We start from the raw sequence: 60,948 nt of genomic DNA on the forward strand, positions 1-60,948 counted from the left end.
GAGGGATCCACTTTGTTTATAAAGGTCAGTGCAGTCGCCATGTTCTCCTCCTGTGATGACTGTTGACTGGCCACATGCAGCGTGCAGTGCGCCCTGACACATCGCCTGCAAGCCCCGTCTTCCCCTCCTCTACGTGTGGTTAGCACAGTCTCCATGTCGGCTGGAGCCAATAAATAAATAATGGGCCTGGTGATCACTTCCAACCGTGATACTGCATGCTAAAACCACCGCATCTGGGAGTGCCTCGCTCGCAACGACAGCAGCACACACGTACTGTATGTCAACGCACAAACACAGAGTAAGCGTGATCTCACTTCTGTACTTGAGTTTATTGACAATTTTAGTCATTCGCTCATAGTTTAATGTAATCCAATTTAAGACACGGGTTCTCTGCATGCATCAAGAAAATAATATTCAGTTTTGATCCACTGTATTCAACAGTATGTTTATTATTGTGGTATAGTTTGCAGTGGTGTAGAGCTGCACTGTGTTATACTCAAATCTGTTTCTAATGTTTTGCCTCTTTCATGCAGCTGTAAGGTAATCAAAATATTAGAAACACATTTAGATATAATGCAATGCAGTCTTACAGAACTGCAAAATACAACCACAATAATAAACATAGCGTTAAATCATTGCCCCTTTGATAGTGTCAGTCAAAAGTGGGCATTATTCCACTTTGAATGCTTTCTGGTAAAATATGCCTCAAAAGCTGCACAAAAACTTGCAAGTCAAATTTCAACTCACTAACTTTTTCTTTTGTGACACCGAAACAGACAAGTACCAATCATGGCACAGCAAAAAAGAAATGTGTGATGATGACCATAGAACTTGGAATGGATGGATTATACTGTGAGGTCACGTATTTTTATGGAGGTAACATTTTATGGCGGGCTAGTGGTTAGCGCTTTTTGTTGTACTTTGTTTGGAGTATTTTTGGACCATTTTTTTGGAGTGCGCTTTGTTAGTATTTTCTGGTAAAACTCTCTTTGGGGTCCAATTCTGGCTTCCAGCTGCATGTTTCATTTCAATAACTATTAATGATGAATAACTACTATAAGAATGAAAACATTATTACACTACTCCAAAAAAGTGTCAATATTTTGATTTGAGTCTCAATTTTAGAGCCCAAAGAGCTGGTGTCGGAATGATCATTTCATATTTCCTTGCAGAATGTTTGCTTTTGTATTGGGTTGCGTTTTGTTTTAAATGTGTACCTAATGAAGTGTCTGGTGACTGTTTATCAACATGAATTCAAACACTTGATAGGTAAATGTATTAAGTGCACTCAAGTAGCAGTGCTTTAAAAGCCAACCACATTCTCTTCATTCTCTGAACGCTAGATTAGAATTTGATTACACACACACACACACACACATACACAGTAAAAAGAAAGAGGGGATTAAAGAGACAACTCCTAATGGCTTGTCTGCAATTATCGTACCGTTAATTGCACCTACATTTTCAGTGTTGTGCTTTGAATTGAATTATATTCATAAATCGTCACTGTTTCGTGGTTGACTAAGGCCTATTATTAGTCAAAATATTCATATATTTAGCCTAAATTAAGCATGTTCAAGCATAAAAACGATTAAATGAACTCAAATACAAATATGTCATTCAGAAAACGCATTCAAAGATTTTGTGATGTAGTTTTCTACACAGGTCACTCGATATCAGTAATGTTAAGTTACTGACCCCGAAGTAAAACAAAACAAGGAACTCTCCCAATGCTAACATGTATGTTTTATTTTCTATTATTATGCTTACTATATTGTGTAGTACAAGTGTAAAGGTGACTATAGGGGTGTTATTTCATGCTAAAGGTCTCTAATAGTGAAACTCTAAAACTGTCGTAGTAAGTTGTAATCAGGTTTTCTGTGCTACTATTACAGAAATATCCCATTAATAAATTAGGAATCTTACTTTTACTTCAATTTATCACAGTCAGGTCTGGAAGCGATTAACCCCTGATAAAGGAGGGATGATTAAACTTTTGAAGAGACCTTTATACATCACGGTGCCACTGAGGAACACCCCTTCAATATGTCTGTATATAAAGGTGTAAGAATAGGATATGGGTGGGTTGTAGTTAAAACAAGCAGGGACCCCGATTAATGGCACCAAAGGTCCATTAGAAGTGCAAATGACATTAAGGACACCAGACCTGTGCATACAACCTAAAATGGGCTCCTAAGGCCTAACCCAGAGGCAGGAAGGACCATGGTGTTTGATTCAATGACGGCCACTTCATTATAAAAGCCTCCTCAAGTCCCACGCTGCATTCCACGTTTATGGGGAACATATGGGGAAGCCTGCAATTTTTAGACCACAAAATAAGCCCCTTTGCAGCTGGACGCACGACCGCACTGGGTCCTTTTTGACTCGCGAGCCACACCCGAGAGGCGTAGGACCACTGACAGTGATTAAACCACCACAGTTTTCTCAGCAAAACAGGAGTTATATTAAGCTTAAATACAGGGGCTTGATAAACAAGGTCTGGGCAGAGGAAAAAAAGAATTGAGTGAAAGACAGCCACAATGATCTTCAGACTATTTTTCCCCTCACGGTCCTGGGCCCGTGCAAAGCCATGAGATAGATTTCAAAACATGAAGCAGATGTTTACCTAGACATGGAAGAAAAAACAAAGTAGAAGGCCTTTCGTCAAACGTCGAGTTTGGACAACATAGAATGGTGCCAACTCTGATTCTTGCTCAAAGCTGCGGGATGGTCCGGTGTTTATTTTGTTTTTGTGAAGTGAAAACCCATATTCAATATTTGTCTTTCCAGAAAAATCTTGAAAAAAATGTAATACAAAGCAGAACGAATAACAAACAAAGCATGTATTTTTACCTGAGCCTCACACAATGCATGTGGGATACATTATTTTAAATGTGGGCTGTAAAACCAGTGATCCAATGGCTGAGTTCCTGAGGTTCACCCTTTCTAAACAAGCACAGATGAAACCACGTCTGGGACCTGCACACTTACCGGACCAAAAGGATTGGGCACCTTTTGTTTGTTTCCAGCTTCCTAATTTGTTTCCAGGTCCTTCAGGAAGAAGCTTAGAATGCCAAGCCTTTATTGGACAAGCCAGCATGAGCCAGCGTAGCGGCAGCAGAAGCTGAGCTGTAATCTGTCGCTGGGCTGGCAGGCCACGACCGAGGCCATGTCGGGAGGCAAGAGAGGTGTCAGAAGAGGAAGCCTCGCTGTGTGTGTGAGGTTAAGTCGGAGGCCTGCAGTGGCCGTGTGGACGCACTGATAAAAGCCCTGGGGCCACGGCTGTGGCCTCAGTATTCGGCCACACTTGCCGACGCGCCGTGTCATTTAGCCCGCGTTGCCGCCTAACTCCACGGCAACTGCTCATTTAAGGGGCAGTGCGGGCTACCGGGAAGAGCTCTCTGACACACACACTCATTCAGAACATGGTACTGTATATACACATACAAACACATGCTGTGGTCCGTGCAGCAGTCGTGTCCAGCAATTAACAGAACACACCGTGGGCTGGCATCTGTACACAAGGCAGTGTGAAAAAGAAACCATGGGAAATAAAGTGGGTCACATGAGTGACCAGACGGTGGTTTGGGTCTGCTCTTCCATCACCAGACGTGGTCATTGTGTTGCTGGGAGACACCAGAGAGAGGAAGTGAGGATACCACAGGTTTGCAAAGGCCAGTGATTTGTGTTCACATTCACATTAACTGGCTCAAATACGGTACACACATGCATGCGCTCCGCCATCATTAACGTCACCGAGCTCCCTTTACGACCTCGCTCATCTGTTTTCATGAAATAAAAGAAAGAAAAACATTATTGTCCGCTATTCACATCGCAGCATGATACGCTGCAAGCAGCGACCACATCAGAAAATATAGTTCCGTTATAAAATCAAGCCAATAACTAGAAAAAGGATGATACTACACAAGCCCACAAATATGATAAATTCCATGTTTATCATAGCCTAAATGGATTAGGGAAAAAGAAAATATAGTACGAATAAAAGAAAATGTCAAAAAGGGAGAAAGTTGGTCCCCAGTTTGCAGCTTTGACAACTTCCACTCAGCAATGAAGACTCTCTATAACGTTTGGGTGGGCATGAGTTTTTGTCCATTTAGGTCAGAGGTTACTAATGCTAGACCTGAAAAAATCTCAGTTTTATTTCTTTCCAAAGGTGGGGTTGAGTTCGTATTCCACCACATTCACACTATTTGTAGGCAGTTAAAATACATTATTAAAGGTATTGAATGTATTTAATTCATGCATATTAATTGGGTGGCAGTGACTCAGTAGGTGGAACCTGTATATACAGTATAGTACAGCCGGTGGAAACCTCCATGCCCACCAACTATGGGTTAAGTAGAGGCCAAAGGTCACACTCTTGGTTTGGGTTTTTGTCTGTTCTGAAATTTGGCAGGCTAATTTTGTTATTTTGATTTCCTGTTCGGCTCTGTAAGCTTCAGGTTTACTTTGGTTTAAGGTAGCGAGGAGCCGGTGTGCTATTGGTAATTAGGATTCTATTAAGTTGAGGCTGACCTAAATTTGTTTGGACTCAAGTGATGGACCAGGTTTGCATCACCGTTAGCAATATTAGTTTCTTGGATTCTTGTGGGTTTTCCTTTTTTCCATTTTACTTTAGACCTAGCTGTGCTACTTTGCATTTCTGTGTGATGTACTGCATGTGTGATAAAATACTTGGCTTGCACGAGCCGCCACGTCCTTGCATCCTGGGGTAACACTACACTAGGGTGACCAAATGTCCAGTTTTCCCAGGACATGTCCCGTTTTCATGTTTTGTTTTGTTTTTTGAAAATCATAAAAATGTATTGTGTTTTTTTCAGAAGAGACATTATTCCTATCAATATTTAATTCCATAACTTTTGGATTATTGAAACTTATTTTTTAGACTTTTAAAATTACTTTAGGCATAATAAATCATTTTAATTACCATTTTAACCAACAATTCTTCAAGGTTTCATCCAAATCCATTCAGAAGTTATTTTGAATACAAACAAACAAACAAATGCTTGAAGGGGGGTAACTGATTGATTGATTGATTGAGTGTGGTGCTCCGGCTTGCATAGACTCACACCAATTACCAATAGCAAATCACAACACAAGCAATGGACAATTCTATTGGCGGGCCTGGTGAAATTAAAACAGTGGCAATTATCGTGCATATATATATATACACATATCCGAGACTTCCGTTATGTTGATATTTGTCCAAAGAAGAAAAGAGACAAACTGTAACATTTTTAAGAAAAGATGAATGAAGTGAGTGAGACAGTAGATCTTGTCGGAATGGAGCTAGCTACTGCTACTTACTTCTAATGAGACAAAGATTATGATACTATCAAGTGGTAAGTGAGGGCGGAGGTTTTGCAGGCCCCAAACCGCTGTTTCTTACAAACACAGATGTGCCGTGAGTCAGACAAACATAAAACTATCACAGGACACACAGCACATGTGCAAACCAAGAGCAACACACTCTTTCCTCTCTTGTTTGCCCCCATCTTTTGGCTTTATGTATTTTTATGCCGCCACACTTCTGTTGCGCTGATCTAGGGGCTCTGTGAAAACCTCAGCGCAACCACCGTGGCGGATGCCGCCGCCTGGTTTGAACCGAAAAGAAAATAGAATGTTTCCAAAAACTTGGGACGCCCAATGAAAAGTGAGTGCCGAGTGAGGGAATGATGGAAAGTAAAAAATGAAAAGAAGAAACTGAAGGGATTTAAAAAAAAAAAAAAAGCAAAGGACGATAGGAAAGGAAGCGGGTGAGGGAAGGAGGGAAGGGGAGGGAAAGGCCCAGTGACCTCACGTCACATGTGACGCAGGCTCCACCACTCACGGAGGGGGAGAGTGCGTGCCTGCGTGTGTGGAGGATGGCGAGGAGGATGCAGATGCACTGTGGCTTTTAGCGTTTTACCAGCACTGAAGCCTTAGTCAGGGTACCAACGTTGGGCGAGAGAAACAAGGACCACGCTATCAGGCTACCTTGCTAACCTCAGACTCCCGCAGTCCTTCAGAGAGGACCAGGAATTGAACCCTTCCCATCCTCCGAGGTCAATTTGGTGGGCCTCCTGTTGCGTCCACCTCTGGTGAGCCCACCTGCAACACTCGGAGTCACCACGGCTTCTGTTTCTTACTGTCACTTTCACTTTGCCCACATCATTCCCCTCTCTGACCTCCACCTTCTCTCTTCAATCTGTCCTGGCGCTAACACATGCTGCTGCTCAGTGCTGGATTGTGGCTTCTGGGATTCCTGCGGTAGTCACAAACCCCCGGATTCTTGCTTGCAAACAGGCTGGGAACTGAAAAAGATCTGTCCTTCCCTCTGTTCCAGAAGGTTGGTGTCCTGGAGTGCCGAGAGACGTTCCCTGTCATGGCATCCAACAGCATCTTTGACTCCTTCTCCAACTACAGCAGCAGTCTGCTCAGAGGTGAGTGCTGATCCGCCCCCATTTCTCAAAACCCCCACCCCTAAATCCTGAAACCCCCACCCCTCTGGCGATCACACTCAATGTCAAACTCTTTTTTTAATATCACCGGTTTCTGCATGACATTATTTTCAAAGTGAGCACATACAGCATGGTTTGCTTCTGACAAAGATCTCCTTCTCTCCTTTGCCTTTCCACTTATAATGTGCCATAATGGGATTCTCACCACAGACATTCATTATCAGGAGAAAATACAAGCTCCATGCGATCGAGCTCTTTACTGGAATGCAGCAATACAATAAAAGCGAGGGAGAGAAACAAACATATTAAGATGCTTTCCTTCCAGAAGGTACTTTTGGTCTGTGTGGTGAGGTGAGTGCACTATACTTGGCGCTGGCCTTAATGAGCAAACCATTTGTTGCCATGGTAATTCCAATCTCATAGCTTTCGCTTTCCAAATAGCAAAACAAGGACTTTGGAAGTGGCTTGCAAGCATCTTCGAGTCGCTCGACCGTTTTTCCCGCCACTCCTCACACAAGGCAGCCAATGGAGGCATCGGAAGAACACTAAATCTCCCTTCCAATTAAGGTCTTTCTGCAGTGTTAATTAGAGACAACCACAAGAGCGACTAATTGTTTGCAGAATGTATGTCAAAACGTGTGGAGCCAGTAAACAGTACATCTGTGGCTCATATGAGAGCAATCCTCTGATAGTTTCGATGGAACCACAGTGACAGCGGATGATGTTCCAGTGTTCTTTCAGCCCCGACAGACACTTTTATAACTTCCTCATGACAAGTTTTTCACCCTTTCTTCTATTTAACAACTGGATCTGGACTTCTTTAGCTCCCCCACCATTTCTAGCCCGCCAACTTCAAGTTTCATCCACTCACTATGAGGCTGCTCTGACCTCTAATGTGATCCGGGGATGCCTGATTTTGATTTACAGGCGCCCCTGAAGCAGCGAGACGGGATGTGAGACAGTATACGGTTTAAATGTTGGTGGGAGGGTGGGGGGGAGTAGAGCATTTAAAAGCGTAATCACCATTGGAAATCATTAGTGAATATGCAATATCCTTTTACAATTCAGAATGTCAGTATTCTTTAACGGAAGTCTGAGAGAACAAAGGCCAAGAGTGATTAAATGTGAAACCATTCCAAATGGGGGCAACCTCATGTAAGAAGAATACTATGGTGGTTAGTTTAACAACTTGCACTGCGCAGGGAAAGCAATTTGGCAAAAGCTGTTTTTTTTTCAGGCTTAAATCAAAACAAAATGAAACAGAATGTTAAATGCCTCCGAAGCTTTGACTTTAACAAGGTGCAACATGCAGCTCATGGAAATAACGTCATCATGGATGAAGGAGTCGGGAGATACTGTTGTATGGGACTCTAAATTGTGACACTTATTTGACAAGATTTTTTCAAATATGATGAGTTCCAGTCATGCCACCTTGTCATGTCATCTCACCGGGTAGACTTGCCGCCATGTGATGGGCAGCATCAGCTGCGATTTGCGTGACAAGCCAGAGGATGCCTCACCTCAGAAACCTCGGGCCTTTGCTAAAACTCACACACATTAACAAGCACCCATAAAACATGTGACACATGTGCATGAAGTCCCCCGCCAACCAGACAGAGCAGCTCTTGTTGTCAAACTATGTAATGTGCCGCGCGGCAAAGTGACCGTTAGTTTGATATAAGAAAGCGCGATGGAGAGCTTTGCGTCAATGAGGCGCTAATCTGATGCAGACTCGGTGCGGCTGCTGCAGCTCTCTCATAACCACAATGAGGCTGCACCTGCTACTGTGCCTTTAATGGCTAAGATATGAAAATGAAGTAGACAAATGTAATACAGTCAAATGTTTTGTTAAAATTTTACCTTGGTTTTGGTACACTGCCTCGGTTTACATACAATATTGCACTTTATTCGCCTGTTTGTCCTGTAATGTTTCATTCTGCCCAAACACAAAGCATGCCTTGCTGACTCACTGCATTTTGTGTGTGAGTGCTAAATAACCGCCATGGGGGCAAAAAAAAAGGAATGTTGTGAGGGCCAACACTTTAATCATGAAGTTGAGAAGCATTATTGAATTCAGTCTCTGTCTATTTGTCATTCATTATTATCCATTGTTTTCTGCATGGAACACTATAATTAATATTATTGTTATTTGTTGATATTGTTGGTGAATTGGATTTACGTTTAGTTTTCTTTGGGATGATATTGGCGCACCCACTTTTGTGAGGTACCCTAGCTAGATAGCTAAAGTCTGACTGTAATTCATTGATAGGTTATAAATAGACCATGTAATAATCTATCCATCCATCCATCCATCCATAGTTGAATGATTCTTCATTCTGTCTACTTCACATATTGCCTTCATAATAACATTACTTGCTGTATGCCATGTTATTTGGATGACCAAACACCAGTGGTGCATATAGTTATGGATATGCAATTTGCAGTGGACAACTGCCCCCCCCCCCCCCCCCCCCCCCCCCCCCCCATGACAGACGTAGCTATTTTCCTCATGTTTTCATTAAAAGAAGAGCATTGATTTTCAGTCTTCTCTTTTTGGCAAAGCACACTGGGTTACTAGCTAGTGAATTGTAGTTTACTAAGTAGCAATGCTTTATAATTGTTGTTGTTTGATTGGTCCATAAGGACAGCAATGAGGAAGTATCCCTGCGTATGATTTGTTATAGTCTCTTCTTGTCTGGAAGCTTCGCATTTCCCTCCATGCCAGCCACAGTAGCCCACTTTAGAATGTTACACACTTGGGCCAGTCCTTTTTGTGGCAGAATAAAAAGGCCAAGGTTTATTAGGCTGGGAATGGTTTTATACGTTTGGCCTATTCCACCGTATGAATGGGAGCGAGCGACTTATGTGTGAGAAATGCACCGTGCCTCACCGCGGTTGTAACAGGGTTATTTTTTGAAGGATTGTGGGAGGAGATACGGTTTGTTCAACACATTTTAGGGGGAGTTTAAAACCGAGAAGACGGATCCACGGTGTGGAAAAAAAAAACAGTTTATATGCATGTGAATCACTCCCAGGGGATAAACCTCCAAACAAAGAACCACTGATGCATATAAAAACAAGGTACAGTAGCTGCAAAAGAAAGATGATATAACTGGCATCTGGCAACATTTAATAATTATTTGATTAAGATTATTTATATGACTTGAAAAAAAATGTGCTTGATTGGAGACGCAAGTCCTGCTGAGTGTGAGCCCCCCCCGCTCGATGCCAAGCTGAGCAAGCTGAAATTTGTAACTAGATATTAACAGTTTCAATATTCTAAAGTGAAGGCAAATAATAGAAAACTCATGTCTACTACAGAGAAGCACAATCCTGTCTCCAATTTAGTTGGGTATAATATCTATTTATAAAACTCTGAAGGCATATTGGATAGAAGAAACACTCTGGACTTGATTATGTCTGTAAACGTTTTGGAGGTACTTATTTACTTTTTGGTCTGTCTCGCCGTTTTCACCGTCTGTCAACACGACTTTATGGGGAACACTTTTAGGGTTTGCCAGGAAGATGGCTTCCAGGTAAAGAGTGCAGAGGGGCGTTCTGATTATGTGGTTGACTAATCCGAAAGCTGCCTCCACCCTTCTACACTTTTGCCTCAAACCACCGTGCTGAGCCTGGTGGAGGTCAGGGTTAGAGTCGCGTTAAGTGTAGTAGTAAATACAATTTTCTGGTGGTTACGGTCCAAATTCTTTGATGCCAATCTGATAAAGCCTTTCTCCAACTGGGGGGGGGGCATTTCTTGCGTTACTACAATCAACAAGCATTCCTTTTGGACAGGTATAGGTGTGTCATTGAAGGATTTACATTCAATTCATATTGCACATGCTGTAAAACTGATGTAAGATCAGTTTTTTAAGAATTTACTAACTTTGTTGAAAGAACATATCACCTATAGGTGGTTACACGGGGGCACACACCTTACTATTATGACGCTTATATTAGAGAACTTAATTTATGGCTGCACGTCGAGCGAGTGGTTAGTGTGGAGGCCTCACAGCTGGGAGACCCGAGTTCAATTCCACCATCTCTGTGTGGAGTTAGCATGTTCTCCCTGTGCATATATATGTGGGTTTTCTCCGGGGACTTCGGTTTCCTCTCACATTCCAAAAACATGCTTCGGAATGAAAAGGGCTTTATTGTCATTATACAAAAAAGGCCATTCCATTCCATAGCATGGGAGGTTAGGTTAATTGGCGACTCCAAAACTACCATAGGTAGGTCATAGGTCCATTGACCAGTCCAAGGTGTACCCTGCCACTCGCCTGAAGACAGCTGGGATAGGCTCCAGCACCCTTGTGAGGATAAGCGGTAGAGAATGAATGAATGAATTAATTAACTTCATTTATGCAGTTTTGTACTATGCTGACATGTTCTGCTTTGTTATCACATATTACCAACATTTGCGAAACACATACTAGATTATACTGCCAGCGATACGATACTTCAACGATACATAGAATTTTCTAGCGATACGATGTGATGATCATTTAGTTCAAATCAATGAAATCTGATATAAGGTGGAATTTCTTGCGACATGATGCAATTCAACATGATGCAAATAAGCAAAGGGAAAAAATGGAATTCAGTATGGTCCTACAAAAAGTATTTGGCTTTATTCCTTATAGGCACTTGGCAGTAAATTCAACTAAATTCAACTGTCTTTTTTACTATACACCACTTCTTGATCTTTATTTTTGCCATCTTAAAACAACAACAACCTTTCAAAAACAACTTTCCTCACACTTTCACATGAGATATGCAATTACAATAGCAGTGGTTCAGTGGTGGAGTAAAACAATTAAACAATAATTACTGCTGTAAGAAATACAGTACACAGCAACAACAAAGTTAAAGTGACACTTTCAACAGTGCAATCAATGTTTGTTTATATTCCTGTCTGCAAAGCATACTGCTAGTATGAATGAGCTAGCAGCTAAGGTAATACAGTAAGTGAGGAGCAGAAAGTGGAAAACAACTTCTACCCTTTTAAAATTATTTCTAAATTCAGGAAGAAGCCAACTACTCTGCTGTTCTAATGTCTAATGAAAGCAGTGGAAGATCCACTGACCTGATTTGCTTGGTTCTTCCCCGGTGTCCCGACCTGTCTGCTGCCGTTGTACGGTTTCTTAACGCGGCATTCTTTGCATTCTTTGTCGAGCTTTCCGCCGTTCTTTGTTGAGAAATATGTGGTGTTTCCAAACATACCATTTAAACGTTGCGGGGGGTGGGGTTAAATATAGAAACTTCATCGCTGTTGCTTGCGTACGAACGTCCATGCTGTTTTACTAGTAGTTGTATGTGCCGCACGGCTTCCGTCCGTATTCAGTACAAAACGCGAAATAATGATGGTGCATTCATGGCACCTGGGGAACAGCCTATGGGGCGAAGTTGAACATTAATAAAACGGCGCTTGCATCTGATTTTACCGATACCCCCAAACGCATCGCGATGAATCTCGATTTAACCCGTCAATCGCATCCATACCAAGTGAATGAGCAGATGCACTCGCATCACGCGCATGCGCATCTATGTATCGATTAATATCAATTATTACACCCTTAGTATAGAGGGGTTTGGAAGTGTGTACTTATGGAGTAATTTGTGACACCCACACTTAAATGCTGCTTGCGCTCCATTGGAAATTGGTAGCTTTTAGAAGGTGTGTTTGGTGTGCGACTTGTACGTTAGGGGCGCTTCATGTCTTGTGTTATACTCATAGTACATATACGTAGTATAGTACACGTATAGTACGTACGTGTGTGGGCATCAAAAGAGCCATTTTACCCCCATGTTTTTTGGAGTATCAAAGTAGTTCAGAGGAGGAAAGGCGGAGTACTCTTGCTAGTATCAGATCTTGCAAATATTGAAGATAAATGTACATAAATATCTGTGTAAATTAAATGTAAACGGCAACAAGTTTGGGTGTTAAATACTTGAGCATTGCGAAGAGAGCCACAACGAGAGCAAACTGCAAAGGATAGAGAGAGAGATGTTTTTCACAGAAAAAAATGTTTTCACCGCCATGCTGGATCTTTACTTTATAGTTAAAATCTTTAACACCCTCATAGCTTGTCCCCATTCCCATAACCAATAAATAAAGAAAAAATGTAATTGTGGTAGAGGAAAAATGCAGATAATGATAGGATAGGACAAGCTGCAGACTATGAAATGAAATAGTTTCGGATTCTTTAGTCTGTTTGTCTTTCAAGTTGTTTACTGTTAATCTACAATTAAGCATGTTTTTGGGTTTTGCTTCATTTTTTTGCATCAAAACAAGCATAATGTAAAAAATGTTTAGAGCTTTCGGAATGTGATTTTTTTTTGGCCTACACGCTAAGGACCATCTTTAAAATCTGTGTGTGAATGCAGCTTAACTTTTAACAACTTTTAGGGCCGGTCCACATAGGAACATTTTCAGATTGGAACGGAGTAACTTTCATCCACACGGCAAACGAGGTCACCGTCAGAACCGGAATTGATTGGTTGTGTATTGCCCCCAACATAATATTGGAATATTTCTCCCTATTACAACACAATTCAAACATTGCTCCCGCCTTTTGAACTTGAACGAACAGTTTTGTGGTTATCTATGTACTACTATTAGTCAAAAGACTTGTAAGGCAAGTTATATGTCGTATTCTGATCAGTATGGTGAGACATTACATTAATAAGATCACCTTCACACTGAATGGAGAAAAAGACAAAAAGTTATCCTCCCATTCTGTGTGGAAGTGGTAAGATTTTTGGTTTTTAAGTTTAGAGTAAACCTATTGGAGGTTAAGTAGTTATCTCAGTAGCATGCTATGTTTAAAACGACGGCCATCTCTCATGTCCCTGCAGTGATCCTGTATCCTGCAAGCTACAGTTGAGCAATGTGTTGTAAACAAAGAATAATAGTGTAAAGGACATTATGTAGTGGTATTTCATTGTCTACGTGGGCTGAAATGATGGTAAAAATCCCAGTTAGAAAACCATAAACGGGTTTTCTAAACAACAGAATGTTCCATTGACTAATATTGAATCATCGCTTTTGGTGAGAGGTGGGGTACACCCTGAACTGGTTCTTTTTCTTTTTGATGATTCATGAAATGAATTTTAATGCGGAACGCTGGCAAACGAGCACCAGCAGTTGAAATCTACAGCACCAGCTCTGCTGGTTGCGACCTGGTGGTGCTCAAGGGTTACAGGCATATGCTGGAGCCTATCCCAGCTGTCTTCAGGCAAGAGACGGGGTACACCCTGGACTGGTCGCCAGCCAATCACAGGGCACATATAGACAAGTAACCTTTCAGACTCCCATTCATACCTATGGACAATTTGGAGACACCAATTAACCTGACATGCATGTTTTTTGCAAGCGGAGATTCATCAACAATCAAGTCCACGCAACTGTCAGAATTCATGTCAATTTCTATAATGGCTACATCGGGCACATTGTGAAAGAGATTCCCATTTCAGCTGACTGTCTGACTACTGCCGTATTGTGATGTCACACTGTCTGCTTTTTTTCTCTGGTTTCACAGTCACACCAGTCATGAGCACAAATGCCATAGGGCCTGTATGGTCTATACTGTAGTTATATCCTCAAAAAGCAGCCAATGTCCCCCACATGTGTATTCACACCCTGTGTTCTTTTCTTGTGCTGAGTCATGAAGACAGCGTGCAATGTTGACATGATGACTGTGACTTTTTGCTGCTTTCTAAATACTGTCTGACCTCATGGTAATAACTAGTCAAGACAAACATATGGTCTGCTCATGTGTCAGCCCAACAGCATTACCCACAAGGTGACAAAACTATGGTGGACTTCCCTCTTCATGTTACAAGTTTGTAGTGTGGAAATTCAACAATGAATTAAGATAGTAACTGGATTAGGGTTAAGTGGTATTTGGACTTAATCATCTATTTGTGAGTAACTACAACAACTTTGAACTTTGTATTTGACTGTAGGAAAAATAAGTGCAAGTGGTAGTTTTTTGGCTTCTTTAGCTTTGTTTACACTTGCACGCTTTTTGTCCCAGATGCTGGCGTACAATGAATAAATTGGTGGTAAACTGGTGTGAAGTGTGTGTAGCCTATGCAGGGCAAAATTTTAAATGTTCCTTGAACTTGTCGTCAACATACCACAAACGCTTCTTGGCGCAAGTGTGCTCCGGTTTCCTCCAACATTCCAAAAACATGCGAGGTTAATTGCCGACTCCAAATTGTCCATAGGTATGAATGTGAGTGTGAATGATTGTTTGTCTATATGTGCCCTGTGATTGGCTGGTGACCAGTCCAGGGTGTACCAAAGTCAGCTGGGATAGGCTCCAGCATACCCCCACCAACCTCATGAGGTGGCATAGAAAATGGCTGGATGGATAATTGCGTACCAAGTGTGGAATTTGTGCATAAACAGAAGGTAAATAATGCTTTTCAGATGTGCAATAAATAAATAAATAAATAAATAAATAAATAAATAAATAAATAAATAAATAAATAAATAAATAAATAAATAAATAAATAAATAAATAAATAAATAAATAAATTCATTTTCTACCGCTTTTTCCTCACGAGGGTCGCCGGGGGTGCTGGACTGGTCGCCAGCCAATCGCAGGGCACATATAGACAAACAACCATTCACACTCACATTCATACCTATGGACAATTTGGAGTCGCCAATTAACCTAGCATGTTTTTGGAATGTGGGAGGAAACCGGAGTACCTGGAGAAAACCCACGCATGCACGGGGAGAACATGCAAACTCCACACAGAGATGGCTGAGGGTGGAATTGAACCCTTGTCTCCTAGCTGTGAGGTCTGCGTGCTAACCACTGCGTGCCGCCCAATAAATAAATAAATAGTTAAATAAATAGTTAAATAAATAAATAAATAAATAAATAAATAAATAAATAAATAAATAAATAAATAAATAAATAAAGAAATAAATAAATAAATAAATAAATAAATAAATGGCACGTCACTATGGCAAATTGCGGGACAATGAGAATCCAAACTGAGAGTCCGAGTTATTTTATGTTATATCATGATCCAGTGTGCACGGCAGGAGCTCAAATGTAACTGCTCTTCAATCTAATAGGGACAAGTGCCTTCCATTCGTCTCCCATTTCTAAAAACATGACAGCTATCTCCGGACACTGCCAAACTGGCAGGGAGACATTTGTGCATGAGACTGACAGACTCTTTAATCAGTGTGATGACATAAGAGTCAGACAGCGGGCCAGCCAGCCAGTCAGTCAGTCAGCGTAGAGTTTGATCAACCCAATCACCAGGCAGCCAGACTCCTTGCTACTGATTGGATTTACAAACGCTCCTTGTCATCGTTGTGTCATTAGCTTGTCGTTAGCTGTGGCCGCCTTGACGTGGAGCAGCAGCGAGCTGGGCCTAAACACTGCAATCAGGGGATTAGCGAGCAGTCACAGCGAAGCCTCATGTGGACGCCTCGGGCTCTGAGTGGAAGAGGGAAAATCCTGCCTTCGCCGTGTTCTAGCTCCACGTGGCGTGGGTGATAATGGTACACAGGGAACGCCACAGCTGATTAGCGATGGAGATGATGAGAGGAAACATTTAGTCACTTCAGTCACATGGGTGGTTTCCTGGAAACCAATCAAGTCAGGTCCTTGACTCTTGCAGGTTTAAAAGGGAGTTTCATTTTGGTGAATGCGGGGCCGGGAATGGAGCCCAGGGTTGTGTGTTGAAGTGCTGCATGCTGAGCTGTCGCTCTTTGTACTTGCTGAAAAAAAAAAAAGTGACATGTGGAGGTAGTCCATTTTCTTTATTAGATTTCATTTAGAAATCAATTGGAATAACTGACAATCATCTTTTGCTGCCAAATAATGCTTTTTTTCTGAGACATGACAGTATTGTATGTTCAAGTCGGCTCCAAACCTTCTTGACATGCAGGCTGAAAGTCGCCACGCCTTTGTTTCCTTACAATTAAAAGCCCCGAAGGCCTGCCAAGTACTTTCCAAGAGTTGTCTCGGGTCTGCAGAGGAAAGTGGCATGGACGTTTGTCAGGAAACTAACATCAGGCTTGCTGCTGGAATCTGGATGGACTGTGGTCAGTCAGATGCCACTCGGGAAGCAGAACTCCTCTGAAGAGGGAAATTAATGCAAATTCAATATTGGAGATCCCTTTGAAGTCCCTTTGCGCTTGAATGAGTGTGACAGAACCTGGAATGACCCTATAACGGTGATGTAGGAAGCTAAAAAGGGCAAACGCTGATGATGATTGTTGACATTTAGGAAATGCACTCACATCCAGTGCGGATTCTGCAGTTTAGATTTAGATCTGAGCAATATTAATTTAACAACATGTCTGTTATTGTGGTTGTAGTTGTTCCAGATGACAACCACCATAAAAAAAAATAACGTCTATATCAAGATAAAGCAAAATAAAGCATTATCTTTACAGTTTCATCAGTTGATAACAAATCAAAAAAGTTGCAGATTATCCCCGGAGGTGAGAATAAAGAGCAAGAAGAAATACAAAGATACTTCTAAATGTGGTGCCACCACCCACTATCACTTCTCTGTGCATCTTCTGGCTCTTATCTCCACTTTTTGATGCTTTTCCTCCAGCGAGACAGCCAAGTACAAAGGGGCATTGTCTGTTGGTAGAAATGTGGTTTACAGACCTCACTTTAATGTCTTGGCAGTTGCTGGAAGCCAAGCATGCTTCCTAATATTTGACTCACATGCAATTTCGTTTTGAGGAAAGACTGAGCTATGGGGGCCTTGTCTTTGTGCTTCCCCACCCCCTCTCTTCCTCTCTATGGTGGCATAACTACATTTGTGTGGAATCTCTAGCGTAAGGAGCGTAGAGGCGGACTCCGTTGCCAGTCAAACGTGTTTGGGTTGTCAGACTGAATGGCTTCCAGCGCTGCGATCTGTCTCCTTTACTCGTCAGTGGGAGCTGTTTGATCTGACAGAAAGACTCCATTAGAGACAGGAAAGTTCAACTGCTGGGAGGTTGGATGGCTGAAGCGGTGACGGCAGCAGCCCAGAAAGGAAAAGCTTTGCACACACAGTCTGGTTGCAATCTTGGTTGTCTATGCTTGTGTATCTATAAATGTCTCTGAGAATTACTGGTCAGTTGGTTAGGTGTGTATGTGGTTTTGTTTTGATTAAAAATGTCTATATTAGTTTCCTTTTTCATATGTAGGACAAACATACTGATAAATACCCCCCTATGTGATGAATTGATTAAGAAATCAGGCTTCATCTTCATCTCATGCAAAGCATCCAATTTTATCAAACAGCGGGGCCCCTTCTGTACCAGCATTACTTTACCTCAGAACTGCTGGATGAGTTTGGTGTGCATATTGAAGATGACATAATCTCAAAAACAAGGGAAATACAAGACACAACTCATAAGACTTGATGCAGCTTGAAGTCATCAACAATCAGCACTAGCAACTCTTCAATAATCACATATTATGCCTAATGCAACAATAATAATCAATAAATTTCATTCACAGGGGACCTATTACACTCATTTACGGGACTTTGTATTGACTACTATAGAGCAGCTACAGTACATACGATAACCCACATAGAAAGCTTTCTAGATCTTCCATACTCTGCGCCTCTTCCAGCAGTGTTTTCTTTGATTTCCTGCCTTCTGCCAGAACAATCTGTGTAATTTGCTCCACCCCCAGCCTTCCTCTCGCAGAGCCCACTCAGCTGTGATCGGTCACACTCCCAAGCACTCCCGAGCACTTCCGGATACATAGGTGCATGTTTAGTGAGTGCAGGCAATCTGCAGCTCATATAAGGGAGCCCGGGTTGCAGTGACATCAGTAGAACTCTGTAAAACCGAGCGTGCAGAGCCATCCAGAACTGCTTTCAACTACTTCCAAATGCACAAACCTCATTGTTTGTTTGCATCGTTTAAAGGGGCACTATTGTGCTTTTTCCACGTTTCTGACCTATTAATGTATTTAGAATGTTCTATTCTCATGTTAAACAAAGCCAAAGTTTCAGCTAATGAGGGTTGTGTATTTTTGAAGAAGTTTGGGAACGCTCAGTTTGAAGAGGCGTGGTAAAACCGTTCCTTTATGATGTCACAGAGGGGCAGACATCCTTTTATGGTTCATAGTTAGAAAGCACATCTGATGATGAATGAAAACAGACCGTTTTGGCAGGAAGCACAAATCAAAGAAAATGCAGCTGGAATAGGTGCAGATTCTGGAAGATCTAATAAGTTTTCTGTGTGTGTTATTGTATGTAGCTGCTCTTTAGAGACCACAACTCAATACAAAGGGTTGAAAAATAAGCATATTAGGTCCCCTTTAACAGGAGAATACAACATTGTAACAAGATGTATAGGTCAGAAAAGAGGAAAAGCCCAATAGATCCCCTTTGTTTCTTCCTTCCTTTTCGAACATGTTGAATTGTGTAATTGTGATGAACATGTGATGTTCCTTAATGTCCATCCATAACTGTCTGAAATAAATACACCATACCATACCGTACCTTTGTAATAAACTTGAACTAAGATCACTAAGTCAACCAGGCCCTCCAGTCCAACATCCGTGACCTCTAAACTCACAAATGTCCCACAAACACACACCAAAATCCTTTGTCTGGTGAGGTCTCTGACTAATTTTCTCTATTTAGTTAACATTACTTTGTGACTTTGCAATGAGACAAAACGTGATGACGCATGCGGGTAAAACTGAGGCAGCGTGATGTGTAAAGGTCAACCCACATAGACTCTCCCACCACTGACACCCTTTAGTTTTAGTTTTGATGACCTCATAAGTCCCAACAAAACCCCAAAATAGAGAAAAAAAAGTGTTGTCAAGTGGTGAGAAAGGAGGCGATGTCTTCATGAATGCATGTAATAGTATGGCCGCAGACTCTCACTACAAGTTACACTTCATGTGGCTTCAACTTCCACTAATCCTGAGGAACTCCTGACAAATATGACTCACTTGGGGGATAGTCATGTAAGACCCGAGGGTAAATATATCACCTGCTTGCTTGTGTCATGATGTATATCGTAGCTGTTCAAAGTTTAAAGTGAGAATGAAGCCACTGTGATGCTTCAGACTCCCTGATCTTTTTGCGTGGGAGCTGGCACTAAGGCTGCATGGCAGTTAAACTGTCACCGGCAAAAATGACACACTTTTTGCAGAAGATGAATGCAACATGACAGCACACAGGTATATATATATATGTGTGTGTGTGTGCATTCACCAATCCCCAATTTTGTCACAATAAAACAGTGACTTGTCTCTGTTAGTGTCTCTGGCTTGCAGCCATCCTGAGATTTAGACTCCAAATTTGAGTTGGACACATTCGGCAAAGTCAGAGTGAGTCAGGATATTGTGTGGCGTGAGTGTGTTTATGCGTAGGGGGGGTGGGGGTGCTGTCACTTTGGCAACGCAACTGCACATATTGCAGCGATTACCACAGCGGAAAAATGTTTTTCTGCAACATGCAATTACTACAGATTACAGATTGCCGTCCTTGCATCAGAAGCTCTCGCCAGCAAAGGAGAAATACTGCGTTTGTGTGAGTGAGTGTGTGTGTATGTGTGTGTGTTGTTACACACAAAGAGACAGACAGACACAAAGAGACAAAGAAAGATGAGAAATGATTATAGCTTGCATGAAAAACCACAACTAAAAAAACGGGGGAGTTGATGTATTTATGGTAGTCATTTGAATGTAAACGTTATATGGTGTAAATAAAGATAAAATGCAATGGTTATTTTAGTAACTCTTTGCACATAATCAACTTTAAAGAAAACTTCTCACTGAGTACCCACATTGTATACTTAACATCCAGGTTAAAAATGCTGCTTTGATATCAAAAAGCTTCCCTCTTCTAAACAATATAGTTGGAAAAGCGGTAGCCACAATAAGGCGGGACCTTATTTACAAACCCACTAGATCAAAACTTAACTCAAAGTGCTCCTATTATATCACAGGGGCCTTTTGGTGAGCTTATACAGTAATGCCACTTTTAGTGGCTTTCCAAAGAATAAACAGGCTCGGGAACCACATGACAGACTGCTTACTGTCATCATTGGGCGAGTGTACCCGATGGATGATGTGAGGGTGGAGCCGCCATGACACAGGGGTTTACAGAGAGTGTGTGTTGAGTGGAGGGAGGCAGGATTGGGATAATGAGGGCTACCTGATCTCTGAACACTGATCTCAAGGAGAGGGCATATCACTATGTAAATCATGCTCGCTTATTTGGTGGTTTGAATGCATGCAGTGTATAACTGTAAATATAGTGCACACCTGACATGCAGCAAGTCACTGTAAATCCTCTACAGCAGGGGTCTCAAACTCAATTTACTTGGGGGGCACTGGAGCTCGGGTCGCATCAGGTTTTGCAAAAAAACCACAAAAAAAAAACGCATTTATTAAAAACTAAAAAAATTTTAAAACTTTGCTTTGGTTCCAATTTTCTACAAGGAAAGCTCTGATAAAACATTCCACTGTACTTTTTATTTTTCTACACAAAATAAGATGAAAAATAAATAAACAAATCAAGAATAAATACAAATCAATCAATCAGTAATAAATAAATAAATATAATAATAATAATAAAACGGCAAATAATAAAAACTTAAGAAACCACATATAGTTGGTGGGTAGACAAATTGTTTTTTTCAGATTAAAATGAACAAAGCATTATTAGAGCCCTGTAGACATGACAAAACACGACTATAGTCACATTTATACTCTTTTTATTTACAACATATTGCAGGGTCTTGAGACACATGCTAACTCGCAAACTAGAGAGCTAGCGACCTAAACGGTAGTCTTCAAGTTATTTCCTTTAAACTTAAATAGCCAAAAACTTACCACTTCCACACGGATATTGAGGATAACTATTAACAGTTATTTAACCTTTAACATGAACATTAATCAAACGTAATAATTTTTTCTGGGTACATGATACCATACAGCAACCATATCAAACTTGCGCGGGCCGTACTAACATTAAACTTTCATATCAAGGCGGGGGCCTCAAACTAGTGTCCTGCGGGCCACAATGCCGTTGACAGATTAAAATGCATTTCTTTTGCTGGGAGGGAATCTTGTGACTGATGGTGGTGTCTTTAGGAATTGTAAACAAATGTGGCTTGGGAGGGCAGAGAGTTTATATATAAGGAAGTCAAGCCCTCTGTGATGTCACAAAGGAACGGTTTTACCACGCCTTTTGAAACTGAGCGTTTTGAACCTTCCCAAACATTTTTCAGCGCTCACTTCTAAATATGTAAACCTCATTATCTGATACATTTATTGTTCAGAACAGTGGAAAAAGCATAATAGGTCATCTTTAAGTTGTTCCGATTGCAATTTTAGCAACATTTTAATCTGTTCTGTTTTTGTAAGATCTGCAGAGAGCTGCTGAAACCAAGTCAGAGTAGCATCTAGCCATCCAATGTTGCTGCTGGGAAGAACCATGTTCAGTCTCAAATTGTTACACAGACTGTAATAAGCCTGGCACATTGAAAATTAAGTCCTTAAGAAATCCATTTACATTGCAGGCTGAAATATAAACATAGGTGGAGCTGTCCCCCAACAGCCATTATTTTGTTCAATTGATTCAGGAGGCTTTAATAAGCCCTGGGCTCCACTCTGCACCTTTTATAGAAAGTAAGCAGATTATTAAAGATGCATGAGGTCGATGGGCTCAATATCTTCTTCAGTGTTTTGTCTCAACACATCAGGCTTCCAGTGTATATAGCTGCCAGGTTTAGATATGTTGACAATATATATTTATATCAACTTATAGACAGATGTCAAATGGTTGCAAGGTGACAGATGTCCACATCTGTATTTTACTGTAAGTACTTTCATATTATATGAATATGATAAATGAGGATGTTGCATATCTTGTCTTTCATAGCCTGGTTCATGCCACACACACACATGGAGAAACAAGCATCGCATGTTCTTTACTATTTCTTCTCAAGGCTCCGTGGAACATATTTTTTCCACATTTTGGGTCACAGTCATGTCATAAGGTGGCATGGTGGTCAGCATGTCTCACAGTCAGGAGATTGCATGTTCCCACCGTGCATGTGTGGGAACTACGGTTGACTCCCACATCACAAAAAACATGCATGTTAGGTTAATTGGAGACTGTAAATTGAAAATGTGAGTACGAATGGTTGGTTGTCTGTATGTGCCTTGTGATTTACTGGTGACTAGCCCAGCGTGCACACCAACGCTCGCCCAAAGTCAAATCAAAATCAATGGGTCAAAAATCTAATTTGAATATGTATGCGATAACATAAGGTGTACACCAAATCCAAAATGTCTGTCATTCTGCTGTTATTTGATTTGATTGATCCTCTTAGAGGGCGGCACGGCGGTCTAGTGGTTAGCGCGCAGACCAGGGTTCAATTCCACCCTCAGCCATCTCTGTGTGGAGTTTGCATGTTCTCCCCGTGCATGCGTGGGTTTTCTCCGGGTACTTTGGTTTCCTCCCACATTCCAAAAACATGCTAGGTTAATTGGCGACTCCAAATTGTGAGTGTGAATGGTTGTTTGTCTATATGTGCCCTGTGATTGGCTGGCGACCAGTCCAGGGTGTACCCCGCCTCACGGTCGAAGACAGCTGGGATAGGCTCCAGCAACCCCTGCGATGAGGACAAGCGGTAGAAAATGAATGAATAAATGAATGATCGTCTTAGGCTGCACGGTGCAGAGTGGTTAATGTGCAGGCCTCACAGTGATTAGACCCAAGTTCAATTCCACCCTCGGTCATCTCTTTGTGGAGTTTGCATGTTCTCTCAGTGCATGCGTGGGTTTTCTCCGGGTACTCCGGTTTCCTCCCACATTCCAAAAACATGCTAGGTTAATTGGCGACTCCAAATTGTCCATAGGTATGAATGTGAGTGTGAATGGTTGTTTGTCTATATATGCCCTGTGATTGGCTGCCGACCAGTCCAGGGTGTACTGGACAGCACCCCTGCGACCCTCATGAGAATAAGCGAGAGAAAATGAATTAATGAATGATTATATAATATGTACAAAAGCACTCCAAACTACAGGATTATAGAACTAGGCTTATTAGTAACTTGTTAGGAATTTCAATTAAATTAGAATCAATCAAAATGGTTCATGTTTTTCCTACTCTAAACACCAAAACGGGCCAGAAATTGTGAGGTGCTGACACATTTTCTAATCAAGTCAGGGAAGTGATCAAAGGAGCAAGAGAGAGCTGACTCTCCTGTTTAATGGTCCTTCATCAACATGTGATGTGGCTTTGAGGGGACTCGGACAAATGGCTTTGGTGACATCCATCATCTCAGACACTCTACTCCATAGAAAGTCAATTTCACAGAGTCTTGTCTAACAACGAGGTGGAAAGGGTAAACAAGCTCAGTATTACAGAACGGCCACAGAATTCATCACTAGTATATATATATAAAAAAAAAACACACCAAAAACCCAGAACCTAATTTGATCTGAGAGGTATAAAACTCCATTTCATAGAAGTTGTCCGTTCACAGCACTCATATTTCCACTGAGCCCAAACCTCCATCTGAAATTTGAGCAGACACTTTTGGGAAGGAATGCATTCGGTGGGTTGAGGGCCAAAGCCTGCCCTGTAATTTGTGAATGTACATAAATGTGTGATGGCCGCAGCTTCTCTAAAGATAGAAATCTTTGTCTTAGGTCATCGCCCAACCTCAAATTAGTTCTAATTGGCCCCACAGCCCCCTTTTCCAAATGAATAGCTACCCATCCAAAAGACTTATGTGTCTGGTGGGTCTGAAAATAGCCCAAAAGTTGACACAGGTTAATAGAGTCTATCCAGATAGGGGGGGAAAAGAAAGTCAAACTGTGAAGGGATTCACGTATCTGAGGTTTCACCCGTCTTCAAAGGGACTTTTAAGTGGCTGTGCGGCAGAGTGGGTGGCATATAGAGGCATGTTCATCTTTCCTTCTATTTCTCAGACCTAATAAATGATGAGTGGTCCAATCCAGGATTAATATTTGCCAGAATAAATGACATAGTAGATGTCTAAGATATTATGACATATTTTCCTAAAACTGTTACTATTAAAATCAATCCAAAGTATGTATCCTTGCATTTTTTTGTTTGTCTTAACACGATTTATAAGACAAAATACACTGAGGTCTTATGCATTTATCATGTGTGAATGCCAACCTTTTTTTTGACAGTGTTAGACCAACGCAAAATCAAAACAAACACAGCTAAATCAAGGGAATTACTGATTTCTTGCATATCTCATCCATGAGCTTTATCGGTTTATTAACTTTTTGATTACCAAATTATACAAGCTTAGCGGCATATCACTTTAGGTGTGATGATGATGCTTGTTTTGGTGCTGCTGTCTTTGTTAAGAGCCATCAATTGAGCTATAGTTGGTGAATTCTACCTCCTGCATCATTATACATCATACCATGCTGAAGTCTATCCGAGGTGAGTTGGAGGTATTGCATGTCCTCCAGCAGCTCTGTCTTGATTTCAGGCTCAAGCCAACTAAATCATTAAAAATCGTTCAGGGCCGTGGCATGGCGAGCGCCGTTCTGTGCGGCTGAAACTGTAGAAAGTGGTTGCTGAAAAATGTGGAGGTCTAAATGTGACAGGCACCCACAAGGGCACATTAAGGCCGAGCTGGCGTATAAAGGCCTATATAGCTGAAGTGTGTGGTCACGTTTTAATAACGAAGCAGCAGTGATAACTAACATATCCCAAAGCATTGTCCTCCCATTGAGACTGACTTGGAATAGAGGTTGCATGTGTCATATCAGAGTGATGTGGATGTGTCTTATGGGATATGAGTGTCTAGGCATTAAACAGCAAAAGTGGGCACACATTTACACTCTCTGACCCCCCGGGGCCTAGTGAAGTAATATTACTAGAGTTGGAGCACTTTTCAATTCACCATCTGAATAAAATGAGATTAAGAAATCCTATTGTTTGGACCTCTGAATATTCAGTATTCCACAATATGATTTAATATTGGTTGCTGTTCATTGCAGTATGCTTAAAAAATGGAATTCGTTTTTATATTTATAATGGACTAACTAGAGAGAAGAGGCATATTTGGAATTTTTATGAACTTTTCATTTCTCATCTCCTTGTATCAGATACATGGACAATATTAAAATGCTCTGAACAAGCCAAGTATTTGCACTGATATTATTAACGTGCACGACAGAGAATATAATTTAAAACATGTGATATTTAAATAATAACCTTCATCGTATATTACGTTTTTTTAATATATATTTCATCTGAAACCGGTTTTGCTTGACTTTCATGATTGCCGATCATATTGAATGAATTTAAATCATTCAGCCATGTTTATAAAATGGTTTTAAACCTACTAAAGCATGGGCCGTTTGCAGCTAACATCCCAATCATTTACATAAACAAATCTAATAGTTATTACAAAATGCAAAAACGCTAAAGGATCTACTTTAGCACAATATTTAAAGGGTGTATATCCTAATAAGAAAGCAGTAGAAACAAATATGTTGTTTCACGACATGTGAGTCAATATATAATTCAAATTGTGTTTTAATATACTTTAATTAAACGAATAAATATCATGAACTTCAAAATGATATTACTTTCAATCATAACTACTTTAATACGACAGAAGAAATTAAAACATGATTCAAAACCTGTAGTCCAATATTTTTAAGAACTACAACTCGTGATTGGACCAGTGTTTTATATTTTTGTGTTGAAGTTTTTGGATAAATGAACTGATTCTGTTGTTTTTAACTACCTTAAAAAGATAAAAGTGTCTTCTTCCATGAAGCAGCCAAGTAAAATTAAGGGCAAATGCGCCAACTAGCGTCTGCTAGCAGAATTGCACCCTCTATTCGCTGCATTGAATCTGCCTCATCATTTCACTTTATTTTAGTACTGTGTGGAAGGTCTGTATTTTTTTTTATTTAATGCAAAAATACATTTAAAAAATACATTTATATAATGTCTATACATTTTAATCAACTCAATGAAATATTCTAGCAGTTTTACTTTAACTTGAAAGCAATTTTATTTTAAAAATCACAAAGCTTACTTTTACTTTTCAGATTAAAAATAAATACACACCTTTTTGCACTTATTTCATAGTGTAGTACTAAATTTCCAAGCATTGTATCGTTTTGTCGATTATTAAAAAGCTCCCCATACATTCTCATGTGTCTATGCTGGTTAGACTGGGAGGTGTGGGGGGGGGTCAGAAGATGGATCAATAATTGAGTTTGAGACAGTTTAAAAGGCTTGAAGAAGCAGCAGCAGCATCGGAGAGTTGTGATTGGTCGGCTTAAAGCCCCAGCCCCTCAGCGAGGAACGCGATTGGTCCGTCGAAAGCCCAGCCCAGAAGATTGATTGGTGGAAATCACCGCCACACTCCAGACCACTAAAGACTAAAATGACTGGGGTAAAATAATACCGCGGCACTCCGCGGCGCTCCGATCTCCGATCTCGACGTCTTCTCTTGTCCTAAATCTGCTCTGTGGTGGATAACTTTGGAGGGAAGCATATCTACAGGAACACACAGACCTTAGAGTCACTTTGGTGGTTTTTTTGGTTTTTTGGACAGGACATGGATAAAGTTTTACGCACGTTCACGCACGAGAAGGACGCGCTTCTGATGTAAAAAAAAGTTTTTACTGGAGCGCTGGAGAGACATTTTTTTTTGCTTTTTACATTTTATTCTACTGCTGGATTTCATGCTTGGTTGTCAGAAACTTTTTATCACTAAAAGTGTAGGAGTGTCACACAGGACATTTTGTGTATTTTTTCTCAAGTTGGTGATTCAACACCCGATGATCTAGCGCTCACTCGTCACATTTTTTTCCACATCCCTGCTTGCGAGCCTCCTCTCCCATCGTCCATCCTCCGCAGACCCAGACGTTCTGCAAGTTGCCCGGCGACCCAGTCAGCGTGACACTGACCCGAGCTGTTGTTGTGATGCATATTCCCGTAGAGCCGCCCACCACCAGACGGTTCACGCCGCCCTCCACATCCTTCACCTGTAGTAAGATTGTAGACGGCAACGGGGCCATGGCCACCCCGGGGCCCCTCAGGGCGAGACCCGATACCAGGAACGTGGTGGATGTTCTGGCGGACCACGCTGGCGAGTTGGTCCGGACCGACAGCCCGAACTTCCTCTGCTCCGTCCTTCCGTCCCATTGGAGGTGCAACAAGACCCTTCCCGTGGCTTTTAAGGCAAGAAAATCACATTTCTTTGAACAAATCCATGCAATAAACAGCCATGAAAATAAATTTACAGTAACTATTCATTATTTGCTGCACAAACGCACACTTGGTTCGAAATCGTCCATAATAAAAAAAATAGAAAGGTTCTATAACAATGCCATAACTTGTACATCCATTCACAGAATAAATACCAGCAAATCAGCATTCATGTAATTTAAAATTGAATAACAAAAACTGTCTTTATATTTCTATTCATGCACTTTACATTAAAAGTTAAAATGGGTGCAAAAATAAGCAGCGTTTAATGAATATCTACAATTTACGCACGCGTAATTTGGGGCTCCATATTGACAGTCCCTCTCTCCCTGTTGTTTTTTTTTTTCTCTCATGCAGGTTGTGGCCCTCGGTGATGTTCCTGACGGGACACTGGTGACCGTTATGGCCGGGAATGATGAGAACTACTCGGCCGAGCTGAGGAACGCTTCCGCGGTGATGAAGAACCAAGTGGCCCGCTTCAATGACCTGCGCTTCGTCGGAAGGAGCGGACGAGGTGAACTCAAACACACTCACACACACACACACACACTCGGACTGTCAATATTCATACAGCTTCTTCAAGACAGGGTGTTTTAGTTTTAGGATTCCTGCACATTTTAGATGTTTACAGACCATTTTTGCTTATTTTAATAACTCCAAAGCACAAAGAGCCTAAATGTGGAATCATGTATTTATTTTAATAATAAATGTCCACATGGTGCAATTCTGAGATACCTTATATTCTTTTTGTTGAATTTCTGCTGTTCAGAATTCCTCCACTAATATTTCTAATATCTTCAGTAGTATTTATTGTGTGTTTGATTCCGAAGGTCATTTGAACTCAACAACGGAAGCAGCCTATTGTCCTTGCTTTTCAAATGATCACACACATATCCATTTAGGCAGTAAATTAACCCCAGTGGTGGATTTCTTCCTCCCACACAATCTCTTTTGAGATGTCTCTCTCATGGCTGCATGGGACAAACTCCCCCACTTCTTCCCCGTATTGACTTGCATGCAGATGGGAGCAAGAACCCGCCTTGTTGAACAATAAACTACCATTGTGAGCATTTTCAGGCAATCTGGAACACATTCGCTCAATAATCCAAATCATGTACCCACAGCCAGGCCCTCGACAGAGGTGGTCCAATGCTTTTTCTCCTTGGAAATGTTCAATGCCAAAGGCCACAGCGATGCTAAAGCTGCTGTAGTTTAGAATCTACAAATGACATCAATCTAAATTCATGCTATTTTGTAGGGAAAAGCTTCACTCTGACCATCACTGTTTTCACCGGACCGCCTCAAGTGGCCACTTACCACCGCGCCATCAAGGTCACTGTGGATGGGCCCCGTGAACCACGCAGTGAGTGCACACACACACACGAGTAACCATACCTGATGTACAGTAAATCATTTTGCCTCTTGCACATGTTGCAGGTAGATAGCTCATGTAATGGTTGTTGATTTTTTTTGTTCATTTTCTATTGGTCTACTATATCAGTGTTGGAATGGAATGGAATGGCCTTTATTGTCATTATACAAGATGTACAATGAGATTGGAGAGCTTCTCCTTTCAGTGCAGTAGTCAAGTTAAAAAAAAGTATATAAAAGTAGAGTAAAAAAGACAATTTAACAAGATATATACAAGATATCCAAAATATACACATAGTATTGCACAGGAGCATATGCAGGAGCAGACATATTGCAGATATATTAATTTTAGTGCAATGATAAATGGGTCATAGTGCAAATAATGACTGGTATAAGTCACATATGAGTGTATTGTATTGGGTTGTTAAATAAATAAATATGATTGAGGTAGTAACAGAGGCAGGTACATAAAGGGTGGAGCTAGCCATATTGCACACACAAAATAAAAATGTTATTTTCATATAATCTGTAAGATTATTGTATTAAACTGGCACATGCTAAAACTAGACAAGATCCCCACTAAAACATACATTATATAGTTATTTTTTATTGTTTCTATTGGGAAAAACACACATAAAACATGTGTGTTTCAGATAAACACGCCCAATTTGGAGTTACATGCATTCCCTTGGACAGCAAATCTATGTTGGCTAACCGCCTGGTTTGTGGTTCTCAAAAAGCTGATGGGACTGTACCATTTGCATCCTGGCATGGAGGGATTGGCTCCAATCTTCGAGCAGCAATTTTAATTTATAGAGATTTGCAAGATTCGCCTCCAAGTTTCAAGCAAAATGACAGTAATTTATAAAGATTTGTGTAGTTTTTGTCTCGTGTGCTTGGTAAAATGCTGAATGACCTCCATTGTTTAATATATCAGTTTTCTCTGCTTTGTTGATTTCATTCGTGGGTTATATCGTTATGTCACACTGTTTAAGTTGCTGACGCAAGTATCGTTATCTCGCACCCATAATTAGACATCCAAACTGCACTTAATTAAACCCTCTCCACACGTCACGCCAACTTTACACTCTCGTCAAACATACCCAACCTACGGCATACTGCGAGTGAGCTTCCAATGTAGCAGGGTTGACTCTTAACAACTGTGATCCCCAAGAGGGAGGCTGGGTCTCCCAAAGCTGTTAGCAGCCACAGTCGCACTCTCATGTGGTTTCATGCTGCTATAGTGTGAGGGATGAAGAGGAGTCGTCGTCAGATGAGTCAGGGCCTGATGGCAGCAGCTATGCGCACATGCAATGCGTGCTATTTTTCATGAGCTCAAGGTGGGATAGATGAGATGGGTAAGATTTCATGACCATTCCAATGGACAGATCCAGTTTTTAATGGTTCTAGCGTGCAGGGTTTTGAAGGCGTCCAAACGGGCAGATGACTGAGGCTTGTGCTCATGTCTGCGCATGGGGATATTTGGGACAGGGGGGGATTTAGTTCAGTCAAAACAGAGCACAGAGAGAGTGGTATCAGGTGCCACATGGGCGGGTGGACGCTTGGCACGGGGGTCGAGGGGCACTCGGAGAGGGTCATCAGCACCAGCAAGGTTGCACGCTATTTGCAGTGGCATAAGAGAACAGTGAGTGCAAATGGGGAATGACTAGATAATAATAAACAGTGTGTATGTGCATGTGGATTATTTCAGTCTGATCGTGTGTGTGTGTGTGTGTGTGTGTGTGTGTGTGTGTGCATAAATGCATTCACATGTGCATCTGCAAGCGTCTACGCTTGAAATAACCGTGTGCATAAAGGACGTCTCCCGTCTGTCTGTCAAAATGTTACATCTCCAGCGGGGGCGTCAGAGTGGCCGTGCTTCTTTTACACTGGCCCAGTTGTAAGAGGTGACACTGGTTAATATAGGACATGACTAATTTAGGTCTCTGTTAAACTCTGCCATACGCTGACCACCGTTGGGGGGGGGGGGGTGAGCCCAGAACACAGAAAAATTAAGACGTGTTCTCATTTCTCACATAAGGATTGTGGACAAAATTCCACAACAAGGTGTACATTTCCTTTAATACACTGAGTCCAACTGTGTCCAACATATTTTTATTACGTAACATGCCCCTGTAGTTCTTTGCTTACGAACACAGTTACGTCACAGCTGTAAAATAACCCACCATGGAGCCAAACAAAGTTGCAGGTGGCAGCGTTTTCATTGAATTTGGTGATAAAAGTACATTTGTTCCTTGTATTTATCATTTATATGCATTTCAAACTATTTTCTGCATGAAAAACTATTGTTTTGCATTAATATGACACAATGTAATTCAACGTCATCGTAAATAACAAATAGAATCATGCCAGTAAGTGTATATTTTATTGTTCAATATTTCATTTTCAGTGTAGTTTAAATGCTAAAAGCCACTAGATACACAAGTTGAGATAAAGCGCTTCTCTTATTTTCAATCAAATAACAATATCAGTCATGTGAAAACACAGAAGAACACACGACCATTGAGAAATTATTAGTACTATAAAAATAATCAGATTCTTCTCGCATCACTTTACATGAGCTCTTCAAACCTTTTCAGGCAAGAGACGCTTTTGCCAACACATAAAACTAACAGCATTTTTTTTTATTACAACTTGGATCCACAGGGACAATCATGCGTTCCAATGCTACTGCACTCCAACGTTTCCAGCCTTCATCCACAGTGTTGCCTGTGCATGTTGAAGCTATGCAGAGAAACCTGGCTTGGCTTTGTTATGTCCTCACCTGTTCCCACTTTCATGGGCTTTATAGGCACTTTAAAGGTGCTCTGGCATCATGTGACATGCTGAATCAGTCACTATGAGCCAAATATTGGATGCACACGACGCAATCGTGTTTGTTTTTCATGTGCATTCACACAGCCTTATGTGCCTGAACACAAAAAAATAAGTTTCACGTTCAGTTCAGTGTTTTTTGTCTTCCTCGCTGCCGATTTCCTCATCACACATCCGGCATGCGTCATTCAAGTCGATCTGTCATATTATTATCAAACTTCTGCTGAGGCCAAACTGGAAGCACAACTGTCACAACTGAAAGCCCCCACTCTTTTTCTTCTGAGAAGCAGTTTTGAGAAGGAAAAAAAAAAAAAAAGCTACAAAAAAAAGTTGTTTGTCGTTGCTATCAGATAGCTCCACACCGCACACAGCCCTGCAGGGTTCCTCTCACCAGGACCCGACTATATTTTGGGTGCTCTTCTCATTGCCTCACTTATGCATGAGATCAGCCACTGCCTATTCACTGGCAAGGGGGGGGGGGGGGGGGGGCTGTTTGTATTTATGTATCTGCTGCTGTCGTCCCTCTCAGATGAATCACTACCTTCATGAAGTCACTCTTTGTGAGTTACATTTTAAAACGGCCCTCTGTATTTTGAGCTTGTGACACCCTCTTTCAAAATTAGAGAGGGACAAAACATTAGAAACAGCTGATGCAAACTACAGCACTATAATAAGCATACTGTTAAATGAGAAAATCATCAATCTTACTTCACCTCGGGCAGACGAAAATCTAAATGTCCTTAAACCAAGGACATTTTTCCCATTGGAAATGAATGTGAATGCAATGAATCCATGCCATATTACCAAATTTGCGTTTTCTGTGTTTTTGTGTGTAGTTTTACATGCAGAAAACAATATTCTTTCGGTACAAGCTGGTAAAAGTGAATTCTATATTTTTTTCTCATGTTCTTTATCAAAGTGCTCACACTCGTAACCTTGGCCCCATGGTGGCTTGTTTAGCAATCAGACTCAATAAATGCACAGACAATGAGTCAGTAGAATGTAGGGGCTTTTTTTTGGCGCACTCATTTTCCACGAATGTTATATTATAGGACAAACTGACTAGTTTGTCACAAGCAAAATCGTAAAAAACATTTGCGATAAAAAAACAAATCATACAAAAACAAAGGCTGACAGAAACCTAGGTTCCACTATATAGCTCTTGCATTAGAGTAAGTGAATTTCTGCAAAGTATCATTCAATGTGAATGAATGGAATATTTTTGTTGTTAGAACATAGAAAACATCTTTATATGACTTTCTAAATACATTTTACCATTATTAGAGCCATGTAGACATGGAATAACACCCCTATAGTCACATTTAAAGTCTTATTATTCTTTTTTTTACACCACATTGCTAATGTGCAGGCTACGGGGTCACTGCAGGGACACAAGCGACGGCCATGACTGCATAGCACGCTAGGGAGCTAACTAGCTAGCCTCCAATGTGTTTATTCCAAACTTAAGAAATATTTTAAGATGGAATGGGGAAAAAAGACAAAATAAGAAGTCAAAAATGTACCACTTCCACACGGAATAGGAGGAGAAGTTCTTTTCACGTTATCATTTCGGACATTTTATGACTGACTACATGCAGTGTGACGGTCATGTGATGTAATGTCATGCCTCATCAATGTTTTGTGTCATTACTGATGTCTTGTGAGCAGAATACTACAAGTATTTCCTTCAATATTTTTTGACTAATAATGGGCCATAGCCAACCATGAAACAGCGATCATTTATTAATTCACGATAGGATGAATGAGCGATTCAACTACGATGTAGCAAGGGATGACTGTTCTCATCTTACTCAAATACTTATTCATACTGCAGACTTGCTTGGAAAATGTTTTTCCCTATGTGCATCAAAATCACTTTTGTAGCTGTTGATGCAGAAATATCATACATATAATTTGTTATAATTACAATGTCTGAGCCATAGTGTAATAATGCAGTGACACTTTTAGAACAACTTAGAACATATTAATAAATACACACACTCACACACACATACCCCAAGTCCGCCTTTATATCTCCAGAACTGTAGGTAGCTGTACACACCCAGTTGAATAAATACGTACAACAAAACACGACTGAACCTGTGTGTGTGTGTGTGTGTTTGTGACTGTGTGTTTGTGTGTGTGGCTATTTGCATTTGGCACACATTCTGTTCAAAGTATGCAAATAGACGCACAATGACATTTGCTTCTTTTTCCTATGATATTGCTGTCCTGCCATAAAGTCAACAAAAGCTAATATGGGTGCTGTTGCACACGTGTGTGTGCGTGCTGCAGATCATGCACCTGCCAGGTGCTTCCATGGCTTTAAGTCGGTGTGCCCTGTGGGCCACGCCCCTGCTCCACAAATCACATGAAAGGCTCGGCCTCGGTGCGAATTGCTCTCTCAAAGGCGACTTTGATGTTTGAAAATGGAGATGGGTGTCTTTGAAAGAAAGGCCTGCGGGTGTATCAGTGCCAGGGGAGGGCGTGTGCTGGGTGCTTTCCTGACTGTTAATGCCTCTCACTGTGACTGGCTGATAAACTGTATAACCTGAAGACATAGTGGCCGATGACTGCACACACCGACAGCAGCTAGCTTAATCTCACTTCCGCCGCTTCTATATACATATATACTGTATATATTTATATACATTATAGCTATATACAACACAAGCTCTTACACCCGGTCCCTTCAAACCCTTCTGCTAGCATGACATTTACACTATCCTCCGATTTCAGATCAGCATTTGCAATAAAAGTGAACGTGATTCAGTTCGAGAACCTTCTCTTCAAGGTGCTTCAGATACTTCGTAGACATTTAAAGTACGAATAAAAAAAAGTAGTCACTACTCATGCATGTTAACGTAAGACGATTTATGAACGGATAGAATTGGAGTGACAGTGTTAAAGTTATACACAGCAACTGTGGTGCGTTCAAGGACCATCAAACGCTTGACAAATTATGACAGATGCTTAAAGACATAAACTTGTAAAAAATGAGGACAGTTATTATAATGTATTTGTAATATATTACTGACTCAGAGTGAATGAGAAGGAAAAAAACAAATTTTTGGACAAAAAATATGCAAATTGAGGGGCAATGATTGCTGGATATTAATGGGTGGTGATCCACGGTATAGTGGTATAGCTGATGCAACTATACAGCACTAAAGTTGAATGTACATTAGTAGTTTATTTTCAATACATAGTCCCAGACTTGAGATGAGTGAAGTACATTATTTGCACATACTTTCATTTTGAAAAATGCATGTTTTTGATGAAATGAAATGTAGAAGACACATCATCTGCAATATAATGATGTGTACTAATATTCAAGCTAAAATTATTTTTATCACGGCCCACATCCTTACGACATGTAGAAATTCTGAGCCCAATTATAGTTAGTCACACACAGCTAGTGGCACTTTTGGCTTTGGTACTAAGGTTTTTTGAAAAAAAGATTAGTCAAAATAGGTCTAAATACCTCACCTAGGCAGACGCAGTATCAACAAAAAATATACTCATTTGTTTATTACTAACACTTATCCTCTCCTCTTGGTGCCTTGGTTCTTTCCTCACCGTGTTTCTGCAGAGACACATTTGTGCTCCCAAAAATGAGAGAGTGTATACAGTGAAGAAAATAAGTATTTGAACACCCTGCTATTTTGCTATTTCTCCCACTTAGAAATCATGGAGGGGTCTGAAATTTTCATCGTAGGTGCATGTCCACTGTGAGAGAGATAAACTGAAAAGAAAAATCCAGAAATCACAATGCATGATTTTTTAACAATTTATTTGTGTGATACAGCTGCAAATAAGTATTTGAACACCTGTGTATCATCTAGAATTCTGACCCTGAAAGACCTGTTAGTCTGCCCATTAGAAGTCCACCTGCACTCCATGTATCATCCTGAATCAGATGCACCTGTTTGAGGTCGTTAGCTGCATAAAGACACCTGTCCACCCCATACAATCAGTAAGACTTTAACTTGTAACATGGCGAAGACCAAAGAGCTGTCCAAAGACACCAGAGACAAAATTGTACACCTCCACAAGGCTGGAAAGGGCTACGGAGCAATTACCAAGCAGCTTGGTGAAAAAAGGTCCACTGTTGGAGCTATCATTAGAAAATGGAAGAAGCTAAACATGACGGTCAATCTCAATCGGAGTGGAGCCCCATGCAAGATATCACCTCGTGGGGTCTCAATGATTCTAAGAAAGGTGAGGAATCAGCCCAGAACTACACGACAGGACTTGGTCAATGACCTGAAAAGAGCTGGGACCACCGTTTCCAAGGTTACTGTAGGTAATACACTAAGACGTCATGATGTGAAATCATGCATGGCACGAAAGGTTCCCCTGCTTAAACCAGCACATGTCAAGGCCCGTCTTAAGTTTGCATATGACCATTTGGATGATACAGAGGAGTCATGGGAGAAAGTTTTATGGTCAGATGAGACCAAAATAGAACTTTTTGGTCATAATTCCAATAAGCGTGTTTGGAGGAAGAAGAATGAAGAGTACAATCCGAAGAACACCATCCCTACTGTGAAGCATGGGGGTGGTAGCATCATGCTTTGGGGGTGTTTTTCTGCACATGGGACAGGACGAGTGCACTGCATTAAAGAGAGGATGACTGGGGCCGTGTATTGTGAGATTTTGGGGAACAACCTCCTTCCCTCTGTCAGAGCATTGAAGATGGGTCGTGGCTGGGTCTTCCAACACGACAACGACCCGAAGCACACAGCCAGGAAAACCAAGGAGTGGCTCCGTAAGAAGCATATCAAGGTTCTAGCATGGCCCAGCCAGTCTCCAGACCTGAACCCAATCGAAAATCTTTGGAGGGAGCTCAAACTCCGTGTTTCTCAGCGACAGCCCAGAAACCTGACTGATCTAGAGAAGATCTGTGTGGAGGAGTGGGCCAAGATCCCTCCTGCAGTGTGTGCAAACCTGGTGAAAAACTACAGGAAACGTTTGACCTCTGTAATAGCAAACAAAGGCTACTGTACCAAATATTAACATTCATTTTCTCAGGTGTTCAAATACTTATTTGCAGCTGTATCACACAAATAAATTGTTAAAAAATCATGCATTGTGATTTCTGGATTTTTCTTTTTAGTTTATCTCTCTCACAGTGGACATGCACCTACGATGAAAATTTCAGACCCCTCCATGATTTCTAAGTGGGAGAAATAGCAAAATAGCAGGGTGTTCAAATACTTATTTTCTTCACTGTATGTGTTCTTTAAGCCCAGCTGATGTCTGTGAATGCCACAATAGCCTCAGGCTCAAGCGCCCTTTCTTTTTCCACTCAGACTAAAATTTCCACCCTATATTTGCTGACGCCAGATAGAACACCCAGACACAGTAAGAATTACCAAATTATTTACAGAGGCCCTAGACAACACTGTGAATTCATTGTAATGTATCATGAAAGTCAGCCTGACACGAAAGACGCCTTCGCCATGGCCGCTCCTCGCCTCCCTCCATCTCCAACATTGCGCCGCTAAACGCACCAGCCAAGCGTCTTTCCTGTTTACTTACCTACGATGGGGGGAAGTAAAATGCTCGCTCTGTGTGTCCTCACTCTTTCATATTTACTCGGACCCACACAGGAGGGACCCATTACAAGCTTTCAGGCATAATTCAATAAAAGTTCCGATCTGCATTTAGAAAAATAAATGGCCCATGAGTGGGGGAATATTTTCTCCTCGGCTGCATTATGACAATAAACCGTTTTCTCTCGTCAGGGCACCAGGCAGAGGGGTGAAATGAAGGGGTGATGGTGTGTGTGTGTGTGTGTGTGGTAGGTGTTGGTAAGCACCTGCTGCTTACTGGAAAGGACTTTGTGTACCACCACCATGTGCTTTGGATCTTTATTCCTTCAGGCTTTACTGGTTAGGAACAGTGAGCAAATAATAGGTGAAACAAGGTCTTTCTTGTGCTTCCAGGAGTGTAGAAGGTTGTAATCCTGTGGGTAAACACAGAGGGAAGTCTTGGCTTGTAAAATTCTACTGGAAACATCACAGAAGATGAGAGGTCCATTTTTTTTTTTTTTTTTGTAACCTCATGTCAAGTGACGGTGTTTACATGCGGTGCAAAAAGTCACACATTTTATATTTCACACTTTAGTCAATTATCATAAGCGCATAGGGACAAATGAACAATATTGCACACGCTGGCTTGAGGTGAGGTGTTACGGGCGAGAAACCGTTTGACACATCTGCTGGCATTGATGTATGTATGTTACAGCAGCAGCAGCTCTTTCCTTTTCCCACAGACATGCGAGCCCCCACATGTGCCCCCCTAACGCTTTCCCGTTTCGACTGCCATATAGAGTCCACGTACAGACAAACAAAGCAACCCCATTCACTATTAAAGTTGTACAATAACAAACTCAAAAGCAACACATTGCTTTAATAGGATGTGTCACTTGAACCGAATGGGGCTTCTGTGCTCCACAAGCATCACTGAGAAAGTCTTCAGGGAAAGAAAAAGTATATACCCATGACCCCCCCAAACCCCCCTTCAAGTCCATTCTAGAAGACACTGACACATATGTGCACATACATCAGAGAGCGTCGGGACAAAAGAAGGCTGATTGCTGTGGAAGCATGCTACGGGTCCTGTTGTGTTGGTCAGGAATCCGGGTGCATTTGGCACCCCTCGCCTCTCTTTGCACACATGAACAGACACACACACACACATAGAGCTTTATCATCTTATCAGAAAAGGAAGGCTGCGCTCTCTGCTTAAGCAGTCTCATGTAGCAACTTCCGTTGATGGGAAGGGGGGGGGTTTCACACCGCTGATGTCCTCTGAGATGAACGCTGCATCTGCCTGAGGGACTCGAGAGTTGTGTCTTTTGCATAGTGAAAATATTTGGATAGTAAATTAATTAATTAATTTAACTAATTACACGCAAAATATGTTATTCTCTAATGTTTTATGTAATAAAAAAAGAAACTTGTATGTAAAAGTGTAAAAGTGTGTGTGCAGCGAGCATAGATTCATGCCCAGACGAGACAGCCACAAACATCAACCAAGGGTAAAAGCCACATCCTTCAGGGTCAGCCTCAAAAAAAAGAACTTTGATTTAGCCCACTCAAAATACCTAATGTGTGATTGGTGGCCTTGGGAACACCGAGCGCACTGCTGCGGTGATGTACACTGAGCCGCGTGTTGATGAGAGTTTGAAAAAAAAAAAAAAAAAGACAAAGGGAAGTTTGAGAAAGCGAGACGGAAAGACAAAGCGGGGTGGTAACAAGTCTGTTCGGGGCTCAGGAGGAAGAGAAAGACAGGTGTGCACGGCTTTGCTCAACAGATGTTGAAACCTTGTTGAAACGGAAGTTTGCTCACATGCCAGTTTGAGGCAACTGCTGCCTCACATGAACAAACTTAGGATCATGTTCCCCAGCCCTTGAAGACTCGGCTTTTGATTAACGTTTTGTGCAAATCACATAAAATATCTCAAAAAAAAAAAAAAAAAATTCAATGAGATATACAGTATCTCCTGCTAATCCTATATCGTGTCTGCAGGCCAGACATAGTTTTCATTCTAATGTGTGATTCATCCAGTCAGATTCAATTCAAGCCTGTTATCTGTCGCCTATCAAGTCCATTTATATTGCAAATACAAATATTTACACTTCAGATATACCCAGTGAAGACTTGGGTTCGGGCCAAAGCACGTATTGCCCTTTGTCGTCCAGATAGAGTTTCAGTTTGCCCCTGAAAAAGCACCCAGCCCTTTACTAAAAAGAGCTTGTGTTTAATATGCTTCCCTGCGGATGGGAACATATGTTTCTTTCTTTCAATGGAGGCAAATACACAGAAGAAGAAGTGGATGAAGGAAGGGAAACAGATTATAGGTGATCATTCAGCAACGGGGGCGACTGTGTTAAAGGCCTGGCGGTCACCTCAGTGAGCAAACACTGATATGGGGGGGTTTTGTGGAGTGAAGGCTATGGGGAGGACTTAACCGTCACATCTCCTACAGCAGAACTGCACACTGCAAGGGAAGTCGTTTGCTGTGAAGATAAAACAGTCAGGAAATATAACACAAAAACAAAGCCAGGGTGACAACGGCACACCCATTTCTTCAAAACACATCTCGGTACATCGTTAATACATCGAGACATTTTATATCAAGCGTTTTATTTGCTCTTCGTAGACTTCCATAATGCTTTCAGATGATTCAGAAAGGAGGCTAGTAAATCTACAGAATCCATTTCAGCTCGGGAGCATATTGAGCGTCGCTGTTTAGGCCTCATGTGTGCACTGGCCCCTGTCTCCCAGCTCTATCTTGTGGTTATGATATCATAGCGAGAAAAACAGGGCATTCTCTCCTAAGTGCACCCTGACACATAAAATATTCATCCCACCACAAAAACCCCTCTGAAATGGGGCTGCAGTGAAGCTCCGGCACCCCTCTGGCACCCGGGCCCTGTAGAGTTCAAGTCAAACGATGGTGGCCGGACCAGACGGGGTCACGGAGCCAAAAAGACAATATTGACATGAACATGACGATTAATTGGGAGGATACAGGTGGAAAATAAAGGTTGTGTTGTTTTCTTCGCCAACAAAATTATATTAAACTTAACGATAAACTTTCACTATAACACGGAGCCAATTAAATGTTGATACGCCTAATTGGCGGTGAAAAAATATGAAAAATACAGTATATTATAACATACAGGCGGCACGGCAGTCTAGTGGTTAGCGTGCAGACCTCACAGCTAGGAGACCAGGGCTCAATTCCACCCTCGGCCATTTTTGTGTGGAGTTTGCATGTTCTCCCCAATCATGTGTGGGTTTTTTCCGGGTACTCCGGTTTCCTCCCACATTCCAAAAACATGCTAGGTTAATTGGCGACTCCAAATTGTCCATAGGTATGAATGTGAGTGTGAATGGTTGTTTGTCTATATGTGCCCTGTGATTGGCTGGCGACCAGTCCAGGGTGTACCCCGCCTCTCGCCCGAAGACAGCTGGGATAGGCTCCAGCACCCTCCGCGACCCTCATGAGGAAAAAGCGGTATAAAATGAATGAATGAATGAATGAATGATAACATACTGCAATCTACTAATATCATTTCTACTACAATACACTTTTCAGCACTCTGTATGTACGCTAGCGGACCCGCCTCCACCCACCGAGACAAAGAGACCGCATGGCTGACTCTGTTCATGCCGAGGTGCTGAAACCAATTCACAGAGACTAACCCTAACCCTCTTCCTGCGTGTTTGGAGGCGTGATTAATTAATTAATTAATTAGTTAATTATCGTCCCAGACAAGTCTTTTTTTTTGTGAACAAAATATCTTGTCATGTGCTAATCTCACAAGATCTTGTTTCACAAAATGTATAGTGACACCCCTCCTATTAACGCTAAAAATAATATGCTTAGTCAGCGATAACACAAAGCCGACACAAAGTTTTGTCTTTAAAAGTGTATAATGTTTTTTTTTCTTGATAATTCAGCATGCAGCCCTCAGTGGAAAAAGTTTTAACACCACAAAGTCACTCCCAATACTGTAATAAAACACTAAATACAGAATTAGATGAAACATTAAGTTCAGACACATGTCGTAATTTATTCATGAACATGCACAAACATCCAAATATCCAGTCCAAACCCAATTAAATAAATACACATCAAAAGTGTAAAACACTGATTTAGTCGAAGTTTCAAGCAATCGCAAAAACCAAAAGCATCGATAAAGTGAGTGACTGTAGTGTGGGTGTGCTGCCTTCCACACTGGCTTGACTGTACGGTTCCAGAAGCAGCGAGGTGGGCGAGAGAGTTTCCGCAAACATTTGAGAAGGTGAGAGAGAACGTTTTAACGCTACCTCCCGCTTGATTAGTGGTGTTAACAGCGTCTGTGGCCCCCGTGTTAATGAGCTCCAGGCGTCATTCTAATGAAGCCACCTCTCTCCCAAAAATAACCCTGTCACCCGACTACAACCTTCCGCTGGAAGCTTGGTTAAGTGTGTGTGTGCTTGTGGCCAGCTTTGAATGATCACAAAAGAGTCACGCAGTTCCTCTTGTGGTATCTGCAAAACTGCCCAATTATGTATTTTTTTTTCTCCTGCCGGTCTGCCTTTTTTCCCCAACGTGTGAGCGGCGGGATGTATAATTTCCCTGACTTGAGCCGTTTGAGGTGGTGTAAATCTCTTAATAACTACACAAGGACACATATAGGGGTTATATTTGGTGCGTTTCCTCCCCCGTCAGCCCCCAGACCAGACAGTAGCCTCAGTGTGCGTGCGGGACGGTGTGCGAGTGGATGTGTGTGTGTGTGAAAGAGAAAAGAGAAAGAATTCCAGCCTTCATTCCTTCCATCGGGCTTTAAAGAAATAGGTGGGCTGTATATGTGAGCTCAAATAAAATGTATGGACAAATGTATGGAGACATCATTGATGAATTCATCCATTAGGGTTCAGACCCTGAAACGTACTGTATGTCTTCATCAAACCAAGACATTCTGGACTATTATTTCCTATATTCAGTTTGGTGAAGGCTCTTTTCTGTTACAGCAGAACAACCAATGGTTGGGTTAGTTTGGTGTGGAAGACTTTGACTAGATTTGAAGTCAGGCCCTCTCTCAGGTCCAGTGGCCTCTGACCTCAAAAAGACAAAAAGTCTCATATTCATACTGTACGGTAGGGGTGTCCAATGTGTGGCCCGAGAGCCAATTGCGGCACGTGGCTTTTTATCTGTCCGTTGCATGTTTTAAAAATACAATTAAAGAAGAATACTAACCTAAACTACAGGCAAAATGAAAAAAAGCAGTCATGTTACAATAAAATGATAATAAAATTATCATGAAATAAAGTCATAATATTATCCATCCATTTTCTATGCCGCTTATCCTCACTAGGGTCGCAGGTGTGCTTGAGCCTATCCCAAGTGAGAATCGGGGTACAACCTGGATTGGTTGCCAGCCAATCGCAGAGTGTCGTAATATCCATCCATCCATTTTCTAGACCGCTTATCCTCACTAGGGTTGCGGGTGTGCTGGAGCCTATCCCAGCTGTCTTCGGGTGAGTGGCAAGGTACACCCTGGGTTGGTCGCAGGGCAATTGCAGGCCGTCATAATATCCATACATCAATTTTCTATACCGCTTATCTTCACTAGCGTCACAGGCATGCTGGAGCCTATCCCAGGTGAGAGGCGGGGTTCACCCTGGACTGGTTGCCAGCCAATCGCAGTGTGTCATAATATCCATCCATCCATTTTCTATACCGCTTATCTTCACTAGGGTCACAGGCATGCTGGGGCCTATCCCAGGTGAGAGGCGGGGTTCAACCTGAATTGGTTGCCAGCCAATCGCAGGGCGTCATAATATCCATCCATCCATTTTCTATACCGCTTATCCTCACTAGGGTTGTGGGTGTGCTGGAGCCTATCCCAGGTTCACCCTGAACTGGTTGCCAGCCAATCGCAGTGTGTCATAATATCCATCCATCCATTTTCTATACCGCTTATCCTCACTAGGGTCACAGGCATGCTGGAGCCTATCCTAGCTGCCTTAATATTATATACTGTTTTGTTCTTAGCATATCTACATGGGTTGGTGTACAAAATGTAAAATATTATCATTTGGTTTGACCATATGCAGCCCCTCTCTGGGAAAATTTGGTATACTCCTGTAAGGAAGATGTTATAGCTGCTTCATATTTCCTTCAATTTGTCTTTCCTATTAGTCTTACCCATAGAGTGTGTCAGAGAATGTGTTCACAGCATGTTCCCGGGTACAGGGTGGGTGGAATCACATCCCAAAAAACAAACAGGACTGCTGCGTCTGCTCAGACAGATGAGTCATTAGTGAGTCTATCTTTTTTTTTCACATACACACACACTTTGTTGTTGAAGTGTTTGGGCTGAAAAAGAATCATAGCTTTCATTTGCACTTCTTCTATTCAGTCCAAATTCTGTTATTTCAGCGAACACACCACTGTACCCTGTCTGTGTTTAAGGGGGGGCACTGACAGAGGTGGATATTTCTATATTATTGGATGGAGGGGGAAGCGGTGGGCACGACCAAATGGACAGAGCGGTAAACGAAAAGCAAACTTTACCCATGGGTCAGCCCTCCAAGTGAAGATATATTGCCCATGGGTCAGTGGAGAGAAAGGACGGGCAAAATCCATATTGGTCCGTCTGCCTTGCCCCCTTTATATAGTGATAAAATATTCAAATCCAGCCATTACTTCACATTAGGGCAGTCTGCAGAGATGCCAAGGAGAAAACCACAGAATGTATACATGCTAGTTCACACACACAGTTTTGGTGCATTGATAGTTGCATTAAAATCTCTTCCTCCCATTAGAGAGAATAACCCTCATCCGGACTCGGACATTTAAGGTGTGTCCATATAAATGTGTGTGGTGTGTGTATATGTCAGCGGACATGTGAGTGTGTACATAAAAGCCATGATCACAGTTTTATTTTTTATTATTATTATTATTATTGTTGTTATTTTTATTTTTATTTTTATTTTTATTTTTATTTTTATTTTTATTTTTATTTTTATTTTTATTTTTATTTTTATTTTTATTTTTATTTTTATTTTTATTTTTATTTTTATTTTTATTTTTATTTTTATTTTTATTTTTATGAAGGCAGTTTCTTCCTGAGTGGACATAATGGTGACAAAAGGCTGATGACTATGTGCTATAGTTGCTCTATCTGGGCGTTTCCATATGACTAAGTGTTGTGTCAGTCAAAGTGAACATACAGTATGCGTGTCTCTGTGCTGTGTGGTGAAGATTGAAGGAAAAACAGCATTCTTCAAGTAATTATTTTCAAGCACTTTTGCCACTGTTATCTGTTGGTGACAGGGCAGCAGGTGCAGTTTTGGTATCACTTCGAGTTTGGCCCATGTATTTCAAGGTCTAACAGGATTCTGAATAATGTTTTTGTGCTCCCAGGTTGAAAACATGGCGCCATTGTCTCTCTCTCTCTCCCCCTTATATAATGTTATCCAGTGTTGACTATGTGTATGTTACACAACGGTCCTCAATATGAAACTTTTTCCATATGATTCTTCTAATTGTGGATGATCCATTAACATGTTCTCTGTGTTTAATATATTTCAGGGCACAGAGTGAAGATGGAAGATTCGCAGAAGCAATTTTCAGACAGGCTGTCAGAGATTGAACGCTATCAGCGGACCATGCGGATAGGTCCAGTGAATAATAATCCTCGGCCCCTTCCTCAAAGCCACCTCAGCACCACACCAGGTAAGCACCACTAATTTAGTACTGCATATTCACTCTTATCTACTTATAGTCACATTTCAAAGACAAATCCAAAGTTCAAAGACACACAGTACTGCACGGCGGACGAGTGGTTACCAGGGTTCAATTCCAACCCTCGGCCATCTCTGTGTGGAGTTTGCATGTTCTCCCCGTGCATGCGTGGGTTTTCTCCGGGTACTCCGGTTTCCTCCGACATTCCAAAAACATGCTAGGTTAATTGGCGACTCCAAATTGTCCATAGGTATAAATGTGAGTGTGAATGGTTGTTTGTCTATATGTGCCCTGTGATTGGCTGGCGACCAGTCTAGGGTGTACCCCGCCTCTCGCCCAAAGACAGCTGGGATAAGCTCCAGCACCCCCCGTGACCCTCGTGAGGAAAAGCGGTAGAAAATGAATGAATGAATGTTCAAGGGTTCTGACTAAATAATAAGTTGGAAGTGACCTGTCAACCTAATAACCTGAAAAGACCTAAGCTTAATTCACTGGCAGGGAATCAAACCTGCACAGACTGCAGGAAAGGCAACAGTCCAGAGCCAGTCACCCTGGACTAGTATATGCTACTTTTTTCATTGTCTTATAAAACCATTTTAATTGAACCCGAAGAAGTCTGCCCAGCAACAAGAAGTCAGGCACATGGATATCAGCATGGTTGGAGTTTAGTTATGTATCCCAAATCTGGGAAAATTGGTTGTCCCTACATGCCATGCAATGGCGTGCCCGAGGCCCTACAGCGTGTATTTCTGTGGCCAGGCCGCGCAGCGGATGCTGCCAGCCCCGACTTGGCGCGGGTGCTGAAGCTGGCCTCCGCACTCCACACACGACAGCCTCAGGAATGTAGCAGTTGCCCGCTACCTTGGCAATCACGTCACTCTCAGACTGGCTGAATGCGAAGGGGTGGGTGTAAGGGCAGTGGGGTTGGTGGGCTTAGACTCAGACTTAGGTGGTGCGATGTGTGCAAACACTGTGAACAGCTGCGTGGGTGATGCTTGAAGTGAAGATGGGTTTCACTCTCTGTCATATGTCAGATGCGTTTTAACAGGATGCCATGTCTGGAATCATGCAGACTAAACACACACAGTTTGCTCTTTTCCTCCTCCCACCCACTCTTTAGTTCTCATGCTGGCTAATGAATCTCATTACCTTTGTATCAGCATGTTGCTGTGTACAGTGGCGCTTGTTTGGGAGTGTCAGGCCGTGTGTGGGTGGAGTTCTATCAGCCTGTATCACAAGCATTCACCACTGTTTGGCCTTGTGCTCAGCTTAGCCAGCACTGAGTCACCAGCGGGGACCTACATTATCTACCAGCTGACTATGGGTAAACTGGCACTTTTATACAGCTCCCACATGTCCCAAACAAAATTGTTGATATTAACTGGGATCTTTTGCACAGCCTGTACCGTACAGAAAGCATGAACAACAACTTGCGGCTTGATATCATAAAAATAAACAGTGCTGCGCTTCAACGCTGCATGAAACAGCGGGGTGATCATATTTTAGTTCGTCATCAAGAAAGCGTACCATTGCTGGAGGGGCCAAAGTGTGACATTCAGCTTTAATAGATGGCCTTTCAGAAGAGAACAGACTACATAGGATGAGCTTGATAGTCTGGGAAGACCATCATTTCATTACTAAAAACCAGGACACTCACAAGTTTCCTCAAACATGACTTATCATTCGCTGTACGGTTAGAAAATGGCTATAAATATTATAATGTTTACTTGGGATTAATCTCAATAATTTAGATTAATCGTGATTAATCCCCCTTGCTTTTAGATTAATCACATTTGGCCATAGTTAGCTAGAAATGGATTGTGATTAATCACAGATAGAAATAAGTCAAGTGTACCTTTAGAAAGATCATTTTAAAGTTGATCAACACAAAATGATGGACTTAAAAGTATATAAAAAAATTTTTTTAAATACAATGTACAACAAGTAGATATTTTTAAGGGAAACTGTCACCCAAGCATCATTCTCTTCAAGAAAATAATCTGTAATTGTAACTAACATTACAAATAAAGGTTAGCAAAAAATGGCTATAAATATTATAATGTTTACTTGAGATTAATCGCATTAATTTAGATTAATCATGATTAATCACATTAATTGTGATAATTTTTTGCCTTTAGATTAATCACATTTTGGCCATAGTTAGCTAGAAATTGATTGTGATTAATCGCAGATAGAAATAAGTCAAGTGTACCTTTAGAAAGATAATTTTAAAGTTGATCAACACAAAATGGACTTAAAAGTATTTTTAAAAAACCTAAAAAAATACAATGTACAACAAGTAAATATTGGTAAGGCAAACTGTCACCCAAGCATCATTTTCTTCAAGAAAATAATCTGTAATTGTAACTAACATTACAAATAAAGGTTAGCAAAAACATCAACCAACTAAGTGAAATGAAAACAGAATTAAATGACACCATGGCTACATGCAAATGTATTCCGTCCTCCTTGGAACACAGCAGTAATCAGTAATAAATGCTAATAATAAAACTAATAAATTACCTCACAAGCCTTTACTGTCATCTCATTGCCCACTGTGTGTGTGTGTGTGCTCGCTTACTTCTGCTTTTGTCCCCACATAATGTGACACAAGCCCTCGAAATAGCTGCCCTCTACAATGCCTGTCGGTAACTATCAATATCACCCAAATTTTAGCTTGCAGCCGAGAGACAGCGATGTTTGAAAATAAACCCTCCTAACTAAACAAACATTTCTTTGTCCAAGCAGTGTTGCCGTACCACTTCCACTAGAAATTGGGTAGAGCTGCGGATCAGGTGGTGACATGGATACTTTGTGACATCGCAGTACAGTCAGAAAACAGAACAAAAAGAACGGTCCACTTAAAGTGGACCTACAACCTCTGTAGGGTTATCTATGACCTAAAATCCTCACGTTGTTGACTATTAGGTGGAAGACGCTTACGGCGTTGCGATAATGTTGCGACTTACACATGCACTGTATATACACTTTGAGCAGACACAACACATTAACCTCCTTCGAACCTGGCAGGGAGGGGAAAGGCCCTGACGTAAGCGCTGCCAATAGCCGGAGGACATTTACGAGAGGTGTGTGTGTGTGTGTGTGTGTGTGGTGTGTGTGTGAGGGAGAGAGAGACGGAGAAAGGGAAGGGCTGTAAAAACCACACACCTTAATATGTGGTATTAGCATCATTATGGCCTACCGCAGGGCAGGCGCTGTAAAATAATTAAATAATAGGCCATCTCCCTCCCAAACCTTTTCGATAAGTCAATAAATTATCAGTAAATAAAAGTAGAGATTAGCATCAAACACCGACAGCGACATGGCGGCATCACAACCTGGAGCATAAGAAGCCTGTTTTAATAAAAACTCATTCAGATGAGGTGTTTACATAAAACTCTGCCAGACACTATTGTCATTTGCCAATTCTTTTAGTCCTATTTGTTTGAGTCAACATGTTATGATTAGACAGCTCCCCTACTTGACTATTACAAAAGATGTTTTCTATTCCCTATGCAACCGAAAAACACAACACGGTGTCATCTCCTTTAAATCCTTTAAAAAAAAAAAAAAAATCTGCCTTGCTTGATTTTTGTTGTCGGAACCCTGAAATAGTGTCTCGCTTTTGTTGTCAGCAGGACAGCGTCTCCAGACATCTGCTCAACACACTGGATTCACACAGACACACACACACACACACATGCATGCAGACGAATGCCCCATAGACCTGCTAAGCAAACTAGACACACACATACACAGTTCAATTGCAGTCATGCAAGTTCCGCGCAAGTGTCCCAGACAGACAGGGTAATTAAGAGCTCATTACAGTGCATGCAGTAACAGGATTCCTGCACCTTGGCAGACGTTGCGTTCACTGCTTGTTTTTGTTCTTTTGTGGTTAAAGGTAAGCCTGCTAGACATGTAGCTCATTCCTAGCAAAATGCAGAGGGAGTGTTTGTGTGTGTGTGTGTGTGTGTGTGTGTGTGGTTTCAAATTCACGGTTTGACTCGTGCAGTCAAGCAGATCCAACACTCTAGAGATATAAATTGTTATTCTAGTGTTCTTTTGTGTGTGCACTGTATATGTCTGTGTGTGGCAGTTTGTCTTCCTGTCACATACAATGTGTTCATCATCCAACATCTAACATGTGGACTTGCACTTCTTATGTACAGACAGTTTTTTTCACGTTAAATCAACAACAATTTAAGACAACAATTACAATATTATAGCCGGCCGCGCGGTGGTCAAGTGGTTAGCTCGCAGAACTCACAGCTAGGAGGCCCGAGTTCAATTCTGTGTGGAGTTTGCATGTTCTCCCGGTGCATGCGTGGGTTTTCTCTGGGTTCCTCCCACATTCCAAAAACATGCTAGGTTAATTAGCGACTCCAAATTGTCCATAGGTATGAATGTGAGTGTGAATGGTTGTTTGTCTATATGTGCCCTGTGATTGGCTTGTCCGAAGAAAGCTGGTATAGGCTCCAGCACCCCTTGTGAGGATAAGCGGTAGAAAATGAATGAATATTACAGCTACCACTTGGATACTATTGTACTGAATTTTTATTGAACTGACTTCTATAGATCACATCCTTTTGTGTCCACTTCTGGGTCTCGACCCACAGGTTTAAAAACACTGCTTTAGTAGTCTATTAAAAAATATTCTGGGCCAGCTTGGACACCTCTATCGTTATTTTAGCACTTGCACCTACGGGCGGATGGAAAATTGAAATAATCCACTACACCATTAGAAGAGCTTTATACTATATTGGGTCAGTCAGGTGATGAGTAACATTTTAACATTGTTTCCTGTCACAAATGTAGAAAAAATAACCACTTTTAGTCGTAAAACATTGATTTCTTGACACAAACGGTGCAAAACAGTCACCTCTTTAAAATATTTTTTGGTGTTGAAATCTTCATTCATTTTCTACCGCTTATTCTCACAAGGGTTGCGGGTATGCTGGAGCCTACCACAGCTGTTTTCGGGCGAGAAGCAGGGTACACTGGTTGCCAGCCAATCACAGGGCACATATAGACAAACAACCATTCACACTCACATTCATACCTATGGACAATTTGGAGTCGCCAATTAACCTAGCATGTTTTTGGAATATGGGAGGAAACCGGAGAAACCCGGAGAAAAGCCACGCATGCACGGCGAGAACATACAAACTCCACACAGAGATGGCCGAGGGTGGACTCAAACTCGGGTCTCTTAGCCATGTGCTAACCACTCAACCACCGTGCAGCCACTGTTTCAATATGATACTGCCTATAATTCCTTAAAAGGTGGAAATAATTCCTTTTTTTTGCCAATTTGTTGCTGACAAACTTCAGCAAACTTCAATCTGTGGATGTCTGCATGGTGTAACGCTTATATATATATATATATTATAGGTAGTGTAATTTAGTGTGTGTGCGTGTGTGAATTCCCCTCTGAAGTAGGATATCAGATATGGTCAGATATCAAGTCAACTAAACTACATGAACCTGATGATATTGATTAAAAAAAACAGCAATAGAATCTGACAGAAATTGTCAACCTCATCAGTTTTTACTATTTGATTTCTACACCGGACATGAAGAAAGAAAAGAAGAATTGCATCTGCTCACTTTTTTGGTCCAATTCTGAGTGTTTTTCAGTTTTTCTTGCATGCATTTTTGCACCATGCAGTTATTGTAGTAACCGTAGTAGTAGTAAGTCTTCGCGTCCACCTTAAAATGTGTTGTTTTCACTCTTAAAAATTATTACATGTTACCAAAACTACCACAAACTATTGATGGAGGAGGTTTTTATACACAATTTTGATGATTATCTCCATCAGTGAAATGTCACATTCTGACTTTGTCACCTGCACACATCTGCTGCAGTTGTGCCTCCTTGTTGGGAAAGTCCAGGCTGGAGAAAATCCTGTTTGATGGAGGACCAGCCCAACATAGTCAAGCCCCTCCCGCCTCGTCCACAGCGACCACAGTATTTACTCCACATAAACAAGCCGGTCAGCCCCCCCAGGTTCGAGGTGGCGCTGTACTACCGTTGCAGCCAAGAGTCTCAGACTAATTCCCACAGCCGGAGTGACATGATCAGCCAATTAGGAGCATGAGCGAGACAGGAAATTTGCACCGTCAGGTAGCTGTGGCGTGGACTTGAAAGTGTAGCCGTCACACTGTAAGAAGATTGGTGCCAAACCTCAGCAGGAAGCTGGTTCCTCCGAGGCCAACGCAACCAAACTAGCATCTGTACTGCTGCTTAAAACGCTACACTATTTACATAATATGTCAATGGCAACCGTGGAGTTTATTTCTTATGGTGCCTGCAATCTTCTTTTTGTGGTTACCGTCTCTTGGTGACCCTGAGACGAATACTTTAAACTGCAAATGCGTCGGGAAAAACAAGTTAGTTGTTAAAAAAAAAAAAAAAACGATAAGGAGAAGTGAAAGCAAGTTGTATTTTACAGGCTACTTCTGTTTATGTAAGTTAAAATTTCACTTCAGAGTTTTACATTTCAGCAATTACAGAAACTACATGTGCGCCATGAACAGTCTCTATTGAGTCTTGGGGGGGTTGTGGGGGGGGCTCTAAAAGAACTTAAAAATTTTCAGCCCATGTGTTTGTTTTTGCTCGCGTTTATAAGTGAGGGCTCAAAAGACATATCAGATGTCCAACATAGCTGAGCCAAGGCCGTGTTCCTCACGTCTCTAACACGCTCTCTTTTCTCTCTCCTCTCGTTGGCGTCTTTCTTTCTCGCTGGCTCGCACTCTCACATTCTCTCCCTGTTGCGATGCCTTAAGGCCTAAGTGAAACAGGAAGCCAGCACAAGGGCCGGCATTCACTGTTACTCAATGACACGCTTCATTGCGGCGGCGGGCGCATTACATATCTCACAGACGTCGCAGGACCCGGGAGTCACGAGGCCGCCATTTTGGCTCAAAGGTCTTCCCGACCATCACTTTCATCTCCATATAAACTTCAAAAAGTGTTTATTTACGTCTTCCTCAAAACTACAGCGGCACCACCTTGACGCTGAGGTATTAGTGATGCTTCTGCTCCTTCCCATTTTAGCCCCCTCTGCCTCACCCAACTGCACCAGCTCCACCCAGGGGTGGAGCTTCTTATTAACAGGGGTAATCTGTGCTTCTGGTATTGACGTTGTCTGCTGGCCAATCAAAATATTTGAAGGAAATGTTTATTTTCTTGAGCAAATCACACCAGCTGCTTGCAAGTCGTTCTGAATAAGGCCATTTATACGTAAGAATTTGCCATTGTGAGCCATCGTGCGGGGACCTCTTGGAGACTGAGTGCTGATTTGGGTCTTTGCAGAGGAAGTCAAGGGGAAGTGTAGATGTTACACATGCTGAGCCAAGCGTAGCTATTGGTGAATATCATTCTCCATCCTCTTCTTGCTTCTGTCATCGTTCTCTGTCCTCACTTGATGTTTCTCATCAAGACACCCGACTTCGCCCCCGAGTGGGAGCAAGGCCAAACATCAGTGATCCAACCAATGTTCTTCTGGTTGAATGGAGCACAATCCCGATGGATACTCTTCACAGAAGAGTGGAAGATGTTATAAATTCAAATGACATCCATCTATTTTCTGTACCACTTATCCCAGGGGTCTCAAACTCAATTTACCTGGGGGCCACTGGAGCTAGGGTCTGGGCAAGGCTGGCCGCATCAGGTTTCCCCCCCCCAAAAAAACGCATTTATTAAAAACTGAAAAATATACAAACTTTTTTCCGATTTTCTACAATAAAAGCTCTGATAAAACATTCCACTGATGAAAAATAAACAAACAAATCAAGAATCAAGAAAATCAATCAATCAGTAATAAATAAATATAATAATAATAATAATAAAACAGCAAATAATAAAAACTTAAGAAACCAGATATAGTTGGTGGATAGACAAATAATTTTTTTCAGATTAAAATGAACAAAGCATTATTAGAGCCCCGTAGACATGACAAAACACGACTATAGTCACATTTATGCTCTTTTTATTTACAACATATTGCGCAACTGCAGGGTCTTGAGACACATGCTAACTCGCAAACTAGAGAGCTAGCGACCTAAACGGTAGCCTTCAAGTTATTTCCTTTACACTTAAATAGCCAAAAACTTACCACTTCCACACGGATAAGGAGGATAACTATGAACAGTTATTTAACCTTTAACATGAACATTAATCAAACGTAATAATTTTTTCTGGGTACATGATACCATACAGCATCCATATCAAATTTGCGCGGGCCATACTAACATTAAACTTTCATATCAAGGCGGGGGTCTCAAAGTAGTGTCCTGCGGGCCACATTTGGCCCGCCGCCCGCGTGTTTGAGACCCCTAACTTATCCTCATGTGTGTCAAGGGCATGCTGGAGCCCTGAGCGGGGTACACCCTGGACTGGTCGCCAGCCAATCACAGGGCACATATAGACAAACAACCATTCACACTCACATTCATACCTATGAATACCTATTTGGGGGCGGCTCTGGGTGAGGCCGGGCCGCATCAAGTAATCTGCCCAGAAATACTTTTAAACCAAGTGACTCACTCGTCAACAAACAGGAGGTTATTACTCCATATCTATTCATCACGCAGCAACTTAACACACAACAGGTAGACAACACATGTAAAGGATAATAAACAACAACCGTGTCAACTCTAATAACAACATTGGCAACTTTTTAAAGCATGCTGACAGAAGTATGTCATTTTACTAACCATGTTCCATAGTGGTCAGGATTTTAGTCCATTTGGAGTATTTATCCAAGGCATGTTGACCTGATCACTGTACAGCCCAGGTGCTGATGTCTACAGCGCCGAGTACAAGTTGACTTGTATGAAATGCACCATCTCAGACCGAAAGCAAACAAGAGGCTGCTTGTGTCAGCTTTTTTGCGGTGTGGCCGTTGAGTGCGAAGCAGGGTCCCACGCGTTGGGCCAGCAGGTCATCGACCTTCCCTTGCTTCTTGACAGCTTTACCGGCCAAGTTGCTGTTGCCTTTCACATGTCTCCACTGCCTCGCCATTGTCTCGCCTGTAAGACCCAAAAATATCTTCCATGCCCCCAATCGGGCATGTTTTCTCCAAGGCTGCTCTCACTCTGGTGAGAAAACCAGCCGTCATTGCCCACTGCTCAGTCAGCACAGGCCGGCCTATGACAGGAAGACACATCTCCAAACCACCACATGCCAACACAGTTTGACTTGTCTGTCATGATTTTTTTTTTTTTTTTGGACTGAGCTTTATTTATATTGCTCAGGTGGTGACTTCCTCACCCTGTGCACACACATACACCACCCACATCTCACTCTGCATCCCACAAAATACTGAAACTATGCATTCCGGTGCAAAAACAGAATTCCTTCAATGATTTATATCATTTATTTTTTTTCTTTCAGCAGCCCTGTGGCAGGATCAAATGGACACCCCCACTTTGAAAACATGCAAGGTGGAGGAAGACCTGAGACCATGGCCAGGTAAGACTTTGCTGAGACCTGCTAAGCTATTATTCATGTTTTATGAATGCATTATGTGCATTGTATACTGTAAGTGTGCGCACACGTTGTTCACCGCTTAATCATAAGGTACGATCCAACCAATAACAAGTAAGGTGACTTAAGGTAAGTGTTAGTTTGTGTCTGGAAGCAGCTTCGCTCACAAACAGCCCAGGATTATCATTGAATAAATCAATTTATTTGTATTCCGTCTGAATTTTAAAAGACCTAAAAAAAAAAACAATAATGGAGCAGAAAATCTGGAAAGGCGGGCACAACACTGGGTGTGCCATTCGGAGAATTTTGGAGTCTGCTTCATTTTACCCGTAGGGGCCTTGAACAAACCAGAACATTCCTAGGACGCCACCACCCTGCTTGGCTTCTGTATCTTTCTTTCCCTCCCCCTTTTTTTTGTCAAACAACCCTCTTATTCTCTTATTTGTCCCCCGACCCGCCGCAAACCACCACACAACACGCACTGTATCATCTAAGCACATTGCCACACATACAAGCTCCATTGGAGTCATGTATTGGAGCAACATAGGGAGCTACAATAGCTTCCAGTCTTTTGGGGAAATTTTCTAGAAGATGTTGGACAAGAGGGTCTGGATCACAATCTCACTTAAGTTCTTTCACCCAACCATTTTATGGACATTTTATGATAAGGTGCTGGAGCAGTGGACTATGATGCAATATAATAGAGGTGGATATGATATGTATTGGCCTTGAATGGACAACCGGAGATGTTCACATTAGTCTCCTCTTCCTAAATCAAAATCAACTTTATTTGTATTGCACTTTTCCTGCAAAGACATGCAACACAAAGTGCTTTACAGAATTAAAACAATTACCACAATTAAAAGGAAAAAACAAAGAAACAAAAGAAAGCCCCTCATTCCCACCCTCCATACTAGACACACACACGCACACAATCACACAATCACACACAGTAGGGAGACATGGCATGGCACTGAGGATCAAGGAAACGGCACCTTTGGGGCCGTCCACACTGGGAGGCCGTGCCATCGGGGGACCAGCACCCGGGCCCTCCGACTCCGACAGATCGCCCATCTTAAAGGGAGGAACCAGCCGGCCGGGTCGAAGGGACCCAAGGATGGCACCCCCTCAGCAGAGCCGACACAGCCCCCAGTGTGGAGGACCCCTCCCGGAGGAAACACTGGAGTTAAAAGCTGGAGACTAAGAGCATAAAATAGGACTAAAAAGATAAAAACATAAGACGAGTGGACCCTCACATTAAAGGGAGGAACCCCCAGCCGGCCGGGTCGAAGGGACCCAAAGATGGCACCCCCTCAGCAGACCCGACACAGCCCCCAGTGTGGAGGACCCCCGCCCCCTGAGGAAACACTGGAGTTAAAAGCTGAAGAGCATAAAATAGGACTAAAAAGATAAAAACATAAGAAAAGTTTAAAAATATTAGTTAAAAGCCTGATTAAAAAGGTGTGTCTTCAATCTTTTTTTTTTTAATATCAACAGTCTCCGCAGTCCTGAGGCTCTCCGGCAGGCTGTTCCACAGGTGGGGGCCATAGTGGCTAAATGCTGCCTCACCGTGGGTTTTGGTTTTGGGTTTTGGTATAGTTAAAAGGCCAGTGCCGGAGGACCGCAGGGGTTGATATGGTAAAAGCAGATCAGATAAATAAGACATTTAAAAACCAGTAAGAGAATCTTAAAATCCTAGCAGAAGCTTTGCACCAATCATCATGATGTCTTGTCATCCACGCCCGGTTATAAGCATTAATTGCTGGCATTCACGCCGTACAGGTTTTAAACTACCCAAACCAGTCAGCTATCAGAAAGTACCTGACAGGTGGTTAAGACGACATTAATAAAACCACAATGAGGTACAGTAGCATGTCATCACACGTGACGGAGGAATGAGGAAAAAAAAAAAGATGAGAAAATGATTCTTGGAGTTTGGTCTTTTTCCTTTGACTCATTTGCCTGAGACATCATTTGCCGAGGTGCTGGCCGTCACAGTTTGCATCAAGCCTGTGTAAACATTTCACAGGTGAGCGCTTGGATTTGCATCTTGTCTTTGCCAGCCACCTCATGCATACACACACATACACACACACACACACACACACATATACAATAGTGGACAATCCCACACAAACTCACCCTCATGTTAACAAGTAAAGTCTGTTTTCCCCATAAGCAAATGAGTCAAACCTCCAGTTCTATCTGGGTTACACGCTTCACTGTGGACTAGTGGTCTTTTTGAGCTCAGCAAAAACTAAAAAAGCAGGCGACGGACTCCACCCTTGGTTGTGCGGAATTAAATAAGCGTGTGTCGCTACGCTTCAGAGGGAAAAGTAGGAAAAAAGAGCAACGGAACACTGTGTTCTCTTATAAAAAGTTCTGGTTCCCTGCTACTTGCTTTGTAGCCTGTGAACATCACAGACTTTGGACCCTGCCAAGCGAACCCTCTGGGGTCCATCTCCTCTCCTGTCCCTGCAAACACATTTCAGATGAGCCTAATGGAGATCATGTGTGGTTTGGGGATACAGAGGTTACAGGCTGCTACTACCAGTCTCAGTTTTTTCTCTGTCAACGATACACCACAGTTACCACAGTCACAACTGCAAAGCCTGTACTTATGATGGGTGGGGGCAGGAAAGTATGCACCATGGTTTAGAAGAAAAAGCAAAAACAGACTGTAGAAGGTCGCTTCTTCATTGCAAAACAGTTGGTGTAGCCCTGTCCTCTAGAGGGAGCTACTGTTCTGTAGAGACTCTTGCTGGACCGGAGCCAAGAACTTGAGACTGTACAAGCCCATTAAGATGTTGTGATACATGTCCAGTCCGGTTTCCCCTGAAAAAACACAGGAGTCGATCCCCACCGCAGTTTAGCCAACACGTTTCCACCAACTCCAATCAAGTGCGGATCATGTGCGAGATGGGCTGCACCGCCACCCCACGCCACAGGCCGCAGGGACCCTCCCCTGGCTGTGCTGCGCCCTGAGACCTAAATATAGCACAGGCACAGGATGAAGAAGAGAGACAGACAGAGAGAGCAAACGAGCGAGAGAGAGAGAAAGAGAGAGTTCTTTTGGGAGTCCGGGAGGAATTAGTGGGCCGACTCCACTTCACCCGAATCAACAGCAGCTGAAGGCTCGAATTTTCCTTGCGTGAAATCAGATATGAACTCCAGCGCCTGGTAGACTCTGGAAAAAGAAACAACCTTCCCACCACCACCAGACTCCGTCACCCCAAAAGCAAGACAAAATTCTACTGAAAAAAAAAAAAAAGTAAAAAAAAAACTGAAGAGCAGAACCAATGGAAAAGTGGAAAGGAATATTTTTTTAAAACTTGAAAATGGACCCAGTTTTTCAGGCATAGGGAAAAGACATTTGAACAAGACTGTGGCACGCAAGTTTGGCATCCCCCCCCCCCTCAGGGCTGGAGCGTGCAACTGCTTGCTTCGCTAATACAAGCTGCCTTTTTTTTCTGCCATTTAAATCCCCATTTTACACTTTCAGTCATGTGGGCATGTTGGACACGTAACAGCCACATGCGGCTAAACAAAGTCAAGCAGCAGGTGTCACCAGGTATGAGGAACATGTGATCATCAACGTTGCGTTAAGGGCGTTTTTACTGTCATACTGTCATGGCTTATGGCCATATTGCCTCCATTCCAAATATGTCAGTGTTGTGCAGCATGAAAAAAGTGAACAAGCTCAACATGTCATGCAAGGCTATGTGCTTCTTGTGAGACATAAATCATTGAAATAATATTCTCCCAAATACATCCTTTTGTTCCTACTACTTTTTCCCGTTTTTTTTTTTTTTTTGTTTGATTTATGACGGGTTGCATAAGTCCAAGTCGTCTGTGTTTGCACAAAACACCCATCATTGCTTTGAGAAAGACAGAATCCATTCTGTTGCTGTGTATTAAAAAAAGAGATAGGTAGTAGACAGCGTCTGCACATAATGTATGCTTGATGACAATTATTAAGCAAATAATGCAGTTATAATAGGCTCCAGCATACCCCCGCGACCCTATTGAGGACTAGCGGCATAAATGGAAGTAAATGGATAAATGGATGGGATTACACTTTTAATTGAGAAGGACTGTCTCATGGATGGACAAACATTTTTCTTTTTTATTGTCCGGCTTGGGTCTCCTACTAAAACGGTGCCCTGCAAATGTTGTGTTTAAGGTGACTGGTGAAAAAGTCTGTATCCATGGAAACACATTCAATAGTTGTCAAAAAAGCATTCATTCACCCAGGACTGGTCGCCAGCCAATCACAGGGCACATATAGACAAACCATTCACACTCACATTCATACCAATGGACAATTTGGAGTCGCCAATTAACCTAGCATGTTTGTGGAATGTGGGAGGAAACCGGAGTACTCGGGGAAAACCCACGCATGCACATGCAAACTCCACACAGAGATGACCGAGGGTGGAATTGAACTCGGGTCTCCTAGCTGTGAGGTCTGCGCGCTAACCACTCCCCCACCGTGCAACAGTCAAAAAAGCAACACCTCCAAAATGACGTGTTTATTTATGCAAACATACGCTAATCGTTATTGAATATTTTTCTATGCACAAAATATGGTTTAGATAAGACGATTATAGTATATAATAAAACCTGTTCAGCTGTTGAATAACATTTGCTTTTAAATTTCAAAATGATGCACAACTTAAAAAAAAAAAAGTTTTAGTTTACCTTTAGTCTATCTTTCTTTTGAAATATGTCTGTGAATATTCGCAGGGAATCGAACCAATCACAACTGGACATGTTGTCTTAGAGGTGTTTTGCCTCTCATCCAAGCAGGTTTCATTAGTCTCAAACTAGGTAGGACGGCTCTAGTCTGACTAGAAAGGACAGCTCTGGTCTGAGGGTTTGATTTAGGATTTGTATGTATCGTCAATTGTTTGCATTTCATTCAGAAGTAAGTAAGTCATGGTCATGGACGCTCCTGAAGCCAAGGTCTCCATGTGGACATGGTAGAGGTCATGCATTTGTTTTTGGTGTTTGAATCCCGTTGAACCCTCCAACTTTTGTTTTTGTTCCCGTCAACAGGAACGACCGATCTCTTCCAGCAGAGGACCACCTTCCCCTCTCCTCTGACCGATCCACGCTTCTCCGACCCTCGCATACATTACCCAGGAGCCTTCCCTTACTCCACCAACACTTCCAGCACCGGCATCAGTGGCCTCAGCATGTCCGCTCCATCCCGATACCACACCTACCTTCCGCCACCCTACTCAAACAACCAGACCCAGAACTTCCAATCCAATTCCTACCTTTATTACGGAACAGGATCTGGGTCCTATCAATTCTCCATGGTGGCGCCAGGTAACACCGGGGGCGAACGCTCCCCCACACGCCTCCTCTCCTGTTCGGGTGCCGGCGGCACCGGTGGCACCAACAGCCTGATGAACCCAGGCCTGAATGCTCAGAGCGAGGGCGTCGAGGCCGATGGCAGCCACAGCAATTCCCCCACGGCCATGAGCGCCTCGGGTCGCCTGGATGAGTCCGTCTGGAGGCCTTACTGACTGGCAGACATGTGGAAACCGGGGGTACAGGAAGGGTGGACAAGCGGAAGAGAAGGATGAACAAAATCATGAACACTGAAAGAAAAGAAAGAAAAATGATGCATGTTTGTCTTTTATTTCTGTAGCACTCGCTTATTAAGCCTTTCTGCATTTTAACGCTGACGAAACGTCCATGTATTTTGTAAAAAAAAACTGCGTGAATCCTTGCACTGTGCTAAGACATGTACCTTTTAAAAAGCCATATGAGCTGAGACGATGGAGAGCTTGGAAGAAGCCATAGCAGACGTGGACTTCAGACTGAGTCAGCCCACATGAGGGTGGAGGAGAGCAACCAGACGGAATGTTTGCCCCACGAGTGACTCAGAAATCCTTCCAAGGCTTGGCTGCACTGCTGTAGCAATCAGTCCTTCTAAGCTTTCATTTGGAATTATGCAAAAACAATGTTTCAAATATTTAAAAAAAAAAACAAAACAAAAAAAACATCTCCCGGTTGCATCATACACTCAGACGGACCTTAATTTACCATCCAAAAAAGGACACGTTGACCTCGGTGATGCTGCATGCAGGTTGGCTTCAAGACAATGGACTTCCTCTGCTGAGACATCCGTCAATCAAGTTAGAACAGGACGGTGGACAATCTTCTAAGGAATGTGCAGAGAAGAGTTTTCATCCCTGTAGGAGAAATCCCTGTTACGACTTTTTTTTATTATTTTCATGAAAGTCTGGTGTTTTGAAACTGGATGACACGGTTTACTT

At 42.0% G+C, this 60,948-nt stretch overlaps 1 protein-coding gene across 2 annotated transcripts; it reads left to right on the forward strand.

Annotated features, from left to right (window-relative positions):
- The first annotated feature begins 26,898 nt into the window (after positions 1 to 26,898).
- On the forward strand, positions 26,899 to 60,685 carry runx3 (RUNX family transcription factor 3). 2 transcript variants are annotated; one of them, XM_058090972.2, is made up of 6 exons: positions 26,899 to 27,677; positions 28,062 to 28,218; positions 28,963 to 29,067; positions 45,013 to 45,156; positions 54,566 to 54,643; positions 59,717 to 60,685. In XM_058090972.2, the coding sequence occupies exons 1-6, from the start codon at positions 27,420 to 27,422 to the stop codon at positions 60,190 to 60,192; spliced, it is 1,218 nt and encodes a 405-aa protein (XP_057946955.1). In that variant the 5' UTR covers positions 26,899 to 27,419; the 3' UTR covers positions 60,193 to 60,685. The 2 variants fall into 2 exon arrangements, with proteins under 2 accessions (XP_057946955.1, XP_078652046.1); XM_078795920.1 differs by having other exon boundaries at positions 54,569 to 54,643.
- Positions 60,686 to 60,948: the final 263 nt, after the last annotated feature.

The sequence above is a fragment of the Doryrhamphus excisus genome, linkage group LG14, assembly GCF_037039965.1.
Source record: "Doryrhamphus excisus strain RoL-2023G ecotype Guam linkage group LG14, RoL_Dexc_Guam_v1.1, whole genome shotgun sequence".
NCBI lineage: Eukaryota > Metazoa > Chordata > Actinopteri > Syngnathiformes > Syngnathidae > Doryrhamphus > Doryrhamphus excisus.

What these genes read in the sequence shown, in the direction of transcription:
- runx3 (XM_058090972.2), top strand. Translation starts at nt 27,420, where the DNA reads ATGCATATTCCCGTAGAGCCGCCCACCACCAGACGGTTCACGCCGCCC. An exon ending in TGGGCCCCGTGAACCACGCA is followed by an intron (nt 29,068 to 45,012) that starts GTGAGTGCACAC and finishes AATATATTTCAG; the next exon opens with GGCACAGAGTGAAGATGGAA. An exon ending in CCACCTCAGCACCACACCAG is followed by an intron (nt 45,157 to 54,565) that starts GTAAGCACCACT and finishes TTTTTCTTTCAG; the next exon opens with CAGCCCTGTGGCAGGATCAA.